The following is a 60,948-nucleotide window of genomic DNA, read 5'->3' on the forward strand; positions in this document are numbered from 1 at the left end:
TAGAACATTTTGTATACTGATACAACTTTTAGGGTATATTTTCATATTGTATTATATATTGCTGCTACCCCTTATTAAGATACTTATAGATTGTTTATATTTTGAGGTCATCATTCTCATTTGTTACATATTTGTTTACAAATTATTTAATATTCTGACATGAAGTTTTAGTCTTTAAGTTATACAGGTATTAATTATTATAGGTCAATAGTTGTTCATGTTTGTTATACATACAGTCAGATAAATTAGGTTCTTTAAATACATAGAGATTATATTATGTTCAGTTAGGTAATCTTCAACCATTTCAAGGATCTGTGGAACATGGCATTTTAATAATTTAGGGTTCTGTTGACATGAGACATGATTGCTTCTGACAGCACCCATCTATTCCCGTGAGAATGTTGAGCACTGAAGACAATCCACTTGGAGTTTGTTTTCTTCTTGGCAAAACTGGCCTTTGGACAAGGAACTGACACTGCCTCAACTACTGACAAGTTACATAGTATCCGGAAATGGATAAGCAGAACTGTCAAATCTTACTAAGACAGGGTAAGATGGTTTTGAAAATTTCCTGCCTCTGAAATGGTCTGTCAGTTAAGTTAGGCCTTAGCCAAATTTGGTTGCTTCAATGTTGCAAAGTGAGACTTTGGGTGATTGCTCAGTTGGCTAATTATCTCTGTCATATATCACTTGGTTTGAAGCTACCTGATTGTACTTCCTGCCTGCTCAAGTAATATTATCTCCCTTCTCAGGCCTTCGATGAGGTTGAAGATTAGATAATCTTAGTTACTGTACTCTTATGATCTAGCCAAGCCTTTCCTATAGAAAACTTAGACTCCATAAGATAGAATGTTTATTAAAACATTTAGCATATGTTCCTTGCTTAATATTGTTTATGCTGGGTGTAATTCTATTTATTCTTGATATCTGTTCCTAGTGTACATAGTTTTGTATTGGGTTTGGAACTCTCTTATTTAAATAAAAAGGGGAGGTAATGTGGGAGCACATTCTGCTCCTTCAGCCAGTAGCCTTTAAGATACCAGCCCATTTGAGCATCTCCATGGGTTTGCCACCATAGATGTGCTGAATCTTCTCTGGTAGGCCATGACCTCATGGTGATACACAGATTAATGGAGAAGGGTTAAATTAATATGTAAGAGTTAGCTAATAACAAGTGAGAGGTAATGGACCAAGCAGTGATTTAATTAATATAGTTTCCGTGTGGTTATTCCATGCTGCCAGTGCAAACTCTAGCTATGGAGCTTTTTAATGGCATTTGTGGGCTCAGGTGTTTGTGTGCTTACTCAGTGTCTGGAGGAAAGAAACTGCGACCATGCCCATGGCTCAACGCTCTCCTCCTGGGCAGTTGGTAGGATCAGTTCTACTAGGTGTGCACAAGCAGGAGAGCATGGCAGATTCCTGTCACCATACACAGAGATATTTCTAGGTCATGCAGTGTGCTATATGGCAGATTTAGCTATTACTCAGATAAAAAAAAGGTTCATTTGCTGCACATTCATTCTCAGAGTTAAAGTGCTAAGCGCAGCTCTTCTGAGACCTGGCAGTAATGGCATGTCTACCATTTTGAAAGTGGAGTGAGGCACAGCCAGCATCCAGAGCAACTGAAACTGATCTGCTTACCATTTTAAAAGCTCATCCAGACAGTAAAGAATTACAGATAAGGCAATAAAGACAGATTCAGACATAAAAGAAATCTAAATGGGTCACAGTGTTGGATAAATGTGTGTAGGCTTAAAAGAGAGAAAAAAGAGTATGCTTGGAAGAGAGAAAAAAACAGAGTTGAAAAAGAAGTGACAATGTCTTTAAAGAGACAGAGTATAGACAGTCATAGATTAAAAGGAGTAAGGAAAAATAAGCCACACAATGATGGAAAATGCACAAAGAGTTTAGATTAAGTGTGTTTTCTTTGAATTTTTTGACTGTGAAAGAGCTAAGTACAGAGAGACATTTTGTTGTATGGAATGCTAAGTTAAACCAACATAAAGGTATCTTGATTCCAAAATTTTAGTCTGAGGATATGTTGCTTTGGAAAGGAGGTTCTTCTTTAGTTTTCACAGAAGATGAGAACCTGTGGATTGCTTCTAGACCAATATGGTTTAATGGATCAAAACCTCCTGAAAGGTTTCTGTAAACACCCCTCACAAAGAAAATTCTTTTCCCTATAAAATGCAGAAAAGAGTTCAGACAGTACTGTGTCCATATTCTCAAATATTGTTTGTAAATGCTTCTTTACACTTAGAGGGGTCTAAGCTATAGAGGGGGGTAGTTTGCATTTGTATGGATCTTGCTATATTGATACAAATTTAAGGTAAATTTGTTATATATAGCTGATCTTGATTAAGGTATTGTTTTTGCGTAGCTCATTTAAAAATGTAATGTATAATTAAGAAACATATGTTAATAGATACTTATCTATAATAGTCAAACTTGAAGTCATGTTAGACTTTCTAGATGTACAGAGATGTATTTCTGTTAGATGGGTATTCTTCAGATATTTCAGAGACATTTAAAATGGAAATGAACTTAAGACTTTTCATGACAGTGAGACACATCTGTAGGGATAAGTCCCGCCCCTTGGGGGGCGTGTTCTCCTCGGGCTAATGTCTGCCTATAAATTTGGCGAGCGTGATCCCAGCTCGCTTCTGCTTTCCTGGTCTCCACCTGAATGGTGGTTCTGTAAGTCTATTTCTACATTAAAGCTATAGATATATATATATTTTTACAATCTGTCTGCATTCGTTTACGCCGTTACATTTTGGCGTCCAACGTCGGGTTATTTTGCCCCCGATTCAAGCGGGTAGCCTGCTAGCTAACACAGCACCCTCCCGGGTGCTGTTTTTCAGTTCGTGACTCCGGCCCCAGTACCAAGTCCGAGACACACTTGGCCACAGAGGTCCATTCTGCCTGCCTTGGCTAAGTTTTGCAGCAGAACCCCACTGCCTGAATTAGCAGAAGCTCAAGTACCTGCGGTTTTGCAACAAAAGCTGCCACAGCAGCAGATTTGGTCTGATACAAAGTGACTTGGCCCAGCAGTGGTGGCGCATGCTTTTGATACCAGCACTTGGGAGGCAAGGGCAGGCGGATCTCTGTGAGTTTGAGGCCTGCCAGGCCATGGTAGTGCACGCCTTTAATCCCAACACTTGTGAGGCAGAGACAGGCGGATCCCTGTGAGTTTGAGGCCAGCCTAGTCTACAAGAGCTTGTACTAGGACAGGCTCCAATAACACAGAGACCACCACTGGCAGGAACCGATCATTGCAGGTAAAAAATTTTTCTTTTATAAATAAAATGTCTGAACACATTACTGTTCAAGAGTTTAACAGTTTTTTTAATTGTACCATGTGGGAGATTTTACAAGAGGTGTCTATCACCCCACTTCTATGGATCCTTCTGGGATTCATAGTTTTCATTGGCACCAAATGGTTTGATAATAGAAATATGATAAAGTCTTTATGAGACGAATCCAGGATTCTTAAGGCAGAGATTGAATGCTTAAAAACAATTGAGAATGACAACAATCTTCTCAAGAATCAGTTTGAAGTTCTCCAGGCTGATAACAATCTTTTGAAGAATCAGTTTGAAGTTCTCCAGGCTGATGTTAAGGAGAAATTCATTACTATGGAAGAGGTAACAGCTGATCTGGATTGTAAGCTTCAGTCCCTTTCTGTAGGAACTGAAACATTAGTGGCTGATATTAAGGAGAAATTCATTACTATGGAAGAGGGAACAGCTGATTTGGACCATAAGATTCAGTCCCTTTCTGTAGGAAATGAAACATTAACTGAGAGAATCAAAACTGCTGAATTGACGGAAAGATTGTCAATACAAGAAGGCACGGTTTATGCCATAAAAATTATGTCCAAAGATGAGATGTTATCTCTAACGGACAAACTTCATACTTTAGAATCCTCAATGAGGGCTTTGGAACATAATTCTGGACAGAAGATTCAGACATTGCAGAAGGCAATGGTGAATAGAATTGAAAAGATTGAGGAATTTCTAAATTCTGATGAAGAAGAGCAAAGGGTAGAAAGGCAAATTTTAACTACATCTGTGGGTAAATCTCTCCGGGACAATTTCCACAAAGCTCTACCTACAGCTCTACCTGCCTTTCCAGTAATAACAACAGAGACAGTGATTGGTTCCAGAAACCCTAGGGTCATCAAGGAGGATACATGGGAGCCTGTCTGTATGAATGATCTCAAGGAAATAAAACAGGCTGTCATGACTTTTGGGATGCAAGCCTCTTTTGTTAAAGAGATGCTAAGATCTTGGGCCACGACAAGCAGAGCAACCCCCTCAGACTGGCTCCAGCTGAGCTCTGCGGTACTTGAGAGTGGACCACAATTGAAATGGAAATGCTTATTGAGGCAAGAGACTAGACTTTTAGAACAGCAGGAAAAAGCGAAGGGAATTGACATTTCCCTAGATAAATTTCTAGGTGAAGGGCTCTTTTCCGACCCTCAGGAACAAGCTAATTTGGATGAAAACACACTCTCCATCTGTACTACAGCAGCCTTAAGGGCTTGGGACAGGGTACAAGACTCAGGACAGAGAATGGAATCATTTGTCAGAGTTAAACAGGGTCAGAGAGAACCCTTTAGTGACTTTTTACAAAGATTAACTAAGGCTGTACAGATAGGGATAGCTGACCCAGAAGCAAGACGTATAATGATTGAGTCTTTGGCTTATGAAAATGCAAATGTGGAATGCAAAAGGATTTTGGGGCCTTTAAATCTCAGATCAGCACCCTTGGAAGAATGGGTCTTGCATACACTCAATGTTGATACATTTGATTATGGCACTGAAGCATGGGTAGAAGAAGCAATTTCCAATGGTAAAAGGAGACACCAGAATACCAAATGTTTTAATTGTGGCAAAATGGGTCATATGAAAAGGAATTGTAGACAACGGATTTTCAGAAATAATAATAATAATAATGCATCTTTCAGAAATAATAATAATAACGCATCTTCTAGAAATAACAGAAATAGGAGAACTCAGCCTTCAGGTTTATGTAGAAGATGTGAAAAAGGCAGACATTGGACGAATGAATGCAGGTCTACAAGAGATAGACAAGGCAACCTGATACAGTCGGGAAACATGAGGGGGTGCCTCACAGGCCCCCATGGCAAACATGGTTCAGTCATTTCCAGTTTCTGCAGAGAACGTGCCTCATCAGGACAATTAGGAAGCCCCATGCCTACTGTTACAAGCAATAATGATCAGAAAGATAAGTTACGTGTGTTTTGGCAAACTTCTATAAATGATCAAAGACCTAAACTGAGAGTGTGTGTAAATGGCATTTTTATTACTGGCCTGCTGGACACAGGTGCTGATGTAAGTATCATTACCCCAGAATCTTGGCATCCATATTAGCCTCTTCAGAATGTAAATGTTCAGCTCCTGGGAATTGGAACCCTATCTCGAGTAAGGCAGAGCACGAGATGGGTTGAATGTATAGGGCCAGAGTGACAAATAGGAAAATTAAAGCCATATGTAGCCAATATCACAATGAATTTATGGGGTCGTGACCTATTACAACAATGGAATACTGAAATTAACATTCCTGCTACTTCTAGAACCTATATTTCTGAGAATAATATTAAAAGATATTACAAACGGAGAAAACCGGCCATTCGGGCTGTACAAGAACAAGCAATTGATGTCCCTTCAGAGATACCAACAGCCTTGCCTCTAAAATGGTTGACTGAAAAACCAATATGGACAAAGCAATGGCCTTTAGCTGAGGAAAAGTTACAGGCTTTAGAGCAGCTAGTACAAGAACAATGTACTAGATGCTGGACATATAGAAGAATCTACCAGCCTTTGGAAGTCTCCTGTATTTGTGGTTAAGAAAAAATCAGGTAAATGGAGAATGGTGACAGATCTCAGGGCCATAACAAGGTTATTCAACCTATGGGCCCTCTGCAATCTGGAATTCCTTTGCCCTCTTTATTACCAAAAGGATGGCCTCTCATAGTTATTGATTTAAAGGATTGTTTTTTCACTATACCTTTGCAAAAAGAAGATAGAGAAAAATTTGCCTTCACAGTGCCTACTTATAACAATTCTCAACCTTCGAGGAGGTACCACTGGACCATCCTCCCCCAGAGTATGTTAAATAGCCCCTCCCTGTGCCAATATTTTGTGAACCAACCATTGCAAATAATACGCAAGAAATTTCCCAAATCTATTGCATAGCATTACATGGATGACATCTTGTTATCCGATTCAAACATGGATACTTTGAACAGACTGTTTGAAGAAATAAAGATACTTTTACCTAAATGGGGATTGCAAATAGCTCCTGAAAAGATTCAGAAGGGAGATTCTGTTAATTATTTAGGTTATAAAATAGGTTTGCAAAAAATTAAGACACAAAAAGCACAAATTAGGAGAGATCGCATACGGACTCTTAATGACTTTCAAAGACTGTTAGGAGACATTTCCAGTCTACGACCAGCTATTGGAATAACACCTGATCTAATAATTCATTTGAACAAAACCTTGGATGGTGATAAAGATTTAAACAGTCCCAGAGAATTAACAGCTGAAGCAGAAAAGAAACTGACAATGATTGAGGAAAAATTACAACAGGCACATTTGGACAGGGTGAATCCAGAGCTCGATTGTATTCTTGTCATACTACCATCAAAAATTTCTCCTACAGGAATTTTAATGCAGAGAGATGATATTATTTTGGAATGGATCTTTTTACCACATAAACCAAGTAAGAAACTGAAAACTTATGTGGAAAAAGTCTCTGAGTTAATTATAAAAGGCAAGCTGAGACTTCGTCAACTAGCAGGCATAGACCCAGCAGAAATTATAGTGCCCTTCACTGCTGATGAACTAAAGAAATTATGGGAAGATAATGAACCATGGCAAAGAGCTTGTGCTAATTTTTCGGGAGACATTAACAACAACTATCTAAAAAGCAAGTGGCTTAACTTCATAAAGAGAACTTCTTGGATTCTTCCTCGAATCGTCTGTGATGCTCCAATAACTGGAGCCTGTACATTCTATACTGATGCCAATAAATCAGGGAAGGCAGGGTACAAATCAGAAGACTTGGATAAGGTGGAACAAAGTCCGTATAATTCTTTCCAGAAGGCAGAATTATATGCCATTCTTATGGTGCTAAGGGATTTTAAAGAACCTATTAATATAGTTACAGATTCACAATACGCAGAAAGAGTTATTTTACATATTGAAACTGCTGAATTTATACCTGATGATACTGAACTAACCTCATTGTTTCTCCAGGTTCAAGATTTGATCAGGAACAGGCTTTGCCCTATGTACATAACACACATCCGATCCCATATGGGTCTGCCAGGTCCTCTAGCACAAGGTAATGCAGAAATTGATCAATTACTGATTGGTAGTGTGCTACAAGCCTCTGAATTTCATAAAAAACATCATCTTAATAGCAAAGGTTTGAAGAAAGAGTTTTCAATTACATGGCAACAAGCTAAGGAGATTGTAAAGAAATGCCCTACTTGCTCTTTCTATAACCAAACGCCACTGCCTGCAGGGGCTAATCCAAAGGGCACCCAAAGGAATGAAATCTGGCAGATGGATGTGTTCCACTTTGCAGAATTTGGCAAATTAAAATATGTTCATCACACCATTGACACTTATTCAGGCTTTCAGTGGGCAACTGCTTTAAGTTCAGAAAGAGCTGATTCAGTAATCACTCATTTATTAGAAGTCATGGCTATCATGGGTATACCTACACAAATAAAAACGGACAATGGTCCTGCTTATGTTTCTAGGAAAATGAAACGGTTTTTTGATTATTACAATATCAAGCATGTTACAGGTATACCATACAATCCTACAGGTCAAGCAGTCATAGAAAGATCAAATCGAACTATAAAAGATATGTTGAACAAACAGAAAGGGGTGGAAAACACCCCCAGAAATAGGCTACATAATGCTTTGTTAACCTTGAATTTTCTCAACGCTAATGAGAAGGGAACAACGGCTGCAGAAAGACATTGGATAATGGAAAAGTCTACTGAATAAATCAACCAGTTTATTTCAAGGATGTGCTGACCTCACAATGGAAGCCAGGAGATGTGCTACGTTGGGGAAGGGGTTTTGCTCTTATCTCCACAGGTGAGGAAAAATTGTGGATACCATCAAAATTAATAAAGGTTCGGTTTGAAGAAGAGAAGCCACTTGGAAAAGATAAATAACAATTCTTTCATAAGGATGGCGAACATACTGATGGTAAGAAATACAGATAGGTTGGAGGCAGGGTTCTTTTCTTATCTCCACAGGAAAATACTCATCTTCAAAGAAATTGAGGGACCCTGAATATTTAATTACTGATGGATGGACACATTTTGTAAGTATTAATTTTTATTTATATATCTTATTAAACATTTCTTTATAAATATATAGAGCTGGTTTTGAAGTTGGACTCTGGCTCAGTCCCTCTCCAATTCCAAGCTTGTTAGTAAGAGAAAAACCCAGAGTTTCTGGAGTTTCCGTCTCATGTCAAGAGCTATGATTTGGGACAGAAAGAAATGTGAGTTTAGAAAACATCCTTGCTCTTCTTCATATCTATCATACTTTTCATTGAATATATATATCATGCCTTTTATTGAATATATATATGTATGTATATATATATATCTATATGATTAATGTTTAAGTTTTTTACAATGAACAATGAGTTTTTCCCGAAGTGACATTTGAAGTTTCCAGGAAGAAGATGGGGCCCCACAACAACAACTCTACCTGGTTGATATGACGTCATGATACTGATAGCGCTACTACAAGACCTGTTTTGGATACCAGCTGCACAAGACGATCCCAACTTGGTTAGCTGAAATGGTGCACATCTTGTACAACATTCTGGCCAGACCTCCACAAAATACTCAGAGACTATTTGCAATTTTAAAAGACATTGATCTTGAAATTTAACCATCATTTTACTTTCACAGGATCCCCCAGAAAGAACGTCGCCCCCATGACAGCTGGAAGCAATTCTAGAGGACGACGTCCCCTCTCCCAGTAAAGCTTACCCCGGGGTTTAGGGACATCATTTAGGGGTTGGGAGGTTGGGGGAGGAATTTTATAAGCTCAGGGATCATTTTGAAAAAAAAAAGAGGGAATGATGGGATAATAGATTTATAATTGTGAGTTACTGCTTTTAGACAAATATATTGGTATCAATTCTTGTATATTGAAACAAAGTTAAATTATATTGACTATTGTATGCATGCATGTTTCTATGTCTGTTTAAAACATTTTTATGGCCGGGCGGTGGTGGCGCACGCCTTTAATCCCAGCACTCGGGAGGCAGAGGCAGGCGGATCTCTGTGAGTTCGAGACCAGCCTGGTCTACAAGAGCTAGTTCCAGGACAGGCTCCAAAACCACGGAGAAACCCTGACTCAAAAAACAAACAAACAAAAAAAAACATTTTTATGTATTGACATATATTGTATTGATATATATATTGTATACATTTACCATATTGCAATGTACATTTCTACCTCTGATTAAGATACTTATATAATGTTTGTGCATTGATATATATTTACCATATTGCAATGTATATTTGTACAGTGTTTATATTTGGAGGTCATTATCCTCATTTGTTACACAATTGTTTATTGTCTTAGTCTTTAAGTTAGATAGATATTGAGAATTATATAGATAAATAGTCATCTAAGTTTGTCATTTATAATCAGACTAATCAGGTTCTTTAGATATATAGAGATTATACTCAGTATAGATAGATAATCTTCAACCTCTTCAAAGAGCTGTAGAAAATGGCCTTTAATCTAACTCAGAGTTTCGTGATAGTGAGACACAATTGCTCCGGGCAACACCGCTCCATTTCCCGAGAGAATGTTGAGCACCAAAGACACTCCACCTGGAGCCTTTCTATTTGGCAGAACTGGCCTTTGGGCAAAGAAATGCCTATACCTCAACCACTGACACAGATACAGAGCGTGCATCAATGGATAAAACAGGACTGTCATATCCTGCCAAGACAGGGTAAGATAGTTTTGAAAAGTTCCCTGCCTTTAATAATGGTATGTCAGTTATGTTAGGCCTTAGCCAAAATTGGTTGACTCAACATTGCAAACGAGACTTTGGGTGATTGCCCAGGTAGTCAGTTGTCTCTGTCAATTGTTGCACATTTTGGATATATCTCGTTTGTTGAGTAGTGTTTATTCCCTTCTCAGATCTTTGACTGAGTTGAAGATTATATAATTGTAGTTACTCTTTACATTATTTGGACTCCTTGAGATAGAATGTTTAGCAAAGCTTTTGTTCTCAATATTGTTTGTTATATTTATTATTTGTTGTTATTGTATGTAGTTGTATTTGGTTTAGTTCTGTCTTATTTAGACAAAAAAGGGAGATGTAGGGATAAGTCCCGCCCCTTAGGGGGCGTGTTCGCCTCGGGCTAATGTCTGCCTATAAATTTGGCGAGTGTGCTCTGAGCTCTCCTCTTCTACTTTCCTGGTCTCCGCAGGAACGGTGGTTCTGTAAGTCTATTTCTACATTAAAACTATATATATCTTTACAAACTGTCTGCATTCGTTTACGCCGCTACATATCTATCTATCTATCTATCTATCTATCTATCTATCTATCTATCTATCTATCTATCTATCATCTATCTAATCTTAACCTATCTACTTAGGGTTGCTGTTGTACTGATGAAAACACCATGACCAAGAAACTTAGGAAAGATGAGGTTTATTCAGCTTCCACTTTCACAGAACTGTTCATAACTGAAGGAAATCAGGACAGAAACTCAAACAGGGCAGGAACCTGGTGGCAGGAGCTGATGCAGAAGCCAAGCAGTGGTGCTGCTTACTGATTTGTTCTCAGAGATTCTTTATCCTGCTTTCTTCTAGAAACCAGGACCAGCATCCTAGGGATAGTGCCCCATACCATTGTCTGCACCATCTCTCGTCAATCACTAATTAAGAAAATGCCTTACAGCTGGATCTTATGGAGGCATTTTCAGAATAGAGGTTCCTTCTATTCAGATGACTCTAGCTTATGTCATCTTGTCATAAAACTAACCAGAATGGACACACACACGCCAACACACACCTAAATATAACCTGTTTTTTCCACAGAATGCTACTTGTATGTATATTTTCAGGACTGAGCATTTGACTCTGGACAATCAATTGGTGTGCTCTTCTTTGGGGAAGGCTAACTCTCCAGTGCCCAGCTTTTCCCAGTTTCTTATAATACTCTGCTTAAGGTTGAGGCCTCATGGGCTTTTCCACGTCCAGTTTGGTGTGCTCGTTGATATAATTCTTATTTAATTTACATTTGGTTGGTAATATTTGTGGGACTTTATGAGTTTTGCTTCTAATGTTAGTAGGAGATATTTCAAAGAAATTTCAAAGAAAATTCCAGGGTCCTCTGGCTCTTAATATTTTCCTGCCTCCTCTTTTGAAAAATCCACAGACCCTTAGTTGTGGAGGTGTTTTGTATATACATGCATTGGAAGTGGGCACTGTACTCTGCAGTTTGATTGCTTGTAGTTTTCTGTCGTGATCTCTGTTGCAAGGAGAAGTTTCCTTGATTAAGAGCGAAGTCTACACATATATGTGTATATAAGGACAAATATTTACAGATTGTTGGTAGGGATTATGCTAGTTTAGTAAATTTATTCTTTTATATTATTCTCAAATAACAATAACTTCACTAATGCTGAGTAGTTGGCTAGGTTTCCAGTACCAGACATGGTTTCACTCTTGTCTTAAGCTCACTACTGTCAAGGTATGTACAATACTACTGCATTCTTAGGGTTATCTTTCCACGATGTAAGTTGATGTGGTTCATAGAATAGGACTGTTAGTTCCTTCCCTCCTTTGGAAGCTTGCATGATGCCTTATAGTAACATGAAAACTAGTCCTTAGAGAGGGAGCAACCAGTTCAGTTCCAGCTCAGGGGTGTCTGGGAGGTTTTTCTTAAGTTCATGGTGTCTTCAGCAACAGTGAAATACCTTCCACTCATAGAGGGTAGTCAAGGGCAATAGCAATCGGCTGTATATTTTGGTAGTCTCTTAGAAAATTCTGGTTCTGTGCATCTCTCTCTCTCTCTCTCTCTCTCTCTCTCTCTCTCTCTCTCTCTTTCTCTCTCTCTCTCTCTCTTTCCCCTCTCCCCCTCCCTCCCTCCCTCCCTCCCTCCCTCTCCCCCTCCCTCCCTCCCTCCCTCCCTCCCTCCCTCCCTCCCTCCCTCCCTCCCTCCCTCTCTTTGTGTGTGTGTGTATGCTATCCCTAAAATGTTCTAACCAAGTTAATACCAGTGGATCTTTAAGACATATTTTGTTGTAGTAACTTAATGATAAATTATGCGTTTCCACCACTAAATTATCTTCATGGAATGGGAGGTGTTTCCATTTGATATGCATTATTATAAGTATAAATATTGTATAGTTGTGGGAGTTTCAGTATTTGTTTGCTGTTTAAGTGACTAACCAAATCTTTTACTAAGGGGTAGACCAGATGGAGATACAATACAGGTTCTCAGCAAGCTTCATGTCTGCTCTGTATAGTGATTGGGAACATGTTATCACCATCTCTAAGATATAGCCATTACAATTTGGCTGAAGAGAAAAGGAAAGGAATGATTTTTGACCATATTTCTTTGGCCGGAATGTAGTCACATAAATCCAGCTTTCAAAACTCTTATGGGGAATTTAGTTTTCTGTATGCCCAAAATACAAATGGGCTTGTGAGCATTATAGAACAGAAAATAAATTTCTTGAATGCAGGTGAAACTATCATTTATTTTTTTATTTTTTTTCTTCATAAGGAAAGCAATGTTGCTCATCTGGACACTAATCCAGAGCTGACCAATTGGGATTAGATCACCGATTAGTGGGTATGTTCCTCAAGAAACTGATTCTTCCTCTCTCAGCAGACATCACCTACCTGTAGCTCTTCATCCAGGGATGGGACCTACCCACGTTCACACGTCAACTGGTGTAGCCAGTATTGACACAGGAGGGAGGAGTTCGAGGGGAGGATGGTGGTGTGGAAATGTTATAAATATGGTACTTATGTATGAAATCCTCTAAATTATTTAAATTAAATTTGAAAAAAGAATTAAACAATTTGCCTCTAAGGATTTCTTCCTCTAGTACTGCTAATTGAACTTATGAAGCCTAATGGTTAGCGCTCTCTCTCTCTCTCTCTCTCTCTCTCTCTCTCTCTCTCTCTCTCTCCTTCAGACAAGGTCTTGGTATGTGCTCTTTGGTGGTCAGGAACTTATTATGTAGTCCAGGCTGGTATTATACTACTGGCAGAAACCAGTATCATCAGAATTCTTTGTATTAATTTTTTATAATTCAGATGTTATACCACTTAGCCTTCTTAGATAGGCATGTACACATACATGTATCTAATCTTATGTATGAATGACTTCTCTACCTATACTAGAGCAGGGATGTTTAATTTAGGTCCATTAATTATGAGGTGTTATATATATATATATTTATATTTTATAGATATTTTTATTGTCAGTTGTACAATATAAATTATATTGATATAATGTTTATTATAGACTAGAATCATTTCTGGATATCTACTGTTATTAGGATATCCTACATACACTGTTTTTATAGTTTCTTTATAAATGAATTTATTCTTTGATATTTTTATACATATATATATATATATATATATATATATATATATATTATATTCTGGTCATCCTCACCTTCCATTTTTTGTCCCCCTCTTTGCCGCACCAACCCTTTCTTATCAAGAGGTTTCCATCCTACAATCATTTCTTTTGTTTGTCTTTTGCTTTTTACGCACTGAGTTTAATTATAGCTTTCCGCATGAACATGGAGAAAATATTTCAATTAGAAAATGGGGAACTCACCAATGTTTATCTTATTAAAGATAATGCCTCTTGCTAGTTCCTATAATTTTAAATTCATTGTTTAACTCACAAAAAATTTTTCTTTATAGTAATTGGCTTCTTTGATTACTGGATTGATCTATCTTTCACTAATGACCTTGTTCTAGAACATAACTGAACCCTATAATTGGTCACTTGGCACCAGAACAGCACATGGAAATATTTTCTTTAGCAATAACTCCCAACGGACTAGTTAGGCTTATATGATCCCAGTACCACTGTCACTAGAAAGAGAGTTTCTATGATAGACCTGTTTTGTCCTGAGGTATTGGAGGAAACTCTGGATTTCAGTGAAACACATATGAAGAGACAGTTTATTTCCATGCAAGTAAGTATTACATTTAATTAACTAAAGGAAATAGATCACAAATTATGATACAGAAAAAGAATAAAATAATATTTAATATAAACAATCCACCTTCCACTTCATAAAATACAGTGAGGTTTTCTTTCTGTAATTGTACTTAATGGAAAGCTGAAGAGTCTTCAGATATTTCCTGCTTAAGGTTTATTTTTCCTAATTTTTTTATTTAGTTTAATGCATAGATGGTATCTGTGGCCTATATTCTCACATGTAACTTGTAGAGACCATTTTTGTACAGTTTGGTTAGAAACATTAGGAATTAATATTGTCAAGATTATGTATTGTGTAAATGTTAGGATTATGCTGTGTGTTTATGGTAAAACATATAACTGAAGAACTTTCTAGCAAGCCCAAAGTCTAATAGCACAGTCTGTGGATATAATAAGCTTTGAAAGGAGAGAGATAAGTCACTGTTTGAAACATTTACTTAAGAAATTCTGATAAAAGGTACTATTTGGTAAATAGGGAGGAATAATTTAGGAGGAGAAATTTTTATACTCCACCTCAAATCCAACGTATATACAGCTAGCTTTACCCTGATCAAGGCCTGGCAACTAAATGCATTCAAGAATACATTAGTATGTGTTTTTCTGTCTATTTATCTACTCCCATGCATTTATATATCCATATTCATCAATGGTAATGTCGATGTTATACATGACTTTTCACTAATGCTTTTTAACAAGAAGCTTGAGAAGGAATGCTTTCAAGTTTAGTATGTGCTGCCTGAATGGTCCATTATCTTGTTTAGGTATTACTAATTGTATGTAGAAAATGGAAGAAAATGTCTAGTGAAATGTTTAATTCGCATAATTCCATAGGCAAGACTTGTCATTTTATTCCTCTCTTCTCTATATGTTCAGATTTTTTTCTTTTTGGCTTACAAATTTGACCCCTATAAATTTGGATTGTGACTTAGTGTCTTTTATCTGCTATTAAGCAGCCTTCAATTAATTGTACTTGGTGATCCCAGATGAACACATTTACATGAATATATACTCACATTTATATTTACGTTATTTTTTATGGCTGTGGAAGAAAGAAAATTGTTAAGAAAGAATGGTCTTTCACAGCTTTTATTCCTAATTTGAACTTTGCAAACAAGTCCAGCTGGGCCTGTATATGCACAGGTTGGGGCCATTCCCTGGAGCATGGGGACCTATAAATGTCCTTATCTTCAAAAATGATTGTTTCTCCCTCCCCACACAATAATCCATTGCTAATAGCTTCTCAGTGTAGGATGGGGACTGGAGATCATCTACCCCATCTATACTACAGTTTCAGCTTGCTTGGACTTGTCTAGGTCTCATTTAGGTCATGACAGCTGCTGTGAAATCACGAGTACACTGGCTATATCATATCCAGAAGACGAAATTTCATGACATTCCCCATCCATAAATTCTTACATACTTTATACCCCTCTACAAAGTTCTCTGAACGTTGGTGTTGTATAAATGTAGTCTACTTAGGACTGGACATCCAGCCTCTTCATCTTGGCACTTTGAGCAATTATACATCTATCCATTGGCCAGTAACTACTGCAAAATGAGACTTTCCAGACTAAGAATGATTGAGGAGGGTCATCTTTCTATCTGTTGTTTCATTGGTTAAGTAATAAAAAAACTGCTTTGCCTCTTTAATAGGACAGAAAATTAGATAGGCGGAGTAGACAGAACAGAATGCTAGGAGAAAGAAGCCGAGTCAGCCAGCCGCCATGATTCTCCCACTCCAGGCAGACGCAGGTTAAGATCTTCCCTGGAAAGCCATCTCATGGTGCTACACAAAATATTAGAAATGGGTTAGATCAATATGTAAGAACTAGCCAATAAGAGGCTGAAACTAATGGGCCAGGCAGTGTTTAAAAGAATACAGTTTCCGTGTAATTATTTCGGGTATAAAGCTAGCCGTGCGGGTGGCTGGGCGCTAGGGATGCAGCCCTGCCACCCTTATTACTACATAAGAACTACATAATCAGTTCTATGATTATAAGCATAAATATTTAGATAACAATTGAAAATATGCCCATTTAGCAAGATAACACTAGTAAGTTCTACTCTAGGGCCAATGGCTTCTGTAGCTATGAGCTTCTGACCAGGACTGTAATATAAGACATAGAATTCTACCCTGTGAGTCAGGCCTTAAATACAATCAGAACACGGTTAGCTATTCCTAAATAACAGAGCTCTTATGTACCACTAGGTATCACGACATTCAGGGTAATCCTGGGTAAGACCATTGATGTCTTTTTTCCTTCAGCGGTAGGCATAACACTTTATGGCACTGTCCAAATTACCCACAAGGCAGGAAACTTCTGGGTTAACTTGAGGTAGTTTTCTCTGTGTTTTGCAGCCACAAATTTTGGTGTCTTTAGCAATATCATCTTATCTTACTATGTGGTTATGGTAGCTAGTCAAGGGCAATGGCAATAGACTGTCAAGTTCAGGAGATTTCGTAGGGTTCCCTGACCAATGCCTTATAGGAAGACATCCCATGTCTTCTACTGTGATTTTCATTTAATAACCCATGTATTTGGGAATAATGTTGTCTTCCCATGCATGCTAATTTAGTTCAAATACATTTTTAAAAAGATATATTTTGAAATTAGATTACTAACTAGCAACTAGTAAATTAACAAGACCACTAACTAGTGAGTTTTTGTAAGACTCATAGTTCTTAGTTTTATTTCTCCTACTCAAAGATCTTCCTCTTCCCTATTTCTTAAACTCCACAACATTTAATTATTTTTAATTACTTTATTTTATTTTTTCTTGAAAATAGATGCATTCTCTCATGCAATACATCCTGGCCAATGTTTTTCTTCCCTTGACTCTTGCTACCCACCATCTCTCCTCTCCCCCATATCTGAGTTTTCCTTCAGAAAAGAGCAGTCCTCCAAAAGACAACAGTCAAGTAGGACAGAACAAGATACAATAGGACAAGGCAAAAGCCCTCATACCGAGGTTGGCCAACACAATAGGAGGAGAAGAATCTTAAGATCAGGCAAACAAGTCAGAGATACACCTGCTCCCAATGTTAGGGTTCTACAAAACCACCAAGCTAACAGCCATATTAAATATGTAGAGGATCTGGTTCAGATCCCAGCAGGCCTAATGCTTGCTGCTTCAGCCTCTGTGAGTCAATGTGATCTCTGCTTATCTGGTTCAGTGGGCCATGTTCTCCTCATGTTCCATCTTTTCTGAATCCTACAGTTTTTCTTCCCCCTCTTCTGTGGGTTCCCCATTTCTGAGGCGAGGGACCTCATGGAGACTTCTGATTAGTCTCTCTCCGCATAATGCCTGGATGTAGGTTTGTGCACCAGCTCCCATCTGCTACTGGAGAAAGCCTCTGTGATGACTTGACAAGGCACTGATCTATGAGTGTAGAATATCTTTAGGAATTTTTAATATCATTATTATTATTTTTATTGAGTTCTACATTTTTCTCTGTTCTCCTACCTCTCCCCTCCCCTTCAAACCTCTCCCAAGATCCCTATCCTCCTTATTTACTCAGGAGATCTTGTCTTTTTCTACTTTCCATGTATATTAGATCTACGTATGTCTCTCTTAGGGTCTGCATTATTGTCTAGGTTCTCTGGGATTGTGATTTGTGGGCTAGTTTTCTTTTTCTTTTTCTTTTTTTTGACCAGTCATGTTTGGCACAACCCTAGGTCTCTGGGCTACCCAAGCTTTAGTCTCTGGTCATCCACGCAGTGTTGGCCATAGACTGCCTCTTGTGGAATGGGCCTCAGGTTAAATCAGACATTGGTTGGCCATTACCACAAGTATTATGCCACCATTGCCCCTAGAACATCTAGCAAGAATGACAGATTGTAGGTGAAGGTTTTTTTTTTGACTGGGTTGGTGTCCAGGTTTCTCTTTCCATAGCCTGTAGAGGACCTTCTCATGCAAGAAGACTAAAATGTAGAGGTGCAAGGTTCTTATCAAAAAAATTTACTTTATTTTATATTTATTTATTTATTTATTAAAGTTTTCTGTCTCTTCCCCGCCACTGCCTCCCATTTCCCTCCCCCTCCCCCAATTAAGTCTCCCCCCCAGCCCGAAAAGCAATCAGGGTTCCCTGTCCTGTGGGAAGTCCAAGGAACCCCCCCCCCCCATCCAGGTCTAGTAAGTTGAGCATCCAAACTGCCTAGGCTCCCACAAAGCCAGTGCGTGCAGTAGGATCAGAAACCCATTGCCATTGTTCTTGAGTTCTCAGTAGTCCTCATTGTCCGCTATGTTCAGAGAGTCCGGTTTTATCCCAGGCTTTTCCAGACCCCGGCCAGCTGGTATTGGTGAGTTCCCGATAGAACATCCCCATTGTCTCAGTGTGTGGGTGCACCCCTCGCGGTCCTGAGTTCCATGCTCGTGCTTTCTCTCCTTCTGCTCCTTATTTTAAATAGTCTTTAATTTACTTTTGTCCTGCCTTAATTCAGTCTAATAAATGGTTATCCAGTAAACTGTCTACCACTCTGTCGGAATCAACCCTAGTTCCTTGGGATAGACAAGCCTCAGACATTATGCATTCTGGGGTGCACAATTAGATAATTATGTACCATATGTGCAAGTGCCTGGGTGTGTTTATAGCATCCTTGAAAAATAGTTAATAAACTTAACTCAAAAATGTGAATAAAGCCATTTAAAAGTATTTATTTTTGCCTTTTGAGAATTAAAGAAAAATATAGTATCATTATTTCCAGATATCACCATCAATTCTTTAATTTCTGAAGTCATCTATGGAGTACTTTACTTTCTTTATAAAATTGAACTATCATTGCCTTATTATTTCTAAAGTGAAGAATAAAAGACTTGAAATAATAAAGATGGTATACAAATTCATAAAGGTGGAGATATTAGTTTGGAAATGTAAGTGACATGAACTATTATATATTTAGTAACTGATTTCTGTGGGCAATGTGGGGCTAATTTGCAGTTCTTAGTTGTGGTACCCAATTCACTAAACATACATCTCATAATCAGTAACATTTATAAACCAGTGGTTTTACTTTCCAGTTTGTAGAATGATAAATAATAGAGAAAATACTTAGTGACATTTTCAGCCATAATTTAATCTTTTCACAGAAAGTACCATAAATACCCAACATTATGGATGAGAAAAATGTTACTGAGGTGAAGAAATTCATCCTTTTAGGATTCACGGGAGACTTAATGTTACAGCGGGTACTCTTTTTCATCTTCCTCGTCATTTACGTCATCAGTCTCCTAGGGAATATCACCCTGATTTCTCTCATCTGTGGTGATTCTCGACTCCACACACCCATGTATTTCTTCATAGGAAACCTGTCATTCCTGGATCTCTGGTATTCTTCTGTCTATGCCCCCAAAATCCTGATAACATGCATCTCTGAAGACAAAAGCATCTCCTTTGCTGGATGCTTGGCTCAGTTCTTCTTCTCTGCTGGGTTGGCCTACAGTGAGTGTTACCTACTAGCTGCCATGGCTTACGATCGCTACATGGCCATCTCCAACCCTTTACTTTACTCCCAGGCTATGTCCCCAAGGTTATGTGCCAGTCTTGTTGCAGCTTCTTACCTTGGTGGCTTTGTAAACTCCACCATTATCACCAGTGAGACATTCACCCTGAACTTCTGTGGAGACAATATCATTGACGACTTCTTCTGTGATCTGCCGCCTCTCGTGAAGTTGGCGTGTGATGTGAAGGAGAGTTACCAGGCTGTGCTGTACTTCATATTGGCCTCTAATGTCATCACTCCCACTTTGGTTATTTTGGCCTCCTACCTCTTCATCATCGCAGCCATCCTGAAGATCCGCACCACCCAGGGCCGTCTCAAGGCCTTCTCCACGTGTGGTTCTCACCTGACAGCTGTCACCTTGTACTATGGTTCAATTCTCTTCATTTACTCTCGGCCGAGCACGAGTTATGCCCTGGAAAGGGACAAAGTGGTGTCAGTGTTCTATACGGTAGTGATCCCAATGCTGAACCCCTTGATCTACAGTTTAAGAAACAAAGATGTCAAGGATGCCTTGAGGAAAATGTTAGATACAGCCAAGTTTTCCTGAAGGAAAAAACTGTCTCAGCAATTATAAAATGTTTATCTTCATGCGATTTTTCTTAGCTGGTACCATCAGAAATAAGTATATTATGGATAGAAAAGTAACCCCTTACTGTGCAAACAGAAGTCTGTGTTTTCTACACATTGAATTATATTTCTTGCAAATGGTAAGATACTATTAAATTAAAAATTATTCCTTTCTGCACACATTAGCTTGTCTTTTTCTCCTTTTTACTTTGTTATTTTAATAGTCACACAAATGTATAGAATAAATTGTGTTCATATTCAACATTTTTATGTCACAAATATATTTGTTTCTCATTATCTATTTTTAATTCCCTTATTAATGTGTGTGTATGATGTGTGTATGTATGCGTGTGGTGGTGTGTGTCCATGCCAGCAGAACAGTTGCCATGGTGTGCAGCTGGAGGTCAATGAAAAATCTCTGCTTCCACTCTTTTTTTAGAAAATAGGGTTTGTATGCTGTTCACTGCTGTGTATGTCAGAATGTAAGTATCCAGAAATCCTCTTATTTCCTGTTTCTGCCCTGAGCTCATCACAGGATCTCCAGTATGTAAGTATCCAGGAATCCTCTTATTTCCTGTCTCTGCCCTGAGCTCATCACAGGATCTCCAGTATGTGCAACATGTGCTTTGATTTATGTGAAATTTGAGAATTCAAATTCGTATCCTTTTGTACTCACTGAACTTTCTCCAAAATCCTATCTGTAATTTAGTGATAACACTAAATATAGGGTCTCATTATGACATTTTCAATCAAAATTTGTTTTTGTTGATTCTTTTTTCTTTTTTCTATAACCTTCTGCCACCTCTTGTGATCATCTCTGAAAACTCCTGTCCACATTCATCCTTAGTTCTTTTCCTTCCTCAGTTTCTCTCCTACATCTTCTTATCCCCTTCTGGTTGTAAAGTTTATTCTCATGTGTGTTTGTGTGTGTGTGTGTGTGTATTCAGGTGTGCACATGGAGTATAAAAATCTGAACTTCATATATAGAAGAACATGATATATTTGTTTTTCTGAGGTTAGATCACCTAACTTAAAATAATACTTTCCAGATTCATCTACTTTTGGCAGATTCCTTTTTTCCTTATACCTGAACATCTGAATCTCTCTCTCTCTCTCTCTCTCTCTCTCTCTCTCTCTCTCTCACACACACACACACACACACACACACACACACTGTTCCTTCATCAGCATATAGGCCGAATGAAGTTGAATCACTTATCAAAGCTGTTACTTTTGCCATGTTGGAGTTGATTCGATAAGGACATTGGGTTTCTGAGAAGCTTTAATGTTTCAGAAGACATTTTGCAACTTGCCCTTACTTCAATATCTCAAAGTGAAAATAGAAATTATATAAATGGCTATAGAATTATTAGCAGGGTTTGATGGATTCAATTGTTGATTTCAAGGCATTTCCATTGGTAAACAAACTGGAATTTAAATTCAGAACTGATAGTTGCAAAGTATGTACATCACTTATCGAAAAGAAGAGTGGATAGAAAGTCGTACTAGAAGGCTAGAAAGGTGGCTCAACAGTTAAGAACACTGGTTTCTGTTCTAGGGGATCTAGGCCTTGTAAGTGTCTGTAACTTTAGTTCCAGGGGATATGGTTCCTCTTTCTGGCATCTTTGAGCAATAGGCATTCATGTGGTACACAAAGCACATCAAAACAACTCTTCACTATATCCATAGGTTTGTGAGTCCGGTTTAAAAATCAGATATTTATACTCATATTTCCTTACAACAATGGCTTAAACGTAAAAGTACCTAGCAACCTAATGATTATTAATGGTGTCTTAGTTAGGGTTTTAATTTCTGTGAAAAGACACCATGACCACAGCTTTTATAAAGGAAAACATTTAGTTGAGGCTAGCTTACAGTTTCTGAGGTTTAGTCCATTATCATCATGGTGGTAATATATGGTGGAAAGCCGGCAGTCATGGTGCTGGAGAAGGTGGTGTAGGCCTTCCCACGGGGCAGGGTACCCTGCCCTCTCTTAAGGAGGGAGGGGGAAGTAGGAAGGAAAGTGGGAGAGTGGGAGGGGAATGGCAGGAGGGGAGGAAGTATAAATTTTTGAATGAAAAAATAAAAAAAGAAGGTGGTGTAGGATGCGACGCACAATGCCTGTCTGTACTCTATGCCCTACCATACAGTTCCTGAGCTTCGGGCAAGGGGCTGGAGGTTGAAACATACAGAGACACAAAGACAGAGAGACAGAGATACAGACCTCTAGTTACTGGTAAGAAGGCCTTTATTCAATAGCACCATTGAGGCTTATATACCCAACAGTCAAGTGGGCCAACAGGGGAAAACCTTATCCTCTGATCCTTAAGGCCAAGGCAACATGTGCTCATGAAGCAGAGCTGGTAAACAACTTTGACACAGCTTTCAGTAACTCAAATAAGAAGGAAAGTAAAGATCTCTAGCAGGGAAGAGCAGCTGGAGGCCAGAACTCCAAATGGTCCCAACAGTAGGAGGTCCTTCGTTCTACGTGTTGCTTTCATTGGTTAATAAAGGAACTGCTTTGGGCCTATAGCAGAGCTGTAGGGGAACAGAGCTGGGCAGTAAAAACTACACAGAAGGCTGGGAGGAAGAAGGCGGAGGGAGAGATGCTATGGAGCCACAGTCAGAGTCAGACATGCTGGAATTTGTTCGTTGGCCACAACCTCGTGGTCATATACAGATTAATAGAAATGGGTTAAATTAATATGTAAGAGTTAGCCAATAAGAAGCTAGAGCTAATGGGGCAAGCAGTGATTATTGGATTATTTGTTTTCTTGATGTCTAGTTTCTTGAGTTGGAAAATCAATCCTCTGTTGGATGTGTGATTGGTGAAGATCTTTAAACATCTGTAAGCTGCTGTTTGGGCCTACTGACAGTGTTCTTTGCCTTAAAAAAGACATTCATTTTCATGAGTTTCCATTTATTAATCATTGATCTTAGAATCTGTGCTGCTGGTATTCTATTCAGGAAGCTGTCTCCTGTGCCAACTCTTTCAAGGCTATTTTTTTTACTTCCTCTTATATCAGGCTTAGTATAACTGGATTTATGTTGAGGTCTTTGATCCACATTGACTGAGTTTTGTGCAGGATGATAGATATGGATCTACTTGGATTCTTCTACACGCCAACATACAATTATGCCAGCACCATTTGTTGAAGATACTTTCTTTTTTCCATTGTTTAATTTTGGGTTCTTTGTCTAAAATAAGGTTTTCATAGTTGTGTGGATTTATGTCTGGGTCTTCAATTCGATTCCATCAATAGACCTGTATTTTTAGGACAATACAATGTTGTTTTTATTATTATTAGCTCTGTAGTAGAGCTTGTATGTCTCTCTCTCTTACACACACACACACACACACACACACACACACACACACACACACACACAAACACACACCCTTACAGATGCATATACAACATGTAGGTAGCAGACAATGATATATCTGGTCCAGATAATAGTTTGAAATTCAGTCTGATGTTTGTATTGGAGCATCATGTGATAAAATTTTACAGGAAACCCTCAATTAAACAGAATAAATATATTGCTCTTGACTCCATTGTTTTCATTGCTCTGTGCTGTTCACACTAATAGCATGAGTTTCTTTCATTTCCTGAAACTCATGTTTGTGACAAGATAGATACAGTCTCCAGTGCAGACAACATGGAATGGTAATGCTGCAGAGATGATGAATTCTCATGAGTCAATCCATGTGGATGCTGCAGCATGATTGCTTCCTGCATTGATGTGCAATTTGTCTTCTTTAAATGATATTTTTATAACTTCATTGAGAAGTCTACACAGAGTATTTTTGGTTATATTCAAGCCCCCTGTCCCAAATTTCCCCGGTTATAATTTATTTCCTTATTTCACTGTCAACTCCCTATCCTTTGCTTCTAATGCCCATCTACTCCAGTTCATATTGCCCATATTTTTGGGTGTGGGGTCATCCCCTGGAGCATGGTTAACCCACCATAGGTGAAACTCTTAAAGAAAACATTTTTTCCCTTTCCCAGTAGATATCAAGTCCTCAGCTAGGAGTAGGACTTGTTCTCAACTCCTCCCACCATGCTTGTTTGAGAGTGTATCTGAGCATAATTTATTGATTATACATGCTTGGGGAGGAGAAGTCTAGAGACTCTGACCAGTCTCAGAGACTTATTAAAGTTGTATTGATCTGTTTCCTTTCTGAGCTTCAGGAGAGTTTCCTACTAAATAGAATATTTCACCTGACTTTAGAAATTCTATTATTTTACCTTCCTGTGTTTTAATGAGTCCTCCTCTTAGTTGGAAGGTTTTAGTCTCAGAAGAAACTGTCCAACCACAAAGGCATAGTTCAACCTACTCTTATGCAGGTATTGTGCTACAGTTGGTAAAGTAAGAACATTTTGAGTCCAATAAAATTCAAAACCACAACAAGTAGCTACAGACACTATGTCAGGTTTATTGGATCCAAATTTCTCATCCTCCCTTTTCCCCTGTTTCCTCTTAAAAATGTTTTCCCCCTCTCTTTTGTTAAAATTAAATTTGACATTACATATTCATTTCACTATTATTGAAGAATCTTTGATAGTATTTGGACAACAGAAATTAAGGTAAATTCCCTACCTGTCATCATTCTATAGGATATTTCTTTTACACATTCATGTTATTGAAGGTGATAATTGGATAGTTATTTGGAAGGAAAATAAAATGAACTTCAGTCATCTGAGAAAGTATTATATGCTTTCCTCTCTCGCAGTCAATTCAAGTTCTACACTTTAAAAGCTGTTTCAATAATAGCATAAACCTAGTTCAATAATTAGATAAAAGTGTATATGAAGGGAACATGAGCAAAGTTCATTATATACAAACTTGAATATATTACAATTGAACTCATTATTTATTACACTTAAAAACAATTATATGTTAAAAAACATGAAAAATTTTTGGTGGAATTTCAAGTAATAGAAAATTTATTTTTTATACTCAATTTTCCAACCTGGCTCTCATTAGTTTGTTATCACTTAGTCTTTTGCTTGCTTGGTGCAGATAAACTTAGATGTCAGAAGGAGCTAACTTGAAGAGTTTTCTCAGCGCTTCCTTCACGTCTTTATTCCTCAGACTGTAGATCATGGGGTTCAACATGGGGAACAACACAGTATAAAAGGTCGATACCATTTTGTCCCTCTCTAAGGAGTAACTGGAGCTTGGGCGAGAATAGATGTAGAGAATGGAGCCATAGTACAAGGTCACAGAGATGAGGTGTGAGGAGCAGGTGGAGAAGGCCTTGAGGCGGCCTTGGGTGGAGCGGATCCTCAGGATGGCAGCAATGATGAAGATGTAAGAGGCCAAGATGAGCAGGGTGGGAGTAATGACATTGGAGGCTAGGAGGAAGTAGAGCACAGACTGGTAACTCTCCCTGACGTCGCAAGCCAGCTTTATGAGAGGAGGTACATCACAGAAAAAGTCATCGATGATATTGTCACCACAGAAATCCAATGTGAATGTGTTGCTAGTTAATATAATTGCATTGACAAATCCTCCTGTATAGGAATATATAACCAAGGAGCTGCACACCTTCTTTGACATAGCTTGAGCATAAAGTAGGGGATTGGAGATGGCTGCATAGCGATCGTAAGCCATGGCAGCCAGGAGGTAACACTCACTATAGGCCAATCCAGCAGAGAAGAAGAACTGAGACAGACATCCAGCAAAGGAGATGCTTTTGTCTTCAGAGATGCAGGTCACTAGGATCTTTGGAGTGTAGACAGAGGAATACCAGAGATCCAGAAAAGACAGATTTCCAATGAAAAAATACATGGGTGTGTGGAGTCTGGAGTCATTGCAGATCAGTATGATGAGGGTAGTGTTTCCAACCAATGTCAGAGAATACACTCCAAGGAACAGGACAAAGAGAATCATTTGCATCACAGGGTTGGTTGAGAAGCCCAGCAAGATGAACTCAGTCACTGTGTGATTTCCCCTCTCCATGCCTCAAGGAGCTTGCACCAGTGAGTGTAGAAGTTTAGGTGTTTTTATGAGTGTGAAATGTGAATATTGTTTTTAATAAGCTCCTGTAATATAAACAGCAGCAGCATAAGAACTTACATTTCTTTTTCAGGTGATAGGAATCTCCAAGTTTAAAAATAATAATTTCAATGAATTTAATAATAAGAACACATCTATATGTAGTAGCCCTTTTTGTAATCCCAATAGTAGAAAAATAGAAGCAGAATGGTTGAAACAATTTTGAGTTTTGCCTAGGCAACCTAGTAAGTTCAAGTATATCTGGATTCAAAGTATGAGATATAGATTGGAAAACTCAAAAATAATGTCAATGTTGATATAGAGGACAATGAGGAGGAGGAGGAGGAAGAAGAAGAGAAGGAGGGCAAGGAGTAGAAGAAAGAAGAAGAGGAAGAAGACAAGCAGGAGAAAAGAAGAAGAAGAAGAAGAAGAAGAAGAAGAAGAAGAAGAAGAAGAAGAAGAAGAAGAAGAAGAAGAAGAAGAGGAGGAGGAGGAGGAGGAGGAGGAAGAAGAAGAAGAAGAGGAAGAAGAAGAAGACGACGACAATGACAGCACTGGCTGCAAGATTTCATTGACAAGATGAAAGATATTTATCAATCTCTTCCAAATAGAAAAATAAAACATTTCTTTAAATTTCTGCTGAAATGGGTATATAGGAAACCATTGCAACCCATCTTTTCTGTGGCGATGAGAAGGCTCACTAAGTCTTGTGTCCCGAGTTCCAATACAAAACCCATATAAAGGTAAAAGGAGATAAAGAATGCCATAAGGTTGTTTTCTGACCTCCACAGACATTCCAGTAGCATTTGGCTCCACACATCACCAACATACACACACTAAACAAGAGTTGACATTTTAAAAAAAAATAAAAGAAATAGGAGTTGGAGTGATGACTTAGCAGTTAAGAACACCTGCTATATTCCAGATGCTATAGGTTAGATTCTTAGCCACCAAGATGCTATTTGGCAATCATATGTAACTCCAAGTCCTGGGTATTCAACACACTTTTCTGGTCTCTGATGGTGTTTGGTTAATGAATATACCTGATGACAAACATTGACAGACATAAAATAACAATAATAACTAGTATGACATGATAGCCTAAAAGGTTAGTAATAACACAAGTAACAAGTGGTAACAAATACTACCGAATTGTTCAACAAGACAGAAATCATGCCTGAAACTGGAAACCTTCACTAAATGCTAATGAAGTCATGGATCTTTTAGGAAAGAATTCATCTCCTACTTTACCAAACTAGCAAAATCCCTAACAACAATCTAAACATTTGTCCTTATAACTATAGATAAGTGTTGTCTTCACCTCCTGTCAACAGAAGGAGACAACTACAACCACATCCATTAAAATGCACATTTGTGGATTCCAGCTCCCATGGACACATCCAAAAAACAGCCCCACACTTAAGCTCTGGGAACATTGTGGAAGAAGGGAAGAAAAATTGTAAGGGTCAGAGGATCAGGGAGCTTGCTGTGAGATTGTTTGTTCTAGTAATTTCAGAAGATACTTCCATAAACTCCCAATAGCTTGAATGCCTAAGCATGAGATGAGCAAGAGCATCAGACATGCCAGCCTGAAGCCTCAGCCCTACCAAAGGAACTACATTGCTGAGAGTAGAAGAAACAGTTTGTGCAGGGAGGAGTACACGAGTTGTGTATCCACTACCAAATGCTCAGCCTGAAAACATGCATACAAGTGATATTACACAGAATGAGCAGATTATATTTAGAAATATATATGTGTCTGTTTGTCTTCCTCCCCTGCTCTGTGTGTGTATGTGTGTGTGCATGTAATAACAACCAATGAGAAAAGAGGCCGTGTATTTGAATACATTACAATGCTATAAAGCTCGAAAGTGAACGTTTAAATGTGTTTTATAACTTCCAAAAACACGAGCAGTGAAGAGTGCTCTGTTTTAATGTGATGCTAAGAATATCTATAGTTATGATCCCAGACAGCTTACTTATGTAGTCCTAACCTGATTGTCCCGTATAATACAGATGACAATTTCTATGGTTACAGAAACATTTAAATGAAACATTACAGATAAATTTCTTAGTATATTATCATTCAAAATACCTGTCCTATGATGCTACCAATTGGAATGTGGTGATATTGCCTTTATTGAAAATATTTTAGCTGGTCAAATTTTCACTGGCTCTCTTCTTTCTGACCTCATGACATACTTCTACTTTTCCATCCTCATTCCTTTCCTCTCTGTCACTTCTTCTTCACTGCCATTTTCATGGTGACTCTAACGAGAGCCACAGTCTTCCCTGCTGTTCTTGACATGCCTCCATTTCTTCATGGGACTATTATTGTAGAAGAAGTAACTAAGCCTCACAGAGCTATGTTCCTTTAATATTCAAAACGTAATTCCTATCACTTGGAATTCAACATTTACAAGTTAACCTGGATTGCAAATTGAAAAATAGAGCATGTATTTTCTTGAGGTTGAGTGTTCCTCTGATACTTGGTGCATGAGAAAAGGACTGGCTTTGAAACTGAGGCTGTATCAACAGGAAGAAAATAAAACCATGGTAATTGACAGCATACACTAGTCCCTGTGATAGCCTTCCTAACAAAAGTCATATATTTGTATTACGATCTAAAGATAAAATAGTTTTCCATTAAAATTGCTAAAATACAGACTTTTGCCTTTAAAGATGGCTTTTATTGTCAGCATTTTTCTAAATTAAGTGTATGATTGAGACTTCCTTCTATCAAGAATAGCCACTCCAAGCAGCTATGAATTTCTCTTGATTCACGTTGTCCCAGACTACTAATGTCTGCTATTTTATTCTCCTATCTCATTTGCTCTTGAGATATTCTGAGGCTGTCTCTTGGGTTATGCCTTCTGTATTGATTGTTTGTATAGTTAGTATCTTTTCCTGAAAAATTTTCTTAATGTCTATTGCTTTTTTTTTTGCCTCTAATGATGTGAAATTCTGTTTCCCTAATAAACTATCAGCAGTTCCAAAGGTAGAGGCAGAAAGTTGATGAAGATATCTCTTTCTCTAGCACTTACCACATATTGTTTTTTATCAAAGAGCTATTGTGCTGATTTTAGAAACAAATACAAATCTAAAAACAAGTAGGAATTTACAAAACTTACTTAGTTTTCACCAACAACATCGTCTTATCTGCATTTAAATCTGCATTTCTTTTACTCCTAATCTTTTATGCCAGCTCTGGATTCCCAGAGTTGTAGATTTCTGAAAGCCCTCAGGATTTCACAGCCTGCAGGGAAAGAACTCACAGGACAATTAAAACTGCATACTGATAAATTGGGTATTCTTAAATATGAAGGAGGAAAGTTTTTGGTGACTATGTTGATCTCATGAAAAAGTGAATCAGTTATAATTTTTTTCATTCTCTCTTAATTTGTGTGGTAATATATCACACACATATATATATATACTTTAGTTATTCATGTATCTAAATTTACATATCAAATTATGTATTTCCCTCCATAGTGCTCTTTCTGTTTGTTATTTCTACAAGTACATTCTACAGTTTCCCAGTAATTTTATATTATCATGTGAGCTGTCTTAACCAATCACAGGGATTCTATATCGTCTGTCTACCTATGAGTTTATGGGTGTCAATGTCAGAGCAGAGGGTAGAAGGTGCAGGTTTTTCCCCAGGCTCCTTACCTGTATCTATGCTACAATGGCTGCAGCCCTGGTCTTTGAGAATGTTTTCTGACAGCTCAGCCTCTTACTAGGATCTCGCTTCTATGCTCATGACATTTCTCCCTATACCTTTAAAGATGTAGGTCATAGGAACTCTTAGAATATATACCCATAATTATTTCACAATTTTTTTGAATTCACTATTGCATAGATATTCTTTGTAAGACTATTCAGTCTTTTTTGATTGTTCAATGTTTTTGTTTTTATTTTAATTTTTGAAATTTGCATAATGACATATGATCATATCTATCTTCCAATTTCCTTCCTACACCTTCCCCAACATGCCCTTAGCATATGCCCATCTTAAATTCTTGTCATTTTTTTATAACCCACCAAGTCAACTAATGCTATTATATATATGTGGACATTTGTGGGCTCATGATCTGTGACACAAGAAATTTATCAATGGGAATACATTAAAAAATATAGGCATTCCTCCTTCTACAGGTAATTGCTACTAATAGCTTCTCATTAAGAGCCAATATTTCAAAAGTATTCCTCCATCTAAGCTGAGAGGTTGGTTGACTTAATTTTGAATAAAGGTCTTATGCTAATAACCACAGCTACTAAGAGTTCACAAGAGTGATATCTCTGTGATATCACCAAATAGTCACCATTTGCCACACTGGTCTCCATCCTACAGCCCTCACATTGCTTCTGCCTTTTATTCTATGACAATCCCTGAGCCCTGGCAGGATGAGAGTGGTTGTGAAAATAATGTCCCATTTCTAGCTGGACATTGAATCTTTTTTCTTAGAACAAATAAAGTATTCATTTGTAAACTTCTCAAAAATGAAAACAGCTCCTGGCTAGGACCTCATCTGCATTTTCCTTAAAGTTCTGCAGTAGTTGCAAAGAAAAGTCCTTTTTATGAGAGGGGAAGACTAGATCTCTGTGGAAATAATGACAAATGTTGAGATTTTTGTTAGGGATTCTGCTGATTTAGGAAAGTGGTAGATGTAGATTCTCCTCCAGTACCCGTGACTTCACTAGCATGCATTAGTTTGCTAGGATTCCAGTGCAAGGCATGTCTTTCCACTTGTTGAGCAGGTCTTTTGTCCAGTTAGAAAGTTGTTGGTTACTGCTAAGGTATGCTTACCACTACTCCACCCTTAGGGCTATTGTGCCATGCTGATTAACATTGAGTTAAGGAGCCCAGTCTCATTCGTTATATCTGCAAAGCACTTTTCCTCCTAAGACTCAAGGAACATTGTGGAAGAGGGGACTGAAAGATTGTAAGAGTCAGAGATCTATCAGCTAGTGTGTTGTGAGATTGTATCTTAAAATATCAGAAGCTTCACCCATAAAGCCTCATCACATGACTACTTAAACTTGAGGTGAACAAGGATAACACAATGGCCATACTAAAGCAGACAGGGAAAAGCCCATAGGGCCTCAACTCTACACAAAGAACTATAGGCAGCCGGGGGATTCTGGGGATGGGAACAGAGGTCTGCCCTAGGAAAGAGCACAAAAATAGAACAAATGGGTTTTTAAAAATTTTTAATTTAGCCAGGTTTATGTCATAAAGGAGATATATCTATATGACTATAAAATATCTTCTTGCATACTGAATAAAAACTTCTCAGTGTGACTGCTTCTGGGTCACACACACTCCCCTCAGTCACCTTGTACCAACTGTCTCTAAGTAATCCCAGCAGAATCATTTGTTCTCCAGGGTGAAGTTTGAACTGAACTTTGGTTTGTCATTGTCATCATATCATCAGGGGATAGACATTCCTTAGTCCTCCCTCCCACGGGGAGAAAAGTCTCACAATAGATAGTAAATTTGTTAGTACTACTATGTTTCCATGGTATTAAAAAATAAGCAAAAATGTCCTATGGATGAAAATTATTTTTAGTAAGGATAGATATGCAAAATTATGGTAAATGGATTGATGTTTCCAGAAAGATTAAAGTGGATGGGTGGATATTTCATATTGGAAAAAACTAAAACTAGAGAGGTTTTGCAAATTGTGAAAATTTGAGCAAGATACTCAAATGCTGTGACTCTACAGTTGTTCTGATCAAAAGAACAATCCTATTTTAGGATATAGGCTGAGGGAGAGAGTGAAGGGGAGAGAGAGGTGAGAAAACATTTGGCAGTTAACACTCTACAGGTAAATCTCTTAGAAAGTAGAATAAGATGGAAAAAGATGGCTATTGATTTAGAGGAATTTGAAGATCTATACCACATTGTATGTATTCCTTAGCATACGGACTTAGCAATATTCAAATATCTATATGTATAAATGTATGTATATACATAAACTTATGCTTAAATATGTAAATAATTATATACATTTGTTTGAATTCACTAGAACAATACAGAATGTGTAGAGATTACAATTGAATACATCCATTACTGAGAAACCTACTCCCTAAAATATATCTTTCTTTATCTCATTGAATAAAATTAAACCATCGTCACCAATGGACTCTTGATTAATTGTCTTGCTTGTCATTTCCCCAAGCTGCAAAACCATGAGGAATTCCATGAAGATGAAACCTCTGGGATCAAAGACTGCTAATAAAGATCTGGAAGCTGCTGATCTGAATACTGGAATGAGCTGTCTGCTGAAAATTTGGTAAGCTGTATTTTACGTGGATCAGTGGCAAATACGTATGGTTTTATTCCCATAAGGACTCTAGGTATTTGCAGTCTGTTATAGCCAGGGATCCATGAAACCTTATTTTTCTTATCTATTCATTAGTGCACAGCCATTTATGAAATTTCTGCAAGCAAAATGAAAGGTTTAACTTCTCTTCTGTGTGTGATAAGAAAGGCTACTGTATGTTAAGGGAAGGAAGGAAACCTGAGCTATGGAATTCATTCCCAACTAAAGGAGTGTCTTCTGAGAAGGACTTCCCAAGGCTGTGTCCTGCTGTGAATTCCTCCCAATCCTTGGTGGGTGACAGAATGACTGTTTCTATGCTCCTGCTAAAACAGTGAAAAGTCTCAATTTCTATTTCTCCAGAATGTCAGAAGATAAGGTACTTTGGAAAAGAATGTCAGACAGCAGCTGTGATGCTGCTAGGCTTTTTACCCGAGGTTGTTGAGAGAAACATCTGTATGAAGAGAAACTTTAATCTTTAACATGAAATTCCTGATAAGCCTCTCTGGTCTCAGTTGTTGGATGACATACTCTATAAACACTAGTGTGGGGTGTGTGTGTGTGTGTGTGTGTGTGTGTGTGTGTGCGTGCGCACGCACATGCTTGAGTTGTGAAGCTGATTATGTTCTGTTTTGGAGATCCAAATTACTCGGGAATCAAGAAGTTTGGGCCTTAAAAATTCATAATTATTTAGAAACAAGAAAGTTTAAAATAAAAGGCCCGAGAAAAAATGAATGAGGCATGATTATAGGTAATTTGCATGCAAAAGGGTTTGGAGAACAGAGGAAAATAGTGAAATAAAAGGGCCAATTTTATAGTTTTAAAATCATTTGCATAATTATACGTCACTCCATATTCTATGCCATAAATATACAATGTAAAATTAAGAATCACCATAAAATTACTATGATTAGAAATCACTAGTTCATTTGATATTCTTTGAAAGGTTCTATTAATTCTAACTACAATCTTATCTGTAATTTTCGTGTTATCACAGATGGGAGGTACATTATGTTACATGGGAAACAATTGATTATCTAAAGAATTAAGTCAGTTCATAATGTTTACCAGTACACAGACATTTTTTCCTGATCCTAAATTTCAATTGGAGTCTATGATTCCTCTCAGAATTATTGCATAAATGCCAGCAGAACACCCTTGTGTGAACCTGCATTAGTTTATTTAACATTCACACTGTGACTTTGATGTACTCTGCTGCTGTTCTAATACAATGCTTAGTAATGGAGTGCTTTTCACAGTTTAACACAGTGACAACTAAGACTCGAGAAGTTTTAACTTTAGCAATATTTCAGATTGTATTTAGGGCTCTCTGAATTGGAAGATTGCTGATTTATTGAATGTTTTCCATCTGTTGACCCCTAGAGTGAATAATTCATTGTCAACTTTACAACATCCTTGTCTAATATTTGCAACTACTATGCCTGCTTTAGAAGTTATATAGCTGGTGTATAGGCACTTAGAAACACGTATTAGACCTGATAAAAGCTGGTGAGCATTGAAATGGACTTAGAGCCATCCGATTATCAGTCTGCAATCTCAGATCTCTGTATAATTTGCTCACTCTCTCATTATGACCACAAGCCTTGTTAAAGACATGGATCCCAGTAGCTCTTCATGGTGAAAGACAATTTGCTGTCCTAATGGGAAATGCTTTTATCACAAACATTTTAAATATAATTTCTGCACATTTCAGTGGCCACATTGTGAATACCAGGGCTATTTTTCTGGGTTTCTTGTTCCTGTCTGTGAAGACCACATAATGGTCAGACATTCTTAGGTCAAGAACTATGAGATAAAAAACTAGTTCCTTTGGGCTAAATTCCATGATTATTCTTACCAGAGTATGGGTTTGGTTGATGTTTATAAAACCTAAAGTTTCCTGGATGACCTTGAACTTGTTACATAGCTGAGGATGAACCACAGCTCAGTCTTCAGCTCGTCCTTGTAAATGCCTCCTAAGTGCCACTTTCTCCTTGAGCTGGCATTCTCTTTGATGGAGACAGATAACAAACTAGATGATTTTCTTTTTGTTCGAAATTTGAAAAAAGAAAAAGATGTCTTGTTTTAAAATCCATGCTGGTCAATGCATGCTTTTCCTGTGTCGATATTCTGAACACGGAGGGTGTAGATATTTACTACCAAGTATATCCAGAGTTTAAAAAATAGTAATTAGTACAACTTTTAAGAATGTTAGTAAAATAAACTACTGCCACCTGAGACAACCTGATTTTTATGATTCTTCAAATATATCCTCTGCCAGTCAGATCTGCCACATTTCTCAGCATGTCTCTGCTTTCCTTTTGATTTCTCCCTCCTTTGTCAGGGCAATTGTTTTTCTTGTCTAGAATATTCTTCCCATGTACAACTGTGTGTTCCCTCTCCATACCCAAAAATATCCTTCCTTCTTTGTATGAACCACGTTATTATAATTATAATAGAAATGTATTATCCTCATTGCTTTTTCCAGAACTTATTCCAATTTGACCCCCCACAATCAAATATGACAATGATTCTGACATAACTTTCTGCACTTGCCTATGACGGTTTCATTTATCTCAGTAACATATATCCATTATAGGTAAAGGCCCATGTCTGATTTATGTTTTTTTTTCCTCCATGGTGCCTAGAATATCTGGAATCTAGCAAATCTCTTATATGGGAAGCTTTGGGCAGAGATAATATTTTCTTGGAGAACTAGTTTTGACTCTTGACTGTCTTTTTGCTGTGCACCCTAGGACCTTGAACCACGTATTCGTAAATAATAAGTTTGGAAAATGGGGTAAACATATTTACTTCATAACATGATTTGTATGGTTTGATGGAGCGCATTTTAGAATAGTGTGCCTGTCATATATTCAATGCTTAATAAATGTGCTCTGCTAAATGATGTGTAAGCTAAAATTTGTTTTTAACTTGCAAGATGTGTCAGCAAAATAGTCTATTCAACACAATTTTCACATTAGTAAATTTGATTCCATTGCTGTGACGTTAAAATTAGGTCATGAGTTGAGGGAACAAAAAATGGATGCTGTGTGTGTGTGTGTGTGTGTGTGTGTGTGTGTGTCCATGCATCTGTAGTAGAGTGTGGACACCAGGCATATTTTTTTGAGACAGGATTTTCCACTAATATGGGAACTCACTACCTCAACAAGACTACCTGTTGAGTAAACACAAGGATCCTTTTATCCTCACCTGCCTAACACTGGTATTACAGTCATGTGACACCGTGCACAGAATTTTATATAGAAGCTAAAATTTGAACCTGAGTTTTCATTTTCTTATGACACTTTATTGAGTGTGCAAACTCTCCAAGTTGAGAATAGATAATCTTGTTACAGAATTTAGAAACTGAAGTTATAAGTAAAAGCTATCTTTAAAGTGATATAGTAATAGCTGGAATGGAGTCAAAGAATATGTTTGTCTGAATCCACTTGATGGATAGGAAGTTTAAGCATTTTATAAGCAGAATGTTTAAGGAACATCTTGTAGTTGTATGAAATTAAAAGGTTATTTAGTCAAAATAGTTAAGCACTGGGGATCTATTTTCTACTTAATAAGGAGAAAGCAGCATATAATTTGCAATTATTAAATTATTTAATGAAAATTATTTTGCAAATGACAAGTTATGTATATTTCAAACTAAAATATAAAATAATCCACAATCATTTTACTTATGTTAAAATCTCTTTTATTTCTATTATTTGAATTAAGCTACATCTTTTAAATTTATAAAAAGTTTCATTAATTACATTTTCATGACACTTATTTCTTTAACTTAATTTTCATTTATTCAGTGTAATAGCTTAATTTGAAACCTCTTTTTCTCTCCTCTTCAGTTACATTCCTTACAGTCATGGATCAGGATAATAATACAATCAGTGAGTTCATCATGTTGGGATTCACAACCGACCCAACGATGCAGAAGATACTGTTTGCAGTGTTTCTTGTTGTATATACATTGACTTTGCTGGGAAATAGCTCCCTCATTGTGTTAATTTGCAATGATTCCAGGCTCCACACACCCATGTATTTCTTCATTGGAAATCTATCATTCCTGGATCTTGGGTTGTCTTCTGTCTACACCCCAAAGATCCTAGCAACATGCATCTCTGAAGACAAGAGCATCTCCTTTGCTGGCTGTGTGGCTCAATTCTTCTTCTCTGCGGCACTGGACTACACTGAGTGCTACCTTTTGGCTGCCATGGCTTATGACCGCTATGTGGCCATCTCAAAGCCCCTGCTTTACTCACAAGCCATGTCCTTGAAGCTATGTGTATTTTTTGTGGCTGCCTCATATCTGGGTGGTTTCATTAACTCTGTCATCATCACCAAAGACACTTTTGCCTTGAATTTCTGCAGTGACAATGTAATTGATGACTTTTTCTGTGATATCCCACCCCTGGTGAAGCTGGCCTGTGGCAAGAAAGAGAGCTTTCAGTCCGTGTTGTTCTTCCTCTTGACTTCCAATGTCATCATCCCCATTGCATTTATCCTGGCCACCTATCTCTTCATCATCGCCATTATCCTGAGGATTCGCTCCACTCAGGGTCGGCTTAAGGCCTTCTCTACCTGTTCGTCCCACCTCATCTCTGTGACCTTGTACTATGGCTCCATTCTCTACATTTACGCTCGTCCCAGATCAAGCTATTCTTTGGATAGGGACAAAATTGTTTCAACCTTTTACACAGTGGTTTTCCCCATGCTGAATCCTTTGATCTACAGCCTGAGGAATAAGGATGTGAAAGAGGCTCTGAAGAAACTCCTCAAGTGAAACAAGAGCATTTCCTCGTAAGATGCAAAGAAAATATTTAATCATGTTACTCATGTTCTAAGAAAGATGCCACTGACCATGGGTCTATCAAATAATATAAAGGGACATGTCATTCATCCATATGACTTCTGAGTGTATACATAAACTCTCCAAACCAGCGTACTATAAAGATACCTGTGTACTCATGTTTATTGGTGCAACATTAACAAGGACTGGGTTATGGAATTATTCTAGGTGCCTATCCACAGGCACATGGAAACTTTTGTAATGTGTACAAGATAGCTCTTTACTAAGGTATAAGAAGAAATGTAATTAGCATTTTTTTGCGGGAAAAATGATATAAGTAGAGAGCATCATTAAGAGGAATAAACTAGTTTCACCAGAACAAAAATATTAAACTTTGTCTTATTTTTGGAAATTTGGAGATGAATAGAAGAGTATGGAGGCTGAACTGGGGTCCCTAGTAGAGGAATAGAGAGAGACAGAGATAGTGGACAGAGATATAGTAACAGAAGACATGTGTGTGTCAAGATACATTTTACATATCTGCGGTGATATCATGATCAAACCACTTCACACCATTTTATATGTTAATTAAATTATAACATGAACTTTTAATTAAAGAATAAAGATTTTATGCAATGGGTACAGATTACTAAGTGGGCCAGGGGACATTCTCTATTCAAAACTTTAAAGTGCTTGCCTGTAAAGCTTTTCCTCAGGGGTCAAAAAAAGATGCTAGGATAAGTGAACGAACTGAAGTCTGAGGGTTGAGGAATCTACTCATAACAGGTAAAACCAGGACATGCTTACTTTTTCTAACTATCTGAGCAGTTATGAATCAATAGCTTTAGACATATATTAATTCTATATCCTTGGATATCTAGGAATGTCTTAAATGGAATGCTTTTTCTTGGACCCTAAAAACTGACCAAATACTTGCCAATAAAGGTGATTTCAGAAAGTCAGATCTCTGTATTTATATAGGAGAGAGGAAGAAAGACCTGATAGTGGGAAACTGTTTTCACCCATAGCTAAAGGATGGCATCAAACCCCAAATGCATAGGGGACTTTGTGCCCAATAAGGGATCAAATAGTGCTCAACTGTGGAAGCTAAATCCCAAATTTGGAACAGAAGTGAATAAGCTACAGCAAGAAATCTACAGCAAGACACAGCCACTTTATTCATAAGGCAATAATTCCAACATGTCTTACATTTTGATTTAAGACTCCACACAGAGTTCTAGATTCTGATGCATTGACCTTGTGAAATTAATTACTGAATAATCCTGTAACCAGTAACAATTCTCTATATACATAAAAAACATGAGAAAGGTTGGAGCCCAACATCTCACTGGATAGCCAGTCTTCCTCATATGTCAAGCCTCCAGTTAATTAAGAGACCCTGTCTCCAGGTGATTAAGGGAAAGTGGTAGATGAACACATCTCGTGTCCTGTATATGAAGGCATGAACACAACCACTATACATTCATGCATATAAAAATTCCTTTAATCCCAGCACTCGGGAGGCAAAGGCAGGCAGATCTCTGTGAGTTTGAGGCCAGCCTGGTCTACAAGAGCTAGTTCCAGGCTCCAAAGGTACAGAGAAACCCTGTCTCGAAAAACAACAACAAAAAATACACTTATGCACCTTATAAAACACATGACACATAGAAATAAGAAATAAAAAAGAAAGAAAGTTCCTGTTGAACCTTACAAATTTTGTTCTTTTGTTTTTCTGTTTATATTAATATATGACTTTTATTCTAATAGATAAGGTTCGTAAATACAAATTTGTCATAAGAAGTATTTATGCTACATTTCCTTTATGTTCATTTCTGTGTTTGTAGAGAATTGAGAATAAAATACAAATAAATCAAAATTCATATACTATGGCTGCAACCAGACAGACCTCCAGGTGCTCACTTTCTCTGCACCTTTTCCCGTGGAACATTTCTGTACTTAGATTCCTCATTTCCTGTTTTGTAAGTTTTCCCCCTTATAATAAATACAATATAATTGTTTTATCCTTAGCTAGCCTGGTTATTTCAACAACTCTCAGATACAGTCTCATTTTGAGATTCTTGGAGGCAGGATCCCCATTTTGTACTAAGGTCAAGATAAACTGCAACTGACTGACTGTTTTGCTTTTCGGATTTTCAGGTTGAACCCCAGTTTCTCTCACTAAGATTTTATTAATCATGCTTCAAATGGGGACCTCAGATTTAGTCCTGTGACCAGCTGAGTTTATTTGCATAGTAAGAAAAGTTTTAAAGACATGATGATTAATATACACACACACAAACATACATACATAAATATATATATCTTCATAAACATATACATTTTCACTGACTCCCTGATTAGATTTTTCATTTACAGCCAGATAAATCACATTTTATTGTTCATTCACTTAAAGAGGTCATATAGAAAAACTTTAATGGAGTTTAGTAGAAAAAAGCTTTACTAGACAAGATACTTTTCTCTTTGAAAGAGATAAAGGAGACTTTATTCCCCTTCAGTCTGTGGTTTTAGAGACTGGAAAATAGCTTAGTTAAAATAATAAAATGATACTGAGTTTCCATATTATGACATTTGTTCTTTCAATAACAAATCAAATTTCTTGTTTTAAGAAAATTATTCCCTAGTTACTTCCATCCTCTTTATTCTTCAACGATCCTCAATCTGTGGTTCATGACACAGATACTAGAGAGAACAGTGGGTCATTTGCTAGATTTAGTGAGATGTATAAGCAGGAACTTTCAAGGATCTCTGACAGCTGAGTAGTGTGTCTAGTCATATTATTTTTAAACCATGTTTTTTATGTTCAATAATATAATTTAAACAGTAAATGAGAGTATAATAAAATGAATTGATATGCTTTTAAACAGACATAAGAGAAAATTTTCACTTTATAAACCTTCTTCGAAGAACAAACTTTTTAAATGATCCCTTTTCTAAATGAGTCAATCTGACAAATGTACTCAGTGTCAACTCAAGCCCAATTCCTATTGCACTAAAGCTCTATGTCATTAAAAAGAAAATTCAACCTTAATAACCATTGAATGAAGGAAATAGGATATATTGGATTCTTTTTGAGTGAAAAAAATATTTTTGATACCTTAATAATCAGAAAATTGAAGTTTAAAAGCTAGCATAACTCAAGGTTAGCCTGGTCTCCAAGTGGTGTTCCTGTCCTGGCTTCCCTCAGTGAAGGAATTATAAGCAATAAGGTGAAATATACCATTTCCTCCCCCATGTTGCTTTTGGTCATGGTGTTTTCACACAGCAATAGAAACTCTAAGTCATTAGTCATTTAACTTTAAGTATCAATAGGTTGTTGCTTACATTATCTTTTATTCAATTGAATTAATAGCTCAAGCTAATGAGTTTCAGTGTGACACCTCTACACAGCAGTACGTTGTACCTTAATTATGTCTAGACCCTCTACCTCTTCCCTAGTCTTTTTCCCTACTTTTACCTTCTTCTTTATAACACTACAAAATAAAATACAGTAAAACAAGGCAAAAGACCTCATATGGAGCCTGGACAAGGCAATACAATAGGAGGGAAAAAAGTCACAAGAGCAGGCAAAAGAGTCAAAGATACACTTGCCCCTACTGTTAGAAGTCCCACTAAAACACCAAGATAACAGTCATAACACATATGCAGACAGCCTGGTACAGATCTATGCAGGCCCTGGGCTTGCTGTTTCAGTCTCTGTGAGCCCATGTGATCCTACTTAGTTGGTTTAGTTGACCATGTTCTCCTGGTGTCCTCCATCCCTCTGACTCCTACAGTCTTTTCTTCCTTTCTTTCTAAGATCCCCAGAGCTTTCTCCTCTGAGGGGAGGAACCTGGTGGAGACCTGCAATTAGGACTCTGTCTGCCTATACCCAATTCTGAGGGTTACCACTACACTGCAGGAGGATATCAGCTACTTCTCCTTTCTTTTCTGGAAAGTTCACTCTCTATTTCCAAGTTTTTTCTTTTTTTATCTCCCCCTCCCCTCCCTTTCTTTATTTTTCTTTTCTTTTCCTTTCCACCAATGGATCTGGGTTTCTTGATGGGTGAGACAGTGCTTTGTAGTATGGGGACTGAGAAGAGCATAAATAAAAAAATAGATTGCAGAATACATACAAGACAGACTTAATTACCAAAATTTAAGAGTCTGTTTTCTTACTTACCTAATGATTATTTTGAGACATACGATCATTGTGTCAAACTTTAAAATGTGTTTCAGAATTCATCATATTGTAATTAATCCAGAAACCTCAAATTCCTGACGGACTCTAATTAAGTCTTTGGAGGCAAAGACACATATTCCTATACTGCTATGTGTGCAAAGTCTCAAAGGATTGCTGAGGAAATGTCTATATTGAGTGCAATACATGCAGGCCATGCATCAAAGTGCAAGGAAAAGTTGTCACTTTCAGGAATTGGCTGTTCTAACTAAAGGTAAGCATAGTAGCCAAGCTTGGCAAAGTGAGGTGGGCATTCTATGTCCTTGGCTACAATTAGCATAGGTCTGTTTTCACTTTAAATAATTGTTTCTATATACATATGCACACCTCATTTAATGAGACATATGTTCCTCATCTATAACTTCAAATTCCATTTAAGGTAACAGTATCAATATTCTCATTTACTTGAGGGAAGTTATGAGAATAGAATTTGTAATATTCTTGCAAAGTTAGTTATTATTTTGCAGTTTGCTTCCCAGACATTCATGGTATGATGTTCCATTTCTTGGTATTGGTTTTAATGTGCCAGAAATTTCCATTATTGCCAGTGAAGTTGAAGAGCTCCAATGAAGAAAGTAGGGGAGTGATGTTGAGGGGCTGGAGATGTCTTAATAAAACTTCTGCAAGTCATTCCCTATGGTTCATATCTTCATAAGCATTACTATGTGGAGTAAGATATCTTGATAGATTATTTTGAATTGGAGACTTTCATATGGTAAGTTCTGACGTTTTTATGCCTGTTACTTCCCAAGGATACTTTAACTGACACTTGATTAAAAATTCCTGGTGGGCTAGAAACTTTGAGAATGAGTTGTCGACGTTTCAATTTTATTCTTTATTTTTTTAGTTATGGGATAGTGCAGTATGTTTGGGAGAGTCTATAAGCCAGTGTGACTCAGGTTAGGAGTACAGGGCAGTGTGAGGAGAGAGCTATAAGATACAATACCAATTTCCCACCAATTCACTGTAGGAATATTTGTGAGAAACTGTGTGGTATAGTACACTACAGTAGCAAACATCATGGCAAAGAATAAAATGCTACACAGTTGCATTTTCATTTTACTCAATTGAAATTCTGTAGTAAATTGCTCCATTTGCACACTTAAACTTGTTGCTTGTTTTCAAAATATTGGGGGCAACATTATATTTTGTATGTGTCTTTTAACATCCCTTAGAGATTTTTGGTGTTTGTAGATATAAAATGCAAGGATTTTAAGTCTCTAGATGACCTCACAGGAAAAACTGAACTCTTCCTCATGTTGAACATCCACAATGTCAAAAACATCACAATCATGTTTATATCCTCACATTACCTAAGGAAAAGAGGAAAATAAGTGGTTTTAAAATAAATAGTTTTAAATCATTTTTAGTAATTAAAGAAGCAAGTGTTAGCTCTTGCATGGTTTCAGTGAGGAAGAGAAGAGAGCAATAGCCATTATCATCTATTAGTGGTAAGGGCTTAACATTTGAGAAACATATTTGGCTTTTTATTTCTTCAAAATAATTTTTCATACCATATATTCTTAAATTTTTTCCCCTCCCTCATCTATTCTGAGTTCCTTTCCACCTCCTCATGTATTCTATCCCAGACATTCTTTACCACTTTCTTTATACAACAAACAACCAAAACCAAACCAAAACAAGAAACTCCAGAATAAAACAAACCAAACAGACAAAAAGAGAAATGAAAACAAATACCCCAAAAATAGTGTCACAAGAAACATATACACATGCCAGCAGACAGATAGACGACATCACAAAAACACTGAATCTGAAACAATAACAGATATGCAAAAGACAAGGTAAAAATTGCCCAAACAAAGCATTATAAGAAAAAAATCTCCAAAAGTACTCTTGATTTTGTTTTATGCTGGCCATCTCCTGCTAGACATGGAGCCTCCCTTAGCTGTGGTTTGTATTTCCAATGAGGCACTATTGGAGAAAACTAATTTTTCCTTTGCTAGGAGTTTGGAAACATTTGCTCAAGGAGCTTTTGAGTTATATTATGAACTGAGATGCTCAACAGACCACACTGGTCACTACGGGCATCCTGCTTAATCTGAAGTTCCCTTGTGTCAAGTGGTGGGACAGGCTTGTAACATTACTTTATAATATGCCCCTTGTAAAACTAGGGCAAGGATGGATATGGTGAGAGACAGTACCTAGAGTCATAACTGGAACATAGAAATAAAGTTTTCTCTTTGTACTGATAGCCTGGAAGACTCTACAATATACTTCTGTTCATAAAAGCATCATTGCCATGCCAAGCATATAAGATGTTCACATTAGCTTGTGGGAAGATGATTGAATGTTTTGACTTTAATAGAAAGTGTCTAATCTCTTAGGTTATAGCAGTACACAAGGCAGGAAATTTAGGGTAATATGCTAAACAGTTGTCTGGCTTTTTGATTAAATTCAAAAGGTGTCATTTATTACATTCATGTATTTAATTTTTCACTTTAATGAGTGAGCACATTTTATTGAACTCTTCCTTTTAATATGCTCACTACCACATACAGTTATTGAGTATTTTCTTATTTATCATCTTTCTGCAGGCTGACAACCTGTCAGGAAGCTGTAAAAAGTTCATGAGCTTTCTGTTTCTTATTTTTTGATAAGGGACTGGATCCAAATGATGTAGTTCAGAAATGAGACGTTGAAAATTTCTAATTTAAAGCCTCTAACTCCAGGAGTCTTCCACAGTCATGAAACTTTGAAAATTTCTAATTTAAAACCTTTAATTCCAAAAGTCTTCTACAGTCACTGTCTGAAACTCCACTGTTCTTTGTTGTCTTGTAATTATTTAAAGGAGAGAATGGCTATAAACCTCTAGTCTTTGTTGATTTGATGGATATATTGCTTATGTCTTTCTCTTAATGCATTACATCACTAATCTATGTTTTTTATCACATCATGTTATTAAGGTCCAGTGATTGGTGATTGCTTATTTCTCTTATCATCTTATTGGGATTATCTCTATACTGTGTATCCGCTGCACCTTTCTACCCTGGCTTTCCCCTCTGTGGACATGGAGATGGACAATCGCACCATCCTTACTGAATTCATCCTCCTGGGCTTCTCAGAAGACCCCCATCTACAGTTGATTCTATTTGGAATATTTCTAACCATCTATGTGATGACCTTGTCAGGAAATATGACCTTGATTATCCTAATTCGTATTGATTCCAGGCTACATACACCCATGTACTTTTTCATAGGGGGTCTCTCTTTTTTGGATTTCTGGTATAATTCTGTGTATATACCTAAAATCTTGGTCAATTGTATCTCAGAAGATAAGCGTATCTCCTTGGCTGGCTGTGGGGCTCAGTTTTTCTTTTCCTGTGTAGCAGCCTATACTGAGTGCTACCTGCTGGCAGCCATGGCCTATGACCGCCACACTGCAATTTGTAGCCCATTGCTTTATTCAAGTATCATGTCAACTTCTCTCTGTACTGGGCTGGTGGCTGGATCCTATGTTGGAGGGTTTTTGAATGCCATAGCCCATACTGCCAACACATTCAGGTTAAGTTTCTGTGGTAAAAATATTATTGATCACTTTTTCTGTGATGTGCTTCCATTGGTAAAAATGTCCTGCACAGACACTCGTGTCTATGTGAAAATTCTCTCTAGTATGGTGGGCTTCACCGTGCTCTCCAGCATTCTTGCCATCCTCATTTCTTATTTCAACATCCTCCTGGCTATCTTGAGGATCCGCTCAGCCTCAGGAAGACGCAAGGCATTCTCCACCTGTGCCTCTCACCTGGTCTCCGTCACCCTCTTCTATGGCTCCTTGCTCTTCATGTATTCAAGGCCTAGTTCCAACTACTCCCTGGAGAGAGACAAAGTGGCTGCCATGTTCTACACTATCATCAATCCATTACTCAACCCCTTCATCTATAGTCTGAGAAACAAAGATGTTAAAGAAGCCTTTAAGAAATTGATACAGCATATCCAACAACGAGCATGAAAGGTTACATTTTACAAATTATGGCTGATTAAAAACTGACTTGTAGACATGTTTGTATTATTTCTATCATAGTTAAAGTTAAAACAATGTCCTAACAGCCATGAAAAACTTAGCAACCTTATCCTAAATTATGATTAATACATTCTTGCTACTTAAGCTATTCCAACTATGTAACAATGAGTTTTTCAATGTAATATTCTTGTTGGTTTGCAATACTAACTATAAAACAATAACATACCCCCTCTTTTTGGTCAGGATGGTCATGGGAAAAGATCAAATAGAATTTGATTGCTTTCTCTTACTTAGTTTGACCTTGTAGTTTTGTACACGAATTGTATCAAATATGGAAATGATACAATGGCTAGGTTGCTAGAAATTTGTTCAAGGTTTTATAAATTAGTATTCTTATTGACATGTCTCTTAAAGTTCTTCCCATAAATGTAATTAAACACATAAAAGACATTTGTGTAAAACTTCCATTTTTGCACTGGGATATTAATACAAATGCTCCTCAGAGGTATTTTGGGTTAAATAAAAATAAAGGTCTAGAGATTAGCTCAGACGTTAGAGCATGTATTGTCCCTGCAGATAAGTACCTACAATGGGTGGTTCACAGCTGCCTGTAACTTAAGCTCCAGGGGCATCAGATTATGCTGCCTTCTATAAGCACATGTAAACAAGCGCATATATATTCATAAGTCCAGAAATCCTTCCCATAATTAAAAGCAAAATAAATCTTAAAATAAATAATACAAATTAAATCATTTTGAGGTTCTTACTTTAACCTAAGAGTATAAGTACTAATATTTATGATTTACTTCAATATAAGCTCCATTGAATTAAAATATTATAACTAAATGGAAAAGGCTTACACAAGGTAACAAATATTCAGCTCTATTTTGGACCCCATTGTTGTTTTCTTTTTCCAGGTATTTTATGTCAACTCACAGTTAAATGAATGTCACAATCCAGGGGATCAGTTGATATTTTAGTTATTCTTTTTAAGACTGTAATTGAAATATTTAAACTCTTATACATGCAAGTAAAGAGCCTAAAACTCAAGTTTGGAATTTCACTATTGAAAAGAAATTTGGTGTTGTCAGAATGACCTAATTATTTTATCCAGTTAATTTTCAATTCATATTTTAGAAATAAAGTATTACATCCTTCACTCTCTGAAAAAGATACTGATTGTTATTTAAATGTATATTATTACCTGCTAGACCCAGTACTGTACTCTTCACACTGTAGTCTGACTATAACTATACTACAAATGACACAAGTAATGTCCTTTTTTTGAAGCAAAATTCCATTCATTCAAATTTCAAAACTATATTCAGATTATGTAATGTCCTTCTTATTTAATGCATTACAATATGAAAACTTTAAAACTATTGTTTCATTTTTATTTACTTTTTATTGAAAATAGATTTTCTTATATTGTATGTATTTGCATATATATAACATATACAGTATATCTTGATTACAAATCCTCTTCCTGTTACTCCTTATAGTTCCTCCCTACTGTTGCTCCCATCCAGATTCACTCTTTTTCTGTATCCAGTCAGAAAAGATCAGGCTTCTAAGAGACAGCAACAAAACATAACAAAAATTAAATATACTAAAATAAAACAAAACCGTCATATCAAAGTTGGATAAGGCAAACAAAAAATCCCAAGGGAAAGCACAAGAATCTGTGACCCACTCGTTCACACACTCAGGAGTCCCGGAAAATACTGAACTATAGTATATATGCAGCAGATCTGCGCAGACCTGGTCCTGTGCTTGCTGCTACAGTCTTTGCAAGTTCTCAAGAATCAAAGAAATATCGTTTGAAAAGAATACTGGAATTTTATTGGCATGATGAAGCTGTCTAACTTACCCTGTATTGGAAGAATGAGAGGCCTGGGGGTGCTGGGTACAGTGACAGCAGCTTCCACCACACCTGATCTCTCATAGGGACTCAGATTTGTAAATGCAAGAGGACTTAATTTGGAGGGCTGGGGAGAAAGCATAAAGCAGATTCATTTTAATGTGGGTTTAAGATCTAGATCGTACTTAGGCTTTGGCTGAGTTCAGACATTAAAGAAAAACAATATTCAAAGATAACCAGGGAACTCTCTCAACTCTATTTCTCTGATCCATGGCAGTCAAACTTGATAGGTGGGGAATTATTTTATTGGATACTTCAAATATCATGTAGTTTGGATATTATTCTATGACAACATAGTTAGAAATACTAATCTTTTAATTGTTGCATGGTTTTAAATAAATGGGCAGAGAAAGTCAAGATAACATATTTAAATTTGGATATTATCAACTGATCTTTGAGAATCTGACTTTGTAACAACTGAATAAATCAAAATTCAAAACCCATTAGATTTCTTTTTAAAGTAAACTTTTTTTTTTTTACTTTTAACACATCCTATGTTGCAAAATTTCATATACTGGTGATTTTATGTTTCTTAAATAGTTTCCAAACCATAAGCCTAGAGATGACTTAGTCTTTGTTGGCTTTGCTCACTGTATAAATATCTTAGGCCTACCATAATCCCTGCATTGTATTTATTCATAAATGTTTGTAGAGGGTTAGGTAATTAACTAATAAATAGGTAAAGGCATATATCTCTCCAAAATTACTTTATTAAGAATACAGAATATAGAACAGAACATACATCATATACCCTTGAGAGAGAGACAGAGAAACACCCAGAGAGATTGTGTGTGTGCATTTTATAAGTTTATAGGATCCAGGCATATCACTATAAATATATTAAGATTCACCAGGAAAGAATGGGGAGTGCCAGGCTTAGTGTCTATGGTTTTTACTGTCTGCCTCTTACTAAAAACCAATGGAATAGTTTGACCCAGTATCATTTGAAGCACATTTTAGAGAAGAGTGCTTGGCAAGGTAATTTTAAGTGAGATCACCTCTCAGGTGAGGACAAGTGAAAAGAATGAGTCAATTCCCAGTAGTGCAAGCGATGGGTAAATGTGAGAGTTTCTGCTTGGAGCTTCTGGTGGAGCACAGAATGCTCTAGGTTTCTAGCCTGCTCAGCAACACAGAAGATAAATAGTGTCAGTCTTCATGTGAGCCTGTGCCTCACAGAGACATCATACTTGTTTGATTTTTATGAAGAATACAAATGAATACAGCAAACAACTGAGATTTTTAGTAGAATATTTAAGTTCAAGAGACTTATGACATAGTGACTCCAAAGTCATGTACCCTTTTAAAATGTTCCCTGTATAAAACATTTTGTGAATGAATACAATTATACCCTGCAAAGTTGTACATACAAAACATGAACTGAGCAATGACAATAACAGTAGGCATGTCAAAGTCAAAAAGGTGAAGCTCATGACACCTTAACTCTACACAAAGAACTATAGGTAACTAAGGTGTGCTGTGAGCAGGAGAAATGCCTTTTTAATGGAAAAGAACACCAACACCAATTAGTTATCCAGTATCAAATGGTCAACCTTGCAAACACACACACACAGTCACGAAGTATACAGAGTAACAAGTTGTATTTAAGTATTTACAAATACATATTAATATGCATTCATGTTAATATTAATGAAAAAGGGACCACACATTCGAAAGAGAGCAAGAGAGTTGCATGGGATGAGATGGAGGGTAAAGAACATTTGGAGATATGATGTAAGTATATTATAATCTCAAGAAATAAAGTAAATGATTTTTTAAAAAATGTTGCCACAACCATTTATAGACTTCCATGAAAATGTTCCTATGGAATCTAAAAGAAAAAGTAAATTCTAAAAATTAAAATACTTAATTTATTAAAACGTGTATATCTGACAATACACTATGAAATTCAGTTATGTTAAGAACTGCAAACTTTTCCACTTGAACAAATTCCATGAAGAGTTTATACTGAAAATTTAAATACATGTAGAAGATTCCTCTGAATACTTCGAGGTTATAACCCTTCACATAAAGCATGAAGGAACTTGCCATAGCCTTGGATGTGTTCTAAAATGTCAATCCTATGAACTCAATCACAATTTGACTATACTCACCTTTCTATTTTCTTAGATTTACTATAATTTATAGATTATACTGGAGCCAAGGGTTCCTTTCCATACAGAATGAAAATGAGCACACACTTTGATCAGTCATGCTTATGGTATCTTAATATTTTATTATCTGTATTTACAGAGGGAAACTTACTTTTCTCTCAAATTATTAGAATCCACTCTCTGTACATGGTGCATTGAGAGACCCTGGCTTCAAAGCAGAGAGCAGGGGTATGTGTTTCTGATAAGGATAGTTTTAAGAATTTATTTGCTATCATAGTTTTAGTTTGGGAACCAGTCATTTGCATCTTGAATGGCATATTTTCTAGTTTCACTCATATTGTTAAGTAAAGGAATATATTAGAAACACTGTTTCCAGCCATAGGAAAATAGTGAAATGAATTAAATACATTGATCTCATTAAGAGCTAATAATTGTATACATACTGGTCTCTATATACTCACAAATCAGATTTTCTACTACAGTGGTGAGCTGTCACTCTTCAAAGCTAGGCAATGAGTTATAAGCTTTGTGTTTTATTTGTAATCTAAGATAATGTGGCAACAACACAAGCCTGCATATTTTATAGTAAGTGTTTGTACGTACATACATTAACCTTCTTTCTAAAGTAGGTCTCCTGAAGTGTCATGCAGGAATGGTGGAAATACTTTTACCTATTTAAGGGTGAGATCAGCAGCACATTTACCAACATTCACATAAATACATTTCACATTTTCTGTGCTTCTCAAAAGTGAATGATCTTGATTTACTTAAAGAGTTTGCTCAGAGCCTCTTTCACATCCTTATTCCTCAGGCTGTAGATCAAAGGATTCAACATGGGGAAAAACACTGTGTAAAAGGTTGAAACAATTTTGTCCCTACCTAAAGAGTAGCTGGTGCGGGGACGAGAGTAGATGTAGAGGATGGAGCCATAGTACAAGGTCACAGAGATGAGGTGGGAGGAGCAGGTGGAGAAGGCCTTGAGGCGGCCCTGAGTAGATCGGATTCTCAGGATGGTGGCGATGATGAAGAGGTAGGAGGCCAGGATTAAGGCGATGGGAGCCATGACATTGGAGGTCAGGAGGAAGTACATCAGGGCCTGGTATCCATCCTTCCCACCACAAGCCAGTTTCACCAATGGAAGCAAGTCACAGAAAAAGTCATCAATGACATTGTCATTACAGAAGTCAAAGGTAAAAGTTTTCTTGGTGATGATAGAAGAGGTAATAAAGCCACCCATGTAGGAGGCTGCTACAAAAAATGTACACAGTTTTATAGACATAGCCTGGGAATAAAGCAGTGGCTTTGAGATGGCCACATAGCGGTCATAAGCCATAGCAGCCAGCAGGTAACACTCACTATAGTCTAGCCCAGCAGAGAAGAAGAACTGTGCCACACAGCCAGCAAATGAGATGCTCTTGTCTTCAGAGATACAAATAACTAGGATCTTTGGAGAGTAGACAGTAGACAACCAGAGATCTAGAAATGACAGATTTCCAATGAAGAAGTACATGGGTGTGTGGAGTCTGGAGTCATTGCAGATCAACACGATGAGGATGCTGTTTCCTAGGACAGTCAACGTGTACATGATGAGAAACAGCACAAACAGGACCAGCCGCATGACAGGGTCAGAGGTGAATCCCAAGAGGATGAACTCAGATACCGTGCGGTTGCTCCTCTCCATGGATGTAAAGATTCTCACCTTAAAAGATAGAAAAGAAGTGTTTACTAATTACTATGCAAAAGGGTAAATCAGACTATTCCTCATGGTAATCATGGAAATCTCAGATGCAACACTCGAAGGATTCCTTTAGAAATAATTTTTATTTGGTAGCCAAATAAAATTTCTGACAAATGCTTTTTATCTGTATGGTCATTAAAAACTAGAAAAGTGTTTATATTAATAATATTCATGTTTTTAATATCAATCTTAATAACCAGATTTATTTCTGATTAAAATATATAAAGACATATGATGCACCATGAGGGCTGTTAAAATCTTACTCCATGACTAATTCAGTGGTCTCATGTGACTTTATATATATATATATATATATATATATATATATATATATATATATATATAATTAAATTTGTCTAATCTGACTTGATCGCTATAGTATTTGACAAGGTCATTGCTTTTTTCTGCTGAATGCCAAACTGTTTGCCTGTTCACCAGGTTCTCATAGCTGCCTGCGTTTCTTTGCTCTGTTTTTTACTATATATTTTTGACATCATTATTCAATATTTTGAATTTTGAAAAAACTGATGAATCAATTGTGTGCTTCTCCTTCACATTCCCACCAGTCTTTATGATTATATCCTGATGACTTTAAATGGTCAACACGTGTGAAGGATTTTTTTTTAATGTTATATTTCTTGATTATGTTCTCTCATATACTTTTGGTATTTAGGTTCTAATATCCTTAAATAAGAGGTCATTTGAGAGTCTGAGGAAAAATGCAGTTCTGTGCGTTCCTCCCTGCACTTCCTACACTGGGGAGAGAGGCATTATTCCACATTGTAAAATTCAGTCAGTCACATTCTTTACTGAGTTCTAGCTTCACACTGACTCTGATTATTTACCAAAATAGCCCCATTATCCAGTCAGTATTCAACTGCTCTAACGTGTGCCTCTGACAGGAAGTCACTGCCGTTGCTGGTTTTGTTTTAACCTGCACAAACCTGTCCATATTCTTGATAACTCCTAGCTCTTTATGCCTGACTTGAGTCAACATGGCATCCAGAGTGGTTGGTTATGTGTAAATGTCAGTTTATCATGGTGTTCTTTAGTTCTAAACACTTGAGTTATGCTTGAACCTATTCTGAAAAATGTTCATAATCTTGGAAGGTGGTGAGGCCATGGCTTTCATTACCTTTCTGCTCAGATTCCCTACACTTCTTCTCATTATTGCCATTACTTCTTTCTGTCCTTGAATAGGATGAGTTTAATACATTCCTAATTGTTTCTGCCTGCTGTTAAAATGCTTGTCCTTCTTGTATCTTTATAATTCTAACTTTTGTAGTCTCAGTTTTTAATATAATCTCAAATGAATTTTAAAATATGTTGTTCAAGCAATCTATTACAATCTATTCTCTGACCTTTCTCCTGTTTTTAATCTGTTTCCAACTGATCACCAACAATTATTTAATATCAATATTTCATTAATTTAATATTTTTCCTATTCAAAATAAAGTTTCATTTTGACTTTTTCTATGAAATTGTGTGTCATATATTGTAAAATAATTTGTACAAAATAAAAACAGTTTTAGCAAAGCTATAACTACACAAAGATTTTCTATTGGGAAAAATCCCTGAAAAACCTCTGAATTTAATCTGAATCCTAATATCTTCTGATTCTAATTTGCTTGACTTCTCATGATAGTCTTCTTAGTTTTTATTTATCAAAATCATAATCTGGGCTGGAGAGATGGCTCAGCCCTTAAAGACTGTGCTCACAACTAACAATATAAAAAAATCATAATTATTTATAACAATTTTCTCTGATTCAAGCACAACTAGTAATTCATATATAGTATTTCATTTATTCCTTAGAATTCTCATATTCTATGAACTGAAGCATTATTTGCAAAATTTTTAAAAAAATCACCAAATTGGGGTTTGCTAAGTAAGCTGACAATTATTCAAGAGCAAGTTTTTGTGTGTTTGTGCGTGTGCCCCGCTACTTAATCAGAAAGTCATTCCTTTCTTTCAGGTTATCAGTGGCTGCTGGGCTCTGTGGCTCTCTTAGGCTTGGCTATATTAACCTAGAGACCAGAGGATAACCCTAAGAGGTAAGAGATGTTGTCACAGGGAAGTGTAAGATCTGCCATTACCCTCTTTCTGCCCTTGAATAGGATGTGTTGAATTGCATTTCTCATTGTTCCTCCCTGAAATTAGAATGTTTGTCCTTCTTGTATCTTTACAGGTCTAACCTCCATAGTTCTTCTCCCAGATCCCTATGTATTTCATGTGAAAGATAACTAACGAAAGGTTCTGCTGTCGCTACCCAGGATAGAACACTTACCTGCAATTCCCACAGTCACAACCAGCAGAAGACTACAGGGCAGACCCAGGAAACTTATTCCGGCTCAGATTCCCTTGTGTACGATTTCTTTCCTACCTCAGGGGTTCACAGTTTTGAAAGTGCCTGAAAGGCAATTAAACAGTCTATTAATTTTTTTGTTCAAAGTGAAATACAAGAAATAGCTAAGATCATGTTTAGTATTATGTATAGGAAACCACTCTTTACAAAAGCACTCTATTTTCAAAACCTCAGAAATACATACTGCAATTAATACTGTGGTCAAGCACATAAGTATGGAAGTAATTGCCTTACAAATATCAAGACAAGATAATACAATTAGGGTTTGTGCCCAGTGCAGTTTCAGTGCAAAACTCATGTTTCTTTTAATAGGACGATGAGGTTGTGCAGTAGAGAAATAGTTTACTACATGGATAATTTAAAACAACTGGTTTTTGAAACAGACTCTCATATAACTTAGGCTTCATCTGAGCCCTCTCTGTAGCTAAGGATGACCGTGAACTTCTGATCTTTTCTCCATCACCCATTTTTACAGATATGCACCACATGTTCACTTATATGATGAGCTGTGATGGAACCCAAGATTTTGTGAAGCTTAGATGAGCATTCTACTAACTGAGCTACATTTCCAGTCCTCAAGGACTCTATGAAACGCGATGGATCTTTAGTCGCATTGCTTCTGGGGCAAAGTTTCCTCGTTCCGAATTTCTATGTAGATAGATTTTGCATCAGCCCCATTTACTATTACCTACCAATCATTACTTGAATTTAAAATCATTAGAAAGATGCCTTATTTGATAATGTGACAACTTTGGCTAATGTGATTGTTCTTTTTTAGCAACATGACATAGTAAGGGTAATTTACTAACATTGACATTATCATAATATTTTCTACAAAGCATTTTGCAGTGTTGGCTACTTTTCTAAGTACTTTATAAACATAAACTCAATGAACCATAAAATGATCTTGTAGCATAAATGTGATTATTCTCATTTTACAGATTAGCCATCCTAAACATAGAGGTAACACTTCAGGTTTCTGGAGAATAAAAGAAATCAAGGAATTTACCCATAGCTGGAACGTTCATGCCACAGTACAGACCTATCAGGTAAGTTGTTCAAATTGGTTTAATAGTAGCATGATAGTTATATAAGTGCCCACATTCTGTTTGGATCTGAGGCCTGCTCCACAAGAGTGATTTTAGATCTGGTATTGTGTTCTGGTCAAAAGGGGAAAATCATAATGCCAGGGGGACTCTATAATAGTGCTTTGTTAAATAAATTTTCATACTGTCAAATTACCTTAATATGAATGTTTATATTTGTAGATTTGTACTACTCTCAACCTTGATCAGGTAAGCTTGTTTTTCCTTTGCAGTGCCTAGAGGCTAATGCAGAGACTCATAATTGGTAAAACGTGCCAAGAATAAGGAACTGTGAGGGTTCAGACACAGGTGGGTAATTTGTATCAACCTTCACCCAAGCAAAGCCCAGAGAAGAGTTGTTGGAAAGAATATAAGACGATGAGGATGAGGAGGAGATCTGTGAAATATTGTCTTCTGGGTATGGCATGGCTGATGCACACATCAACTCACATCAACTACGATTTCCTTCACAAGACTTGCATAAGATCAAAGCAGCCAAACTTTCAGTACAAATAAAGATGGGCTACTGTGGTCCCACTCCTACCTGAGAAGTAGCTGGTGGTTTCTGAGAGAGAGTCAGTTTCCTTTCAGGACATGTCTGTTTCTATATTGCAAGTGGATGCCTGCACAACCATTTGCACATGGTCAGCACTATTTAGAGCCAGGGAACTAGTGAAAATAATAATAATAATAATAATAATAATAATAATAATAATAATAATAAATAGGATATGAAGTCAGAGAAATATGGGTTGGTAAATACTAGTGGAAGATGGAGGGAAGTATTAGGAGTTATAAGATCAAAATACATTGTATATGTGAATAAAAGTTTTAAAGAATAAATAAAAGTATTCAAAAAACGCTGCTGGCCATGCCAGAGGAACAGCAAGTTGCAATTACAGTTCCAGGTGTCAGCCCAGCAGAAGGGAAATATCTGATAGGTTAATCTTGATTATGCAAGGCCACGGGATTGCAGACCCTGGAGTGTCTTTTGCTTCTGTTGTGCATTTACATGTTTGCTGTAGCCCCATTTCTCTAGTATCTTGCATGGCCTGAGTGGAGGTGGGGAGATCTCCACTGCCTCTAATATAGTGTGTTTATCTCTTGGAAACATCCCATTCCACTGGGTATTTTTATCTGTGGAATGTCAAGAAGATGACTTCTCCCTAAACTGTATTGTCTAATTTGATATTAATCATGATAGCTTATACAGAGTTTTGATTTATGTGTAAAAATAAATCCAAGGCTATGTTTCACAGCCAGGGTCTGTGAGTCTCAACTAAGGAGCTGCATGAATTGTAGCTCAAGTTAATGACTAACAGCTGAATCCCAGTACCCAGCTAGTTTAAATTCTTGTAACAATTATGTCAGAAGATGCATTCATGAGTCTTGGAGTGCATCACAGCTGGAACAAAGCTTTGAAAATAATGAAGTTAAACTAAAATGATTTTGTTAAATAACTTTGAGATTAAAAAAGTCAAGAAGACAATGTAAAGTTTTAGAAAGACATGTAGTTGAATGTGGAACTCTAAAGCGTTAAAAGGATAGGAACAAGAACAAAGCAGCCCATTTTTTACTGGCTGATGTGCTCTCCTGCTGGGTTTGGTTGATGAAAAGGTGATGATCAATTCCTTATATCCATTTCTGTCATTATCCTCCTGATATAAAACAAAAGCTATTAACCAATGGATATGTACCCTAAAGATTTAAAGTAGAGCTGACTGGTTCTTTTTCATATATAAAATATTAGTTTTTTAATTGGTATTTATCATTTTAATTTTTAAAAATATCTGTTTTGTAATGATGAATAAAAAGACTTTATTATATTTTCATTTACTTGAAGTATTGTATCATTGTTGTTTTAGTAACAATACCATTTGGGGGGACCAGCATGATGGCTCAGTAGGTTAAGTGCTGTGTCATAAGCCCATAAATCTGAATTCAGTTCTCTGAACCCGGAAACAGGTTGTGAAGGTAGAAAGAGAGAGCAGATTCACAAAGCTGTCCTATGACCACTTCATGCATGCTAGGGCATGAGCGTGTGCCCATTTTTTTTGTTTATTTTTTGAGAACTCATATATTTATTTATTTATTTTTAAATTTTTTTAAATTTATTTATTTATTAAAGATTTCTGCCTTCTCCCCGCCACCGCCTCCCATTCCCTCCCCCCATCAAGTCCCCCTCCCTCATCAGCTCGAAGAGCAATCAGGGTTCCCCGACCTGTGGGAAGTCCAAGGACCACCCACCTCCATCCAGGTCTAGTAAGGTGAGCATCCAAACTTCCTAGGCTCCCCCAAAGCCAGTACGTGCAGTAGGATCAAAAACCCATTGCCATTATTCTTGAGTTCTCAGTAGTCCTCATTGTCCACTATGTTCAGCAAGTCCGGTTTTATCCCATGCTTTTTCAGACCCAGGCCAGCTGGCCTTAGTGGGTTCCCGATAGAACATCCCCATTGTCTCAGTGTGTGGGTGCACCCCTTGTGGTCCTGAGTTCCTTGCTCGTGCTCTCTCTCCTTCTGCTCCTGATTTGGACCTTGAGATTTCAGTCCAGTGCTCCAATGTGGGTCTCTGTTTCTGTCTCCTTTCATTGCCTGATGAAGGTTAATATTCAGGAGGATGCCTATATGCTTGCCTTTGGGTTCACCTTCTTATTTAGCTTCTCTAGGATAGCGAATTATAGGCTCAATGTCAAAAGATTAGGTTTGTGATTCCTTTCAAATTCCTTATAAAGCCGGGTGGTGGTGAAACACACCTTTAATCCTAGCACTCAGGAGGCAGACACAGGTGGATCTCTGTGAGTTCGAGGTCAGCCTGGTCTAGAAGAGCTAGTTCTGAAACAGGCTCCAAAACAACAGAGAGAAACCCTGTCTCAAAAACAAAACAAAATATTCCTTATAAGATTACCTTTCAAGATAAGTAATAAAGTAATTGGCCATTTCTTTGTACTGCAGAATGCAGGCTACCAGTAAAAGACCTCACAAGAAGAGCTTGCCTGCAAACATGGTTGGTTAATCTATAGCAAGTTGATTGACCTTGAATGTATGTGGGTTCTTGTGGGTTCTTGGGATAATATGCTTTTCACCTGTAATACATAAATGTTTAATCATGTGAGGGAGATGAAAAAGATGTTTTTATTTATAATCATTCACTTGAAAAACAGAATGCAACTGTTTTGACTCTTGTAATGCCTGCAAGATTCTGTTGGGGTATAAAAGCAGTGGGAAAACATGAGCGAGAGAGAGAGAGAGAGAGAGAGAGAGAGAGAGAGAGAGAGAGAGAGAGAGAGAGAGAGAGAGAGAGAGAGAGAGAGAGAGAATAAAAAAGGAAACCACCAAGAGAGTTTGTGAGTGCCTTTTTTCCTGTCCCCCTCAGATAGAAAAGTCTAGCATCACAAACTCTGTGGATTCCCATCAAAGCCCTGTGCTGCTGGAGGCTGGCCCCAGACAGCAGTAAAAAATTCCAAAAGATGTAGAAACAATCTAAATATCCACAATTGAATGTATAAACAAGGACAATGTGCTGTGTTTACACAGGGGAATACTGTGGGGCCTAAAAAGGAAGAAAATCCTGTCACTCACAGAGATGTGGGTGGAGCTGGAGAACATTGTGCTAAGCGAAATGATCTAGGCATAGAAATACAATATCTTGTGATCTCATTAATGTAGAGAATCTTTAATGTTTCAATATCACAGCGGGGCAGGAAGGTCTTTGTCAGAGTCTGTGGGCAATGTGGGGTGGAAAGGGAAGAGATAAGAGGAAAGGAGATAATGATCAATGAGTAAAGAGTTTCTTTTACAGAAGAAAATAAATTTTAGTGATATATTGCTTATTAGGACTTCCCAGTAGATAATAATGGACTATATAACTAGAATTGATAAAATAATAAAATTCTGATTTTCTTTTCACAAAAATTTCTGAGTTGATGGGTATATTAGAACACATCATTGAATTCATATATATTACATTGTACTTTTTAAACAAAATTTTTATGGAGGGAAATAAATACAGTCAAAAGAAATTGATTCTCTTGAAAGCAAAACACTGGTCCTCATGACTTGTAGGTTTGAGTGCATGTCCTAGTGTTTCCTTAAAAACTTTTCAGCAGCCATGCAGTAAGAAATGAAAGTAGAGTTACTGCACTTAGAAAGGAACACAATTCTAAATGGGGTTGACTCCAGGAGCAAGGTGAGGGATATTTATTTGAGCAAGGGCCATTTATCAACTAGCATGACTCTGTCTCCACCAGCCGCCATGAACTGCCTGTAGCACTCAGGAAAGAGTGAGACTTTATGAGTCCCTTCTCTCTCCATTCTGGAGTGTTAATGGATCCTGTCTTGTGCCGGTCTTCTGCAGGTAGCCACCCACTACTGGTATGTGTTCATGAATGCAGGAGACATGTCATGTCCTGAAGTCCGCATTCCAGAGAACCTCTTTCCATGCTCTGGCTCTTGCATTCTTTACAGCCCCTCTGTGATGTAATTCTGAAGCTTAGGAGAGATTATATAGATATCTCGTGTTGGGCTCTGCAATCAACAGTTGCTTACTCTGGGCAATTTTGACAAGAAATGAACATAATTTTATTTCTACTATATGGATAAATTGAAAGTCTTAAAATTCAACTTTACTTGCTATGTGAGGATGTATGTTTTTTCAGGTATTGCCACTCTTATGTCTGTACTCAATTTAGTTTTAAAAATATCTTATAGCCATTGTGTAAAATCATGGGTTTCTTTTTTGACATTTTCATTAGTATATATAACACACAAACACATTTTTCCTGATGTATGAACCGTACAGAAAGAGAACTCTTTGAACATTTCAAAATTGCTTACTTCTTGGAGAACCTATTTCACAGATTGAGATTAGATCATGGCTTTGTAAAGTATCTCTGACATTGATACAGTATTGAATCTTTAAGTTTAAGCTATCTGTCTTGTCCTAGAGCTGTGTAAATTGAAGAATTAACAATAATATTCTGACAATGGAAAAATGTAAGCAAATTATGTACACAAATTTCTATGGGAAAAACAATAACCAAATGCATCATCCAGGATTTCCTCAGAACAGATAATTAATTTTTAATTACTAGGCTGGGACATTTTCCCTTAAGTATTTAAAATTCAGTCAGTTGTCAAACATGATAAATAACTAAGATGATTTAGAAATTTTATTGTGTGTACGCTATCCTTTTCTTTCATTATATAAAAAGGCTGGGTTGCAATCTAGCAGTACTTTCATTACAGTTTCACTTCGGTAAATCTGTACTTACTTCATGAATTTCATCAGCATTATCCCTTGAAGAGTTTTCTTTACATTTATAGGTGGAGAGGACAGGTATATCAAAGATTATTTCCACGAATTTCCTACGATTTGGGATACATTGTACTGATAGTTTTAAGTGCAGTAGATTTTGAGGTATAAAATTAATATTTATAATAATCAGTAATTAGTATTATCTTTAGGAATTAAATATAGATTATTATCTATGTTTAAATAATCCTCTAAAGATTTAAACAGCCTCTGTGATCTACAACATTATTGCATTTAAAGTAAGGTATCATGAAGATGAAATTTAAGTATTTACAACTCTAATAAAGAGCATAGTAGATAGCAATATGGTCAGATTTCCTTTCTTTTTAGAAAAGAAAATGTCTATCATGGGGAAGTTATATACTTCCTTTGGTTCAACATCAAGAGTTGTTTAAGTGTTTATAGTATTTCATAGGCATTTTTTTGTTGATTTAAGTTCTCCCTTCCTGAGATCTCCACATTTTCCTCTTTTCCACATTTTAATATTCATGTTGGTTCAAGAAATCAGTTATTGACAAGTGGTAATCTAACATCAATATATAACATTTAATTACTACTAATTATATCCTTACTTGTTCAAACAGTGATTATTTTTCCAGCATAATTTTCATGTCAGTGATGAATTCATTAGAAATTTGGTTTTAAAATAGATTAACTTTTCTTACATTCACGAATGTTTTATGAGGTAATCTCTACTAT

At 37.0% G+C, this 60,948-nt stretch overlaps 5 protein-coding genes across 5 annotated transcripts; 3 read left to right on the forward strand and 2 right to left on the reverse strand.

Moving 5' to 3' along the window:
- Nucleotides 1-19,413: 19,413 nt before the first annotated feature.
- LOC142842625 (olfactory receptor 9G19-like) lies at nt 19,414-20,349 on the forward strand. The gene has a single exon (XM_075959313.1). The coding sequence runs from the start codon at nt 19,414-19,416 to the stop codon at nt 20,347-20,349; it is 936 nt and encodes a 311-aa protein (XP_075815428.1).
- A 5,057-nt stretch (nt 20,350-25,406) lies between these two features.
- On the reverse strand, nt 25,407-26,342 carry LOC142842626 (olfactory receptor 9G19-like). Its single transcript, XM_075959314.1, has one exon. It carries the CDS (start codon nt 26,340-26,342, stop codon nt 25,407-25,409), a length of 936 nt encoding a protein of 311 aa, XP_075815429.1.
- A 10,236-nt stretch (nt 26,343-36,578) lies between these two features.
- Nucleotides 36,579-37,496, forward strand: LOC142842627 (olfactory receptor 9G19). Its single transcript, XM_075959316.1, has one exon. The coding sequence runs from the start codon at nt 36,579-36,581 to the stop codon at nt 37,494-37,496; it is 918 nt and encodes a 305-aa protein (XP_075815431.1).
- A 7,232-nt stretch (nt 37,497-44,728) lies between these two features.
- LOC142833430 (olfactory receptor 9G4-like) lies at nt 44,729-45,706 on the forward strand. Its single transcript, XM_075944865.1, has one exon. It carries the CDS (start codon nt 44,768-44,770, stop codon nt 45,704-45,706), a length of 939 nt encoding a protein of 312 aa, XP_075800980.1. The 5' UTR covers nt 44,729-44,767.
- A 4,807-nt stretch (nt 45,707-50,513) lies between these two features.
- Nucleotides 50,514-51,431, reverse strand: LOC142842628 (olfactory receptor 9G19-like). Its single transcript, XM_075959317.1, has one exon. It carries the CDS (start codon nt 51,429-51,431, stop codon nt 50,514-50,516), a length of 918 nt encoding a protein of 305 aa, XP_075815432.1.
- Between the last annotated feature and the right edge of the window lie 9,517 nt (nt 51,432-60,948).

This window comes from Microtus pennsylvanicus, chromosome 1 (assembly GCF_037038515.1).
Source record: "Microtus pennsylvanicus isolate mMicPen1 chromosome 1, mMicPen1.hap1, whole genome shotgun sequence".
NCBI classification, from domain to species: domain Eukaryota; kingdom Metazoa; phylum Chordata; class Mammalia; order Rodentia; family Cricetidae; genus Microtus; species Microtus pennsylvanicus.

What these genes read in the sequence shown, in the direction of transcription:
- LOC142842625 (XM_075959313.1), top strand. Translation starts at nt 19,414, where the DNA reads ATGGATGAGAAAAATGTTACTGAGGTGAAGAAATTCATCCTTTTAGGA.
- LOC142842626 (XM_075959314.1), bottom strand. Translation starts at nt 26,342, where the DNA reads ATGGAGAGGGGAAATCACACAGTGACTGAGTTCATCTTGCTGGGCTTC.
- LOC142842627 (XM_075959316.1), top strand. Translation starts at nt 36,579, where the DNA reads ATGGATCAGGATAATAATACAATCAGTGAGTTCATCATGTTGGGATTC.
- LOC142833430 (XM_075944865.1), top strand. Translation starts at nt 44,768, where the DNA reads ATGGAGATGGACAATCGCACCATCCTTACTGAATTCATCCTCCTGGGC.
- LOC142842628 (XM_075959317.1), bottom strand. Translation starts at nt 51,431, where the DNA reads ATGGAGAGGAGCAACCGCACGGTATCTGAGTTCATCCTCTTGGGATTC.